Here is a 72,089-nt window from a genome sequence, read left to right as displayed (position 1 = left end):
AAACAAGAAAAATTTAGAGATCAAACAAAGAAATTCATCAAGAACAACTTGAAGATCATGAAGAACAAATGCAAGAGTTTTCTAAAATTTTAATGAAAAATTAAAAAGATGCAATAGACACCAAACTTAAAAATTGACACTAGACTCAAGCAAGAAACATCAAATTTTGGGAAAAGGTGTGTGTTGTATTTTTGTTGAAAATATTGAGAATTGGGTACATACTCGTGTGTTAATTAAATGTAAAACCATATGCATTGATACTTTTGTATATCCTTTATTGCAAAAAGAAAAAAATGAAATGAGAAAATAAAAAGAAAAAAATACATATCAAAAGAAAAAAAATAGAAAAAAGAAAGAAAAAGAAAAAGAAAAGAAATAAAAAGGGGACAAAATGCTCCAAAGTGAAGACCAATAATAATCAATGCATATGAGTTGTGATAAAAAGAGAATGCATGAGTATGTGAAAAAGTGAAGAATGGGTATTTAGGTTAGCTTTGAAATTGCATAGGTTGTCATAAGTTAGCTGGGAAGTATAAGTTAATCAAAGATTCGAATTTCAAGTCCACTTGACCATATACATCCTACCTTGATCCTAACCCCATTACAACCTTATGGAAAGACCTCATGATATTTGTATGCATGCATGAAATAATTGTTGATTGTTAGATGAAAAACAAATCTTACAAAGTATGATTAGAGGAGAATTGAGTAGATCGACCCTATACACTTGAGCGATTAAAGCGGATACACATCCGGTGAGGGTTCGATTGCTCAATTACATGTTTTCACCTATGATCATTGATGACTTGCATCATCTACTTTTTTTTCTTGTCTAAAAAGGACCACAGAAAAGCATAATCTCATTTAATCATTGCAATTTAGGAGTTAATTGATGAATATTATAGTACATTGCTTTGAAATGGGGTTGTGCTGAATTTCAGGTGAAAAAGATCAACAAAAAGGGAAGAAAAACAACAAAACAAGTTGGGCCTGTGAAACTGGCGTACCACTTGGAACAAACACTAAAAAATTGTATGGGCGTGGTGGTGCACGAAATCGTGATTGTTCATTCCCCATCAACGGCGCCAAAAACTTGGCACGCACGTTTGCAATCTTAAATTCTTTTTCACAATTTCGATACAACTAACCAGCAAGTGCACAGGGTCGTCCAAGTAATAAACCTTACGTGAGTAAGGGTCGATCCCACGGAGATTGTCGGCTTGAAGCAAGCTATGGTCACCTTGTAAATCTCAGTCAAGCGGATTCAAATGGTTATAGAGTTTTAATAATTAGAAAGATAAATAAACATAAAATAAAGATAGAGATACTTGTGTAATTCATTGGTGAGAATTTCAGATAAGCGTATGGAGATGCGTTGTTCATTCTGAATCTCTGCTTTCCTATTGCCTTCATCCAATCCTTCATACTCCTTTCCATGGCAAACTGTATGTTAGGCATCACCGTTGTCAATGGCTACTTCCCGTCCTCTCAGTGAAAATGGTCCAAATACGCTATCACTGCACGGCTAATCATTTGTCGGTTCTCGATCATGTTGAAATAGGATCCATTGATCTTTTTGCGTCTATCACTACGCCCAACACTTGCGAGTTTGAAGCTCGTCACATTCATCCCTTCCCAGATCCTACTCGAAATACCACAGACAAGGTTTAGACTTTCCGGATCTGAGGAATGGCCGCCAATAATTCTAGCCTATACCACGAAGGTTTTAATCTTAGATTAGAAGCCCAAGAGATACACATTCAAGCTTGTTTGCATGTAGAACGGAAGTGGTTGTCAGGCATGCGTTCATAAGTGAGAATGGTAATGAGCGTCTCATAATCAAGGTCTAGGCATGGCCGAATGGCCAGCCTCCCCAAATGGCATATGAATTCGAAAGATAGTGAAAAAGACCTAAATTGATCCAAAGATGTAAATACCATAGTAAAAAGTCCTATTTATACTAAACTAGTTACTAGGGTTTACAGAGATAAGTAAATGATGCAGAAATCCAGTTCCGGGCCCACTTGGTGTGTGCTTGGGCTGAGCATTGAAGCTTTCACGTGTACAGGTCTTCCGTGGAGTTAAATGCCAGTTTGTAACTTATTTCGGGCGTTTAACTCTGCTTTGCAACTTGTTTCTGGTGTTTAACGCCAGAATAGTGCAGAAAGCTGGCGTTAAACGCCAGTTTGCATCATCTAAACTCGGGCAAAGTATGGACTATTATATATTGTTGGAAAGCCCTGGATGATTACTTTCCAAAGCAATTGAGAGCGCCCCAATTGGGTTTTTGTAGCTCCAGAAAATCCACTTCGAGTGCAGGGAGGTCAGAATCCAACAGCATCTGTAGTCCTTCTTCAGCCTCTGAATCAGATTTTTGCTCAAGTCCCTCAATTTCAGCCAGAAATTACCTAAAATTACAGAAAAACATAGAAACTCATAGTAAAGTCCAGAAATGTGATTTTTATTTAAAAACTGATAAAAATATACTAAAAACTAACTAAATCATACTAAAAACTATGTAAAAATAATGCCAAAAAGCATATAAATTATCCGCTCATCACGTGGCTGATGAATCGAAATATTCGTATGCCAGTTAGAAATTAGCAATAAATCCAATCATGAGTATAGTCTAACCAACACGCAAATATCGCATCAAACAATTCTAAATTCCATGACCGAGAGTATTGATCCCGGGTCGTTCTCCCTAGGAATTGCCTTAGAATGCACATCATTGATTAGGAAGTCTTTTGTGGTTTTTGAGAGTTGGTGCAAGAATTCAAGCTAACAAAATTAAACAACAATTAATTGAGAGAAAAACCTTGGCTAAGGGTAATTATTGGAAGTTCCATCATTATAGTTTCCTTCAATTGTGGTAAGAGTTGATTATTGCTTCACTTAGTTAACCCCCCTAATAATGGAGGAAAGTCAAATTAGAGTAACTAACTTGAGTCACAAGTCCTAGTCTCACCCAAGAGAAGTCTAGCTTTAGTGCACTCCAAGTCAATTAGCAATTCTCCATTCCTAGTCAACAATTGATATTCACTACTCAAGTGTCTCCAATAACTCAACCCCTAAGCCAAGTGAGAGAAATCTACTCCATAGCTAGGGTTGTCATTATCACAAATAATTGGTAGGCAATCATAGAAGACATGATGTAATTGAGAGAGAGAAATTGAATTAAAGCTATCTAATCCAAACAATCATCAACAATCAAGCAAATGAATGAAATTCCTCAATTCATTAATCACAATTCAAGGTAGCAAAGTCACAAATCTATATCTAAGAGATTGAATCAAAAGAACATTGGTTGAGAGTAGAAGAAGAGTAGATCTACAACTTGTATCAAAGTAAAAGTGAATTAGAAATAAATCTCACCAAGAAATCAAAGGAGAATTGCAATGGAGAGAGTGAGATCCTAGAGAGAAGTTGGAGTTTCTCTCTCTAAAAACAAAATGTAACTAACTACCTAAAATTATCTAGAATTATGACTAATTGTCCTAACCCCCCTAATCCTTGGTCTTCTTAAGCTTTTCCCTCCAAAATTCTGCTCCAAAACTGGGCCTGGGACCCCCTGAAATCGCTGGTCACGTTTTTCTTTTAAAAAATCACGTGCGCACATCGGCGCGTATGCGTACAGTACGCATACGCGCACCTGGAGTTTTTCGCAACCTACGCACAGGCGTGCAGTGCACGCGCACGTCATATGGAATATAGCCCAGCCATATAAGCGCACCGGCTTCTCGTTCGGCTCACTGCGCCGGCTCTGGGGGTACGCATCCGCGCGTACGCGCAAGGTGCGTGTGCGCGCCCATATGTAAACTTCAAAACTCTAATTTATTCAATGCTCTTTCCACTCATGCATGCTTCCTTCACTCCTCTTAACAAACGGATCAAGACATCGAATGGTAGTAGAGTAGGATTACAATATATCAATTTTGATGCACAAGAAGCATGTTTTCATCTACGAAGCAAAGTTGGGAAAGGAACACAAAATCATGTAGTTTTATATGAATAAGTGTGGAAGATCTTTGATAAAACCCTTAAATTCTATACATGATAAACCCTATAAATGGGGTTTATCAACCTCCCCACACTTAAAGTATAGCATGTCCTCATGCTAAAAGGAAAGCAAAAGGCCAAAGACTCATGGGATGCAATCTACCTACATGAATGCAACTAGGGTGTAAGCTACTATCTACTTGGTCAAGAGCAATTCAATCTCCTAGAATACATACATACATATATATATATATATATATATATATATATATATATATATATATATATATATATATATATATATATATATATATGCACATAGGGCAAGATGATGGGCAATGTATGAACTCTACCAATTTTAGTCACCAAAGTGAAATATGCATAGCTTGCATGAAGAACGCTCGCGAGAGCCGGGAACAGGGAATTGAGCTTCGAACCCCTCACCGGAAGTATTTGCACTCTATTCGCTCGGTGTATCAGGTTGATCACTCAATCCTCTCCTACTTCATGCTCTTCCAAAATTTGTTCTTCCTCTAACAATCAACAATTGTTCTATGCATACATACATATATCATGAGGTTTTTCCTTAGGTTGTAATGGGGTTAGGGTTAAAGTAGGGTTATATATTTGGCTAAGTTGGCTAAAAATTGAATCCTTTGATTAACTTAAGCTCCCCACCCAACTTATATAACATCCTATACAATTATGTGCTAACCTAACTACCCACTCCTCACTCCTTCACATACTCATGCATTCACTTTTGATCATTCTCTCTCTTTTTTTTCTCTCTTTTTTTTCAAACTACATACAAGAATATCAATGCATAAGGTCTATATATTTAATCAATCACATGAGTATGTATCCGTTTCCCAATATTTTTAACAATAACATGCTTTTACCTCAACCAATGCTCCCCCCGTTATCCCACGCTTGAACGGCACACCCGCACTAGCCTAAGCTATTCAAAGATTCAAATAGGGACATTCATGGTTTTTCGCTTTTGGCTTGTGATGTGCTAAAATTAAGAATAAGTGGATCAAGCGTAGGATCAAAATTGGTTGCAAAGGTTGTTATAGGGGAAGGTCATTTGGGTAAGTGGCTAAGTGAATTCATGGCCTCAATCATGTACATGCATTCATACATATAACAATGGACATATAGAGTCCAAAAAATTAAGGATCACAATCATAGAGAGAGAACAATGTACACAATAAGGGAAGTAAGTGGCTAGAAGATGTAGCCACGCAATTAGGATCAAGACTCACTTGCTTGTGTTCTTGGCTCAAAATCCATCTTCTAAATTACATTCTTCAAACAAGCTTAGCATAAAAAATTTTCAAAAAAATTCAAAATTGGTTGGGTTGCCCTAAAGTTCTAGCTTCCTAAGACGGAAGTCATTACTCTAACCAAGTGGACTTATTAAAAGATAACTAGCATGCAAAGCATGTTAAAAATGAAGAAAACTAATATGCAATCTATCCTAATTAATAAAAGAGACTTAAGATTTATTCGGGTGTTACCTATGAAGACTGGTCGGCCGACCGACCTCCCCACACTTAGAAGTTGGCACGGTCTTCTGTGCCTTGAGTGAGACGCAGTGGTTGATCAGCTCCCGAGTGTCCATCATCTTCTCCATTATCGCTATCTTCATTGTCGGTGCCGGTGGATGTGGAGATTTCCGGTTCATCCATAGGTGGTGCTAAGCAACTTAGAAGCTTCTTGACAAAAGTGTATCGGCGTTGATTGCGCCGCTCATAACGATCAAGCTTCTTGTGGAGGTCTTCTATGCGTTGCATGAATGATTTTGGTGGTGCGGTGATGGGAATGCTCATGGGGATGGCTAAGTTCGGGTCCTCGGTGTCCGCCGGAGGGTAGAGATATCTCCCATTTGGAACAACATCACCGTCTATCGGGATCATGGCCCTCCGTTCCTTGGTCTCTCGGGGGACACCAGCTGCGGCAACTAAGTCGGTCACTAGAGCGGGAAAGGGTAGGTTCCCCTTAGCGTGGATGCGGCCCATAGCTTGGCAAATGAGACGGGAAATATGAACCGGTCTCTCTATAAGGACACACCAAACCAACAAGTCTAACTCAGCAGTGATAGATGAGCCATGGGTGCTAGGGAGAACATAATAGGCTAGAATTTGTGCCCATACCTGAGCCTCTCTGGTGAGAAAAGGTGCGTCAATACCCTTGAGCCTCGGCCTCGTCCTCCCTCGAATCCAGAATGATTCGGGTATAGCAATGACCTTGAGGATGACATCCCAATCAAACTCATATTCGCATCGTGCCGACAAAATCTCTTGATATGTATCAATCCCCTGCGCTAACGGTCCGGTCTTAAGCACACTTTGAATGGCTTCCTCTGTGATGGAAACTTGTCATCGACTCACAAATACCGATGCGAGGGATGAGGAGTGGTAATTCATGTAAAATTCTATCACCTAAGATAAGTTTTCTTCACGTGGCTTCCTCAATATGAACTCCCATTGCCACCGCTTGATGCGGGGCATGACAAGCAAAATGACATGAGCCAGAGGGGCTAGAAGAGGCTCTGCATGATAGTTCCTTACTTTGAACAAGGGGTAGGCAAGTTCACAATAACGGTTGGGGAACTTGTTTGGATCCCTAGCCGAATTGTCCTTTTCCAAAACATCAATGTTAGCAATGCGCCTTGTCTTATTGAGGAGGTGCTTGCCTCGAGGTGCTTGTTGTGATTTGCTAGTGGACCGAGGAGGTGCCTTCTTGGATGCCTTTCCTTTGTCTTTCTTGATAACCATCCTTTAAAAGAGGGAAAGGTGGCAAATTTGAGCTCAAAGAAGGACCAAGAAATAATAATCATGTAAGTGATAAAGCATAAAAGAAGACATGGCTTAGATACATGACAGCTGCAACATGTAGCTAAGGCAACAATGAAATCGTGGCTAATCACTAACATATGATGTATGAGTGGTATATGCATGCAACCAAGAAGCATGAGAAGCATGCACTCTTAACATCAATAACAATAGGTGAGTGTCATGGGATGAGCATGTACTAATGAAACAAGAAGTGAGCTCAATGCACATATGAATAAGCAAGTGAGTGAGAAAGAACACTTAAAAAAGAAGATACTAAGTCAAGGTAACTCCTAAAAATCATGTGGGTCTTCCATCAAACACTTGGTGTGCATCCCTTTTTATGACAAAAATGAGGGAAGGGTGACAATGTAACATCCCATAAAGCATCATCAATCACCATAGCATACCACACATTGCAAGAGAAAGCAAGTAAGACAATCCAACTCATCAATGCAAGAGTAATCCTCACTTTTAACACCCATAAGAAAATTAAAAAGGAAAACTAACAAACCATGTGAACATGAATGAAACCTAACTAAGAGGAAGAGTAAGGGAATATAGCAAATGAAAAGAAGAAGGAAGAGAAAGCTAAACAAGAAAAGAAATGAGAAATACCTTGAGAGGAAGAAGAGAAAAGGGGTATGTGAGTGAGAGAAAAGGTAGTGATGAGTATGAGAGGAGAGGAGAAAGAGAGGTGTCGGACCGCCGGAGGTGGTGGTTGCCGCCGGTAGTGGCGGGAGAGAGGTGGTGGAAATGAAGAAGGGGGTAGAAGTGAAGAAGAAGGGTGATGGTAAGAAGGTAAAAGGAGATGGAAAGAAAAGGGCGCACTCTAATGTAATTGGTTAGTAAAACCGGCGCGCGCGCATGGGCAAAAAATCAGCAGGTGCGCGGATGCGTACAGTGCGCGTACGTGTGAAGTAGTGAATGTGCAAATGAGCGCGCGAGAGCCAGGTGCACGTGCGTGTGTATCAAAGTTGTGCTCTCAGCACAAATTGGGCATAACTTTGGCTCGACTCTCGGGAAAAAGTACCAGAAGATGAATTTTTACAGTCGACGCAGACGCGCACGGTGCGCTGGTGCATCGATATGCATTTTGCTGAGGTGCGTGTGCGCGCCTGTTGTGCGTACGTGTGAGTCGAGTTAGGCCACTGGCATGATATTAGCCCAACTTGGGCGCAGCTCTCGGGAAAATGGCTCAGGATTGCATATGGCAACATCGGCGTGGACGCGACTAGTGCGCGTATACGCACTTTTGCGTAAATGAGCCATGGGCGCGTACGCGCCAGGTGCGTGCACGCGCGAGTATGGTTATGCCTGGGGCTCAGAATTGACCCAGAATTTGCACAACTATCTAGAAAATGACCCAGGAGCTGCGAATGTGTATGGTGCGTACGCGCATAGTGCGCGCATGCGCGTCCCCTCCCCCCCCCTTTTTTTGAGACATGAAGAATGCCTAATTGTCATGAATTTAGTCGTTAAACAAGCCAAAGGGGTCAAAAACACCCAAAACTCAATGTAAAACCCAAAGATGGGGTGTTCTTCTACCACACAATCGATTCATCCTTTGAAAAAGCAATGCAAAATCTTCATGAACAAGTTATCTAGGGTATTCATAATCAAATCTAGCCAAACAAAACTATAGCTAAGTAATCACAAAACAATGAAGAATTCAAGAATTATATACAAAAGGGGTAAAAAGGATAGATCTCACCATGGTGGGTGTCTCCCACCTAACACTTTTGTTTAATGTCCTTAAGTTGGACTTTCACTAGCTCATTGCTCCTTGCCAAGAGGTGCATCTTCCAAAAGGAATATCTCAATCTCCTTGTTGCTCTTCATTTGCTCACCATGATACAACTTGAGATGGTGCCCATTGACCTTGAAGATATCCGAGCTTGAGGGATGGCGTAAATGGTAAACCCCATAGGGTTCCGCCTTCTCTGCTTGATATGGGCCCTCCCATTTTGACCTTAGTTTTCCGGGCAACAATCTCAATCTAGAATTGTAAAGGAGGACTAGATCGCCGGCTCGAAATTCTTTACCTCTTATGTTCTTATAATGCACGACTTTCATCTTCTCCTTGTAAAGTCTAGAATTCTCATAAGCTTCAAGCCTCAAGCATTCCAACTCCGCTAATTGTAGCTTCCTCTCAACCCCGGCTCCACCCAAACTTGGATTGCACTCCTTGATGGCCCAATATGCCTTATGCTCTATCTCCATTGGTAAGTCGCAAGCTTTGCCATACACCAACCGAAAAGGGCTCATGCCAATTGGCGTTTTGTATACCGTTCGGTAGGCCCATAATGCATCGGTGAGCTTAGCACTCCAATCTTTCCTATTGGGCTTCACAATTCTTTCCAATATGTGTTTAATCTCCCGATTGGAAACCTCGGCTTGGCCATTTGTTTGTGGGTGGTAGGCCGTGGCTACTTTATTCATGATGCCATATTTTTTCATTAGCCCGTCCATTCTCTTATTGCAAAAATGTGATTTTTGGTCGCTCACGATTGCTCGTGGTGACCCAAATCTACAAATGATATTATTTCTCACAAAAGAAAGGACCACATTAGCATCATCCGTCCAGGTGGATATCGCTTCCACCCATTTGGACACATAATCAATGGAAAGTAGAATGTAGAGAAAACCATTAGAATTTGGGAATGGCCCCATGAAGTCGATTCCCCATACATCAAAAAATCTCACAAAATTGCATGGTTTGTTGGGGGATTTCATCCTTTTTGGAGATATTACCAAATCTAATGCATTGAGAACAAGATTTACAAAAATGAGAAGAGTCCTTGAAAAGAGTTGGTAAACCTGAAACCACTTAACAAACATATCAAGGCATCAAATGGAATTAAAGTGAGTTAAATTTAGCTATTTTAAGGCCTAAAAAGCATGTTTTCACACTTAAGTACAAATTTAGGGAGAATTACAAAATCATGCTATTTCATTGAATAAATGTAGGAAAAGGTGATAAAATTCCCCAAATTAAGCACAAGATAAACCACAAAATTGGGGTTTATCAGTTGGCCACCAAAATCCACAATCTAGGATTTTTCTTGCCGTTCTTTGGGGTCCAAAATGGCCTCCTCCTTCGGAGGAGTGGCAAGCTTCCAAGATTGAGTGGAATTCGGTTTGTGGAATGCACTTCCGAATTACTTGATCTGCCCCACATCTCCAAATGTATGGATCATCCCAAACATAGTATTTGGATTCGCTTTTTAGCTTATCCCTTTGATGTTTGGAGAGATTAGGAGGGAAGGAGTGAGATACCAAGTAATTGGCGATTGGCGCATACCAAAGAATGGTTTCTGAGATTTCATGCAAACCCTCAAAGGGAAAAGAATCATTAATAGAAGTGGTATCGCCTTTGGTGTGTTCAAGGCGACCTAAGTGATCTGCCACTAGGTTTTGCGTACCACTGCTATCCTTAATTTCCAAGTCAAACTCTTGCAACAACAAAACCCATCTAATCAATCTCGGTTTGGATTCCTTCTTAGACAACAAATACTTTAACGCTGCATGATCCGAGTACACTACCACCTTTGAACCAAGTAGATATGCTCGAAACTTGTCCAAGGCAAAAACTATGGCCAAAAGTTTTTTTCGGTGGTAGTGTAGTTGGATTGGGCTCCATCTAGTGTTTTTGATGCATAGGCTATGACATATGGAATCTTACCCTCGCGTTGTGCTAATGTGGCTCCCATGGCAAAATTTGAAGCATCGCCGACTCCAATCCGGCCCTCGCACGATGGGAGCTTGGGTCAATGCTACCTTGAGCTTATCAAAAGCCTCCATGCATTCCTTGCTTAGATCAAACTCAATATCCTTTTGCAACAACCTTGAGAGAGGCAATGCTACCTTACTAAAGTCCCTTATAAACCTTCGATAAAATCCTGCATGTCCAAGGAAAGAACGGACTTCCCTCTCGGAGGAGGAGTAAGCCAAGCTAGATATAACATTAATCTTTGCTGGATCAATGGAAATACCATCCTTAGGAATAATATGTCCCAAAACAATCCCTTGCCTAACCTTGAAATGGCACTTCTCAAAATTCAAGACAAGGTTAGTTTTAGTACATCTTTCTAAGACTTTTTCAAGGTTATCCAAGCAATGATCAAAAGAATCACCATATACCGTGAAGTCATCCATGAATACCTCCAAGCATTGCTCTAGAAAATCCACAAATATGCTCATCATGCACCTTTGAAAAGTTGTCGGCGCATTGCATAAGCCGAATAGCATACGCTTGTAGGCATAAGTTCCAAAAGGGCAAGTAAATGTTGTTTTTCCTTGGTCCTCTGGAGCAATGTGTATTTAGAGGTACCCCGAATAGCCATCTAGAAAGCAATAATGGGATTTACCGGATAATCGATCGAGCATTTGATCGATAAACGGAAGTGGAAAATGATCTTTTCTAGTGGCCGAGTTCAACCTTTGGTAGTCTATGCATACTCGCCAAGATTTTTGCACCCGTGTTGCAGTGAGCTCCCCGCTTTCATTCTTGATTGTGGTTACCCCGGACTTCTTTGGCACAACTTGAACGGGAATCAGCCATTCACTATCGAAAATGGGGTAGATGATGTCCGCCTCGAGTAACTGGGTTACCTTCTTCTTAACAACCTCCAAAATGGTAGGATTTATTTGTCTTTAAGGTTGTCTTACGAGCTTTTCTTCTTCTTCCAAAAAGATCCGGTGCTCACACACTTGGGGACTTATCCCCACTAGATCCGCTAAGCTCCACCCTATTGCCCTTTTGTTCTTCCTCAAAACACATAACAACTTCTCTTCTTGTTGAGGATTTAGTTCCCTTGCTATAATCACCGGAAACTTATGGGCTTCATCAAGGTATGAGTACTTTAGGTGGGGTGGTAATGGCTTCAATTCAAGCTTTTGCTCTTGGCTTGTCACTTGAACTTCTTCACTTGGGTCTTCACTATCTTCTTCAATCATATGTTTCTCATCTAGTTTTGCATAATGCACTTCGGCCACAATGTTGTAAATTAAGTCGCACTGGAATATGGAATGGTTCTCCGGTGGGTGCCTCATTGCTTCTTCTAGGCTAAAACTTACAAATCTCCCATCTATCTCAAATGATTTGGTTCCCGAATGGGCATCCAACTTGAATCTAGAGGTCCTCAAAAACGGCCTCCCAAGCAGGATATATGATGTCCTTTCGGATTCACTTGGTGGCATCTCAATGATATGGAAGTCAATTGGAAATATCAAACCCTTTATGTTGACCAACACATCTTCCGCAATACCTGTCACGGTTATTATGCTCTTGTCCGCCAAGACAAACCTAGCCGCCGACCGCTTCAACGGTGAGAGCTTCAATATATGATAAATGGAAAGAGGCATAATGCTAACACATGCACCAATGTCATACATACAATCAATGAATTGGATTCCATCAATGACACAAGAGACTAAACAAGGGCCCGTGTCACACTTTTTCGGAATGGCTCCCATCAAAGCCGAAATAGAACTCCCCAAGGGAATGGTCTCTAACTCATGGATTCTATCTTTGTTCACACACAAGTCCTTAAGAAATTTCGCATATTTGGGTACTTGATGTATAACATCAAAGAGAGGGATAGTTACCTCCACTTTCTTGAACATCTCTACCATTTTTGGGTCAAGCTCTATACGCTTCTTAGCCTTTCTTGCCATTGTAGGGAATGGAATTGGTTGAGCCACTTCCTCTAAGACTTGCTCCTTTCTACGGAATTCACTCTTTGGTTGAGGGTCTTCATCTTCAACTACCACTTGTGCTTCCTCCTCCTTTTCAATTTCTTCTATCTCAACTCTATTCTCCTCTTGAGTGACTATCATTGGACTAGGTGCCTTTGAGTCCCTTTCTTTCAATTGAGTTCCGAACCTCAAGGTTATGGAATTGATGCCACCCTTGGGGTTGGGTAGAAGTTGAGAAGGTATGGCACTAGGGGTTGAGGCTTGAGGAGTGGAAGTGGAGGGTGGTTTCATGCGAGCAATGAGAGCTTGGAGGGTGGAAGTAAGACCATTAAGAATTGAGTTGAGTGTATTTTGGAGTTCCTTTTGCCCTTGGAGTATGGATTGGAGTGTGTCATCTTGATTTGGAGAAGTGGAAGGATAGGTGATTTGTGCTGCTTGTGATTGATTGGGTGGAAGTGGTTGTCTATGAGGTGGTATGTAGGTTTGATAGTTCCTTCCTTGTTTTGGTTGTTGGTTTAGAGGGTTTTGTGAGTATCGAATTTGTGGAGTGTTGTTGTTCCATCTTTGGTTGCCTCCATTGTCCCTACCTCCTTGTTGATAATTGTCCCACCAACCTTGGTTGGAGCTATCCCTCCAATCTTGATTAGAGATGTTACTCCCTTGGTTATAATTGCCTCCTTGTTGGGGGTACCCTTGGTTATAATTACTCCCTTGTGAATGGTATCCTTGATTAGCACGTTCATAGTAGGAGCGATCATAAAAGTTGTGGGTAGCCGCTAGAGTGTTATCTTCTTAGAGACTTGGACACTCATCCGTGTAGCGGGAGTAGCATGAGCAAATGCCACATACTTTTTCGGGGACCAATTGTTGACATTGTTGGTTTTGAGGAGGTGGTGGTTGTTGTTGATTCACTTGGAGTTGCTTTAGAAGACTTGTCATCTCACACAAGGTCTTAGTAAGGGTGGCGGTCTCACCACTAGAAGAAACCTCATTCACGGCCTTTGGGCGGTTGACTCTCTGTCTAGCATGTTGAGTGGACTCGGCCAAGTCGGTAATGAGTTGCCATGCCTCCTCCGCCGTCTATACTTTGACAAAGAATCGTTGCTTGAAGCATCCAATAAATTCTTATCTTGCTCCCTCATGCCTTGGCACACATAGCTAAGTAATACTTGGGTGTCAATCATGTGGTTGGGACATGAGTCAAGAAGTTTACGGAACCGCTTCCAATATTCATATAGAGTTTCCATCTCACCTTGTATAATACAAGAGATTTCCTTCCTTAGCTGTCCGTCATTTCCATGGGCATGAATTTATCAAGGAATTCTCTCCTAAGCAAGTCCCAATTAGAGACAACATCACTAGGTAAGGTATAAAACCACTCCTTGGCACTTCCCTCAAGAGAGAAAGGGAAGGCAAACAACCATATGGCTACTTCATCGGATCCTTCCCGCCTAGTGGTTGAGCACACACCATGAAAGTTCTTGAGGTGCCTAATTAGATCTTGTGCGGGAAGTCCATGCAACGTTGGTAGAAGATTGATGAGGGCGGTCTTAAGTTCAAAGTTTGCATTCAAGTTGGGATGAAGTACATGGAGAGGTTGGAGAACAAAATCTGGTGCACCCGCTTCCTTGAGAATAACTCTCCTTGGAACGGCCATATCGTCAAAACCTACATCAAAAGAAGAACTATTAGTAGTATCAACGGAAGAGTAATTAGTGCATTCGTTGGATGACGGTGATATGGTTGGTGAATTGGTAAGACTCTTTTCACCTTCCTCAAAAGCTAACCGCCTCCGAGCTTGCCTAATATGAAGCAAAGTTCTTTCAGTTTCCGAACCAAATGGTGCTAAGCTCGGATTTGGTAGTGAACGCGTCATACAATGAAGGAGATAAGAAGCTCATGACATCAATTGGTATCTAAGCAAAGACTAATCCTAACTAACAATCAAATAAACAAACAATCAAGAGAGAAATGCAAGTATCCACATATTAACACATTCACACTAACCAATAGAAAGGCACACATAAGCAATTCCCCAGCAACGGCGCCATTTGATGAACCAAAATATTCGTATGCCGATTAGAAATTAGCAATAAATCCAATCGTGAGTATAGTCTAACCAACACGCAAATATTACATCAAATAAATCTAAAATCTATGACCGAGAGTATTGATCCCGAGTCGTTCTCCCTAGGAATTGCCTTAGAATGCACATCATTGATTAGGAAGTCTTTTGTGGTTTTTGAGAGTTGGTGCAGGAATTCAAACTAACAAAAGTAAACAACAATTAATTGAGATAAAAGCCTTGGCTAAGGGTAGTTATTGGAAGTTACATCATTATAGTTTTCTTCAATTGTGGTAAGAGTTGATTATTGCTTCACTTAGTTAACCCCCCTAATAATGGAGGAAAGTCAAGTGAGAGTAACTAACTTGAGTCACAAGTCCTAGTCTCACCCAAGGGAAGTCTAGCTTTAGTGCACTCCAAGTCAATTAGCAATTCTCAATTCCTAGTCAACAATTGATATTCACTACTCAAGTGTCTCCAATAACTCAACCCCTAAGCCAAGTGAGAGAAATCTACTCCATAGCTAGGGTTGTCATTATCACAAACAATTGGTAGGCAATCATAGAAGACATGATGTAATTGAGAGATGGAAATTAAATTAAAGCTATCTAATCCAAACAATCATCAACAATCAAGCAAATGAATGAAATTCCTCAATTCATTAATCACAATTCAAGGTAGCAAAGTCATAAATCTAGATCTAAGAGATTGAATCAAAAGAACATTAATTGAGAGTAGAGGAAGAGTAGATCTCACCAAGAAATCAAAGGAGAATTGCAATGGAGAGAGTGAGATCCTAGAGAGAAGTTGGAGTTTCTCTCTCTAAAAACAAAATGTAACTAACTACCCAAAATTATCTAGAATTATGACTAATTGTCCTAACCCCCCTAATCCTTGGTCTTCTTAAACTTTTTCCTCCAAAATTATGCTCCAAAACTGGGACTGGGACTCCCTGATATTGCTGGTCACGTTTTCCTTTTAAAAAATCACGTGCGCACATCGGCACATACGCGCACCTGGAGTTTTTCGCAACCTACGCGCAGGCGTGCAGTGCGCTCGCACGTCATAGGGAATATAGCCCAGCCATATAAGCACGCCGGCTTCTCGTTCGGCTCCACTGCGCCCATGTGTAAACTTCAAAACTCTAATTTATTCCATGCTTTTTCCACTCATGCATGCTTCCTTCACTCGTCTTAGCCATTTTTGCCCTATAACTTCTGAAACCACTTAACAAATGGATCAAGGCATCGAATGGTAATAGAGTAGGATTACAATATATCAATTTTGATGCACAATAAGCATGTTTTCATCTACGAAGCAAAGTTGGGAAAGGAAGACAAAATCATGCAGTTTTATATGAATAAGTGTGGAAGATCGTTGATAAAACTCTTAAATTCTATACAGGATAAACCCTAAAAATGGGGTTTATCAGTGGCACGCCAGGAGCTAGGCGTGGCACGCCAGTGTAGTTTTCTAGAGAGCAATAATGAGGCCACTAAAGGGGCATGGCACGCCAGGAGCTGGGCGTGGCACGCCTAACCCCTCACATACTATGGGCGTGCCACTTGAGCCATGGGCGTGGCATGCCAGTTCATCACTCCAGAAGGGATCATCACCAGGGCATGCCACTTGGTATCGAAGGCGTGGCACGCCAGCTTCAAAATTCACATGGGCGTGCCACTTGAAGAGCCAGGCGTGGCACGCCAAGCTTAAAAGAGCCACACTAAAGGGGCGTGCCACTTGAGCATCAAGGCGTGGCACGCTAGTACAAATTTCCAGAGACGAAGACAAAAGCCTAAGCACTGGGCGTGCTACTTGGTATCAAAGGCGTGGCACGCCAGCTCTCATCCTCACTTGAGCGTGGCACTTGAGCATCCAGGCGTGGCATGCCAACACTCAAGGAAGCAAAAGCAAAGTTGGGCGTGCCACATGGTATCGAAGGCGTAGCACACCAGTTCTAGAATTTCACTTGGGCGTGCCACTTGAAGGACCAGGTGTGGCATGCCAATTACTGGACCAAGGCAAAATGCTGGGCGTGGCACGCCAGAAGCTGGGCTTGGCATGCCAGTTATATTTTCCAGAGAGGGAAATAGGAGGCCAACTATATGGGCGTGCCACTTGGTATCTAAGGCGTGTCTCGCCAGCTCTAGAATTTCACTTGGGCGTGCCACTTGAGTCTCGGGTGTGGCACGCCAACATCACCAATCAACTAAGAGAAGACCTGGGTGTGCTACTTGAGTTTTGGGCGTGGCACGCCAACGAAGGAGCCAAGGACACAAATGGGCGTGGCACGCCAGACCCTGGGCATGCCACGCTACTTCAGTTTTCCAGAGAGAAAGACCAAGCACTCATAATGGGCGTGGCACGCCAGACCCTGGGCGTGGCACGCCAGACCCTGGGCGTACCACGCTAGTTCAACTTTCCAGAAACAAGAAGAAGAGGGAGAAAGCTTGGGCGTGCCACTTGAGTTCGAAGGCGTGGCACGCCAGGCTATCTGAGGTTTTAAAAAGGCCCGGGGGTGCCACTTGAGGTTGAAGGCGTGGCACGCCAGGCTACATAAGTGCTTAAAGGACCCTGGGCGTGCCACTTAGGCTCGAAGGCATGGCACGCCAGGGAGGCCAATGAAAGAGGGCGTGCCACTTGAAGAGTTCGGCGTGGCATGCCACTGAAGCGCCAGTCACACGCCAGCTGGGAGATCACGTTTATTGAGTTTCTTTTCCCTCCAAATTGTATTTTTCTTTTCACTTTTGTATTTTCTTTATTTTCTAGTGCTAGGAGTAGTATAAATAACCCCTGAAAGTACTGAGAAAGGGGGTTAAGTAGTTAGGAAGCTAAGTTGTGGAGTAGAGTTTTTAGTTTGATTTACTTTTTCACTCTATCATCTCTTTCACCTCTTGTACTCTTCTCTGAGCTATGAGTAGCTAAATTCCCTCTCATTGAGAGAGGGAGCTCTGTTGTACTTGATGGATTAATTATAGTGAATTTATTATTTTTTTCATCTTTTCTTTGATTTGCTAGAAGGAATTTCGTTTTAATGTTAGTGTTCAATCATCTTGGAAAAGGAAACATGAAACCAAGCTAGAAATCCCTTCTCACATTTGAGTAGGATCTGAGTTTTGGTGTTTGGATATGGTGACATATAATCCTCCCTCTACTTGGACCTATGATGATGTGTGGTATAATCAGGGACTAAGCATATCTTTCTTCATGAGCAATTAGACCAAGGAATTGGCTATTGATCAAGATCTGAGAGATTTATTCACCAAGGTATTGGAGCTCAATCAATCATGATTGCCAAAAGGTCAATGAGTTGTATGATTGAAGAGGATATGAGCTGGATTTAATCCAAAGAGACAACATCTCCTGATCTCAATGAATTCCCCTATTCTCATCTTCCACTTTCTTTATAGCTTTCTTTACATTCTGCAAATCCCCATTTCCATTTACAATTAAGTCATTTATGTTTCTATACTTTACATTATTGCAATTTCCTTTTCTGCACTTTATTGCTTTTATTTACCTTTGAGCCATTTATGTTTCTGCCCATTTAAAATTTTGTAATCACAATCTCTTCTGTTTAGCTTGACTAATTCACCAATTGATTAAAATTGCTCAAATCTACCAATCTCTGTGGATACGATCCTACTCCACTTGACGATAATTTTCGTGCACTTGCCAAAAGAACGGATTCATCAATTTTTGTATGGGGAGTGAATTCGACTCATTAAGTTTTATGGCGCCATTGCTGGGGATTGGTTTGAATTTGAATCATTGATTGGAGAGCTAGATTAAGCAATTTAATTACCTTGTTATTTTCTTTAATTTTTCTTTCCATTCTATTTTCTTTTTACTTTGATCATCTTAGTTATTCATTGTTCATATTTCTATTCTTCTAACTGTTTGATTAATTGCACCAACCAAGCCAACCACTAATCTTGATAAGAGTGATTCCTTCACTTTCCCTCTACTTGCTATTTGTTGAATGTATGATAGGTAGAAGGGGAGAACTTCATCCTCCTTCGATAGTGAACCTGACAGGACCTTCTTAGATTAAGGATGGAAGCAAGAGGCAAAGGCATAGTTGGAGAGGAAGTAGTAGAGGAAGATCTAGAAGCTACTATGGAGGAAGAAGTACATAACAATGTTGGAGAGGATGCTGGCAATCATGTTGGGCAATAGAGGACAGTCTTAGGCTCCTACATCAACCCAAATCCAGGAAACTGTGGCAGCAGCATTCTCAAACCAACAATCCATGCTAACAACTTTGAGTTGAAACCTCAACTCATCACACTTGTCCAGAATAAATATTCATATGGAAGAGGTACCCAAGAGGACCCAAACCAACATCTCACTACGTTCTTGAGGATTTATGATACTGTAAAGTCCAATGGTGTACACCCTAACACCTACAAGCTACTTTTGTTCCCTTTCTCACTCATAGATAAGGCAGCAAAGTGGTTGGAAGCATTTCCCAAGGAGAGCTTAACCACATGGGATGATGTTGTGAACATGTTCCTAGCAAGATTCTACCCTCTACAGAGAGTTAATAGACTAAGAGTTGAGGTGCAGACTTTCAGACAGCAAGAGGGTGAAACACTTTATGAAGCTTGGGAGAAGTTCAAAGATTTGAAAGGAAATGCCCACCAGATTTGTTCAATGAGTGGGTGCAACTGCACATCTTCTATGAAGGGCTATCCTATGAGTCAAAGTAAGCAGTAGATCATTCTTCAGGAGGCTCACTCAACAAGAAAAAAACCATTAAAGACGCCATAGATGTCATAGTGACTGTTGCTGAGAATGAGTATTTTTATGCTTCAGATAGAACTTAAAAGAGATGATTAATGGAACTCAATTCCATGGATGCCTTGTTGGCCTAAAACAAAGTGATCACTGCGCAACTAGTAGCCTTAACCAAGAAAATGGAGAAGAATCAAGTCTCAGCCATTCAAGCCCAAGCCCCTCAACAAGAAGGAGATGCACCAGAAGTTGAATCTGAATGGGAGCAAGCTAACTATGTGAACAATCCTTCTAGACCACCATATGATCCCAACTCCAAGACATATAACCCAGGATGGAGGAACCACCAAAAATTTGGGTGGGAGAACCAAAAAAGCCACAACCAAGATCACAACAAACCTTACCCATCTAACCAATACAATAATCACAACCCCAACCATCAATCAGGCAATAACAGACCCTACCATAATTCACAAAACACATCATACCACTCCACCCAACAAACACACAATAACCACCATCAAGACACATCAGCCCCAACCATGCAACCATGTGAAATCAAGAGCAATTTTGAGAAAGTGGAGGCTACAATAGCACAACTGTCATCACAGCTAACAGGAGCTATTTCCACTCTTTCGGAGAGACAAACATAGGCTGAAAGAAAGATAGATGCTAACCAAGAAGAATACAGATCAAATCTAAAGAATCAGGGCGCAGCAATCTCAAAATTGGAAGTGCAAGTAGGGATTTTCTTTAAGCAAATTCCAATGCCCACACATACATTTCCCAGTGATACCATGGCCAACCCAAGAGGGGAATGCAAAGCCATCACACTTAGAAGTGGAAAAATTATAGAGGAAACACCCCCAAGTCAGAGCAACCAAGAAAAAGAAGCTGCAGAGAAGCCTGAAGACAAGAAGGAAGAAGAGACCCTTGCACCATCTTCATCAAAGCCAGTTCTAAAACCATATGTGCTAAAGGCACCATATCCACAAAGGCTGAGGAAGGATAGGAAAGATAGCCAGTTCTCTAGGTTCTTAGAGATCTTCAAGAAGCTCCAAATCAACATACCATTTGCTGAGGCATTAGAGTAAATGCCACTCTATGCCAAATTCTTAAAAGAGCTCATGACAAGAAAGAGGAACTGAGGAGAAAAAGAGACCATAGTGTTAACTGAGGAGTGTTGTGCCATCATACAAAAGAAGCTTCCTCGGAAGATGAAAAACCCTGGGAGTTTCCAAATTTCCTGCATCATAGGGGATATCAACATTGAAAAAGCATTGTGTGACCTGGGAGGTAGCATCAATCTCATGTCCTTGACTATGATGAGAAGGATGAAAATTGAGGAAGCCAAACCAACAAGAATGACACTCCAATTGGCCGACAGAACATTCAAGTTTCCACATGGGGTGGTGGAAGATTTGTTAGTAAAGGTGGGAGAGTTCATTTTCCCAGCTGATTTTGTTGTGCTGGATATGGAAGAAGAAGCTAACACATTGGTGCACGAAATTGTGATCACACTTTTCACAACTCCACATAACTAACCAACAAGTGCACTGGGTCGTCCAAGTAATACCTTACGTGAGTAAGGGTCGATCCCACGGAGATTGTCGGCTTGAAGCAAGCTATGGTCATCTTGTAAATCTTAGTCAGGCGGATTCAAATGGTTAAGAGGTTTTGATAATTAAAAGATAAATAAAATAAAATAAAGATACTTATGTAATTCATTGGTGGAAATTTCAGATAAGCGTTTGGAGATGCTTTGTTGCTTCTGAACCTTTGCTTTCCTATTGTCTTCTTCCAATCATGCGTGCTCCCTTCCATGGCAAGCTGTATGAACCTCTCGGATGAAAAATACCAAGTACGGTTTCTGCACGGCTAATCAACTGTCGGATTTCTCGTCTCGGATGAAAAATACCAGGTACAGCTACCACACAGCTAATCATCTGTCGGTTCTCACTAGCATTGGAATAGGATCTCTCTATCCTTTTGCACACTGTTACTGCGCCCAACATTCGCAAGTTTGAAGCTCGTCACAGTCATCACTTCCCAGATCCTACTCGGAATACCACAAACAAGGTTTAGACTTTTTGGATCTCAGGAATGCTGCCAATTATTTCTAGCCTATACCACGAAGGTTCTAATCTCACAGATTCGGATGCTCTGTTGTCAGGAGAGGCGATGCAAATCGTGGATTAGAGACCCAAGAGGTTATACTCCAGCTGTCGTCCAATGACTACGTTATACATCATGTAGACCGCTTGTGGTTGTCAGGCACGCGGATCTTGGCTAAGCGAGTAATGAAGATAGTGGGTGATTGTCACAGGTCACCCCTTCATTCTGACTTAACTGAATTAAGTATGAGAGTATATCTTGGAGAAGAAGTAAGCGTGAAACAATAGTATTTGCATTAATTCATGAAGAACAACAGAGCTCTGATGCATTCACATATTCGCTATATTAGCTAGTCAGTTTAGTTAGTTTTAGCTTAGTTTCATTCATTATCTTGGAAATAAACAAGCATTCTTATGAGTTTCACTTCCATGCAATAAAATACTAAGGACTAGGTTAATTGTGGCCAATTTCATACAAATGAGTCAAGGAGTTAATAAACAAGCTTATGTGAATGATTTCCTTGAAATTTATTGCATAAGATGGCAAGACTTTGAGGAAGTATATTTGGTTTATGTTAGGTGATGAAGCAGGAAGGCACCGGAGCAAGAAATAGAGCAAGGAAGCTTGAAGATACACCAATGTTTGGCAAGAAAGCAGAGGAGTGCATGCTGCCAACGCTGGTTATTGCTAGCATGTTTGGCAACAACGCCTAGCAGCCTTGGGGAATGATCCTGGGAAGGAGTGGCACGTTGCCAACTTGGGTTACCACTGGAGTGTCTTGTGACAACGCCAAGAAGCCCTGGAGAGTGATCCTAGAGGGCTCGAGCACGTTGCCAACTCCATAATGCATGGACATGCTTGATGGGAATGCCAGCAACACAAACAATCCAAGGCAAGCAAGAGAAGAAGCTCATGCACGTTGCCAACGCCAGTTCCTATAGGCGTGTTTAGGGGCAACGCAGCAAGCAACTCTGGGGAGCAAGTCCAAAGCTCGAGCACGTTGCCAACGCTGAGTGTATGGGCGTTCTTCAAAGCAACGCGGCAAGAAAGCAAGGCCTTGGAGAGGAGCTAAGGAAGCTTGGGCACGCTACCAACGCCAGCTTTCATTGGCGTGTTTCAAAGCAACGCTAGGCACTCACTCAAGGCACTCCTGGCCTCCACTCTAGCACGTTGCCAATGCCACCAACAAGGGTGTGTTTGGTGACAACGCCAGCAGCAAGAAAGCTTGGTGCCATAAGGAAGGCTCGAGCACGTTGTTGGGCTGGGAGAGCATGGGCGTGTTCCAAGGCAACGCCAAGAAAGGAAGCAGCCCTGGAGAGGTCATCGAGCGCGTTGCTAACTTAAAGAAATGGTGCGTGTTCCTTGGCAACATAGGCAAGCAAGGATGCTGGGCCAGGAAAGAGCTCGAGGGCGTTGCCACCTTGAGGATGAACTGGCGTGTTCATCAACAACGCCAGCTCCATGTCTCAGCCCTGGAAGGGTTTTGGCACGTTGCCAACTCTAGGATACAATGGTGTGCCCAATGATAACGCCAGGCAACCATGGAGAGTAGTTCTAAGCACTCGAGCACGTTTCCAACGCCAAGTTCTATAGGCGTGTTCCAAGGCAACGTAGCATGCAAAGTTGAAGATTAGAAGGCAGCCCTGGAGGGAAGCATCGAGCACGTTGCCAACGTGCCAACAAGGGGCGTGTTCATCAACAATGCCAGCTCCATGTCTCAGCCCTGGGAGGTTTGGCACGTTGCCAACTTGGAGGAAAGGGTGTGTGTCCAGCAACAACTTCAACAAACTTGGCAGCCTGACCTTACCTTCTTTGAGGAAGCATAACTTGAGATAGGAAAATCCAATTTAGATGATTCCAAGTGCATTAGAAAGAAGACATTCTGAGCTTTCCAATGATGTATGATAGTTCATATTGAAGCAGAGGATTGAAACTCAAATTCTGGGCAATATTAGGCATGAAAAGTAGAGTCAAGAAGAAGAAAAGCTAAGATGTTAGCAACAACTTAGGCTAACAACGTCCAGCACAAAGCCCCAGCCCAGGAAACTCATGAGCACGTTGCCAACATGCCTTTACACTGGCGTGTTTGCCAGCAACGTCCCCATTGGGCCAGGAGCATTATGAATAAGCTCCTCCTTCCCTGTTTAGCAACACTTATTCCATTGAGCCAAGAATTCAACAAAGATAAAGCCCATAATGCTAGCCCAATTGAAGATCTCTGAAGAAGTTTTAGGAGTAATATAAATAGAGGAGAGTTTTGTATTAGTGGGGGGGTTTTTTACACACTTGGACTTTTGGACATTAAGTCAATTTTTCTATTACACTAGCACTTTTACTTTTTACCTTTTCTTACCGCTCTTCTGATTGGTTTTTCTGGGAACTTTGAATTTCAGTTTTAAGGATTTCTTCTTCATTTTTTTCTTGAATCTTCATCCTTCTCCACTCAATTTTAATGTCTATTTTTGCACTTGTTATGGAATTTAGAGCTATGATTCACTAAACCCCATTTTCATTAGAGGGAGGAGCTCTGTTTATTTGAATGGGTTGATAACTCTTCTTTTCCTTCTCAATTCAAGTGGTTCATCCAAGAGGAAACTCTTGTTCTTCAAAGATTCAATCACCATCGAGAGAGGGGTTGAATCTATATGAATTGTGTGGTGAACTTGAGAAAGGAGCCATATACTTCAGTTTAGAGTTCATCCTTTCATAATTTCCTTGATTAATACACTTTGGGTTGGTATGTGAGATGTAACCACCCTTGGTTGAGATCCTGGGAATTGTGTGGCTTGAAGGATTAGTTAATGAGCTTCATCTCTTCTCATGAACAATTAGATCATGAGAGTGGCAATTGGTTGTGTTGAGAGAAATTGAGTTACCAAGAGATTGGAACTCAATTACCTACAATCTGCCATGGATCTATACCCATGATTGAGAAGGAATTGATCAACATCAATTCATGAGAATTTGCATCTCTGATCCCTAATGATCTCTCCCATCATTAATTCTCATTCCTCTTGTTCTTTGGTTATCTTGAATACCCACTACCCAATTCCCTTCTACATTCTTGCAATTTAACATTCTTGCTATTTACATTATGCTCTAAATTTACCTGCAATTTAATGTCTGCATTTTATATCCATGCACTCTACTTTCTTGCAATTTACTGTTTATGTCATTTAAGTTTCTTGCAATCTAAGTTTCCGTTATTTACTTTCGGTCATTTTAATTGCTTTCCTTACTTTAGTTCTTAAATTTTCTTGTCATTTAATTATTTGCAATTTCTTTTAAGCATTCAAATCTCATGAAATCAAAACCATGTTTGCTCAACTAAACTACCAATTAACTAAAGTTGCTTAATCTACCAATCTCCGTGGGATCGACCTCACTCCGGTGAGTTTTACTACTTGATACGATCCGGTATACTTGCCGGTTCTATGTGAATTATTAATTTTCGCGTATTAAGCTCCGCACGTTAATCTATGAGGTGTAGAAACTCCACCGTAGAAAATACATAAAAGAAAGTAGTCTAGGCATGGCCGAATGGCCAGCCTCCAATGTCTAAGGACTAAACATCCAAAGATAGATAAAAGCTACAAATACAATAGCAAAAAGTGCTATTTATACTAAACTAGTTACTAGGGTTTATAGAAAATAACTAAGTGCAGATAGTGTAGAAAACTACTTCCGGGGCCCACTTGGTGTGTGCTTGGACTGAGCATTAAGCTTTACACATGGATAGGCCATTTCTAGAGTTAAACGCCAGCTTGGATGCTAGTTTGGGCGTTTAACTCCAGTTTTGGTGCCAGTTCTGGCGTTTTACGCCAGAAAAGGTTCTCTGGCTGGCGTTTTATGCCAGTTTGGGCCATCAAATCTCAGACAAAGTATGGACTATTATATATTGCTGGAAAGCCTAAGATGTATACTTTCCAACGCAATTGATAGCGTTCCAATTGAGCATCTGTAGCTCTAGAAATTCCACTTTGAGTGTAGGACGGTCAGAATCCAACAGCATCTGCAGTCCTTTCTCAACCTCTGAATCAGACTTTTGCTCAGGTCCCTCAATTTCAGCCAGAAAATACCTGAAATTATAGAAAAATACACAAACTCATAGTAAAGTCTAGAAATGTGATTTTTTCATAAAAAGTAACTAAAACATACTAAAAACTATGTAAAAACAATGCTAAAAAGGGTATAAATTATCCGCTCATCACAACACCAAACATAAATTGTTGCTTGTCCCCAAGCAACTAAAAACAAAATAGGATAAAAATAAGAGAAAGTACAATAAATTTCAAAAATATCAATAAAGATTAGTTTCAATTAAATGAGCGGGACTAGTAGCTTTTTGCTTCTGAATAGTTTTGGCATCTCACTTTATCCTTTGAAGTTCAGAATGATTGGCATCCATAGGAACTCAGAATTTAGATAGTGGTATTGATTCTCCTAGTTTAGTATGTTGATTCTTGAATACAGCTACTTTATGAGTCTTGGTCGTGACCCTAAATATTTTATTTTCCAGTATTACCACCAGATACATAAATGCCACAGACACATAACTGGGTGAACCTTTTCAGATTGTGACTCAGCTTTGCTAGAGTCCCCAGTTAGAGGTGTCCAGAGTTCTTAAGCACACTTTTTTTGCTTTGGACCATGACTTTAACCGCTCAGTCTCAAGCTTTTCACTTGACACCTTCACGCCATAAGCACATGGTTAGGGACAGCTTGATTTAGCAGCTTAGGCCAGGATTTTATTCCTTTGGGCCCTCCTATACATTAATGCTCAAAGTCTTGGATTCTTTTTACCCTTGCCTTTTAGGTTAAAGGGTTATTGGCTTTTTCTACTTGCTTTTTCTTTTTCCTTCTTTTTTTCTTTATTTTTTGCCATATTTTTTTCGCAAGCTTTGTGTTTTTCACTACTTTTTCTTGCTTCAAGAATCAATTTTATAATTTTTTAGATTATCAATAACAGTTCTCTTTTTTCATTATTCTTTCAAGAGCCAACAATTTTAACATTCATAAACTTCACTATAAAAAATATGCACTGTTCAAGCATTCATTCAGACAACAAAAAGTATTGCCACCACATCAAGATAATTAAACTAATTTCAAGATAGAATTCAAAGTACATGTACTTCTTTTTCTTTTTCAGAAAACATTTTTCATTTAAGAAAGGTGAAAGATTCATGGAATCATTCATAGCTTTAAGACATAGTCACTAAACACTAATGATCATGTAATAAAGACACAAACATAGACAAAACATAAAGCATAAAAACCGAAAAATAGAAAAATAAGAACAAGGAAATTAAAGAATGGGTCCACCTTAGTGACGGCGGCTAGTTCTTCCTCTTGAAGATCCTATGGAGTGCTTGAGCTCCTCTATGTCTCTTCCTTGCCTTTGTTGCTCCTCTCTCATGGCCTTTTGGTCTTCTCTGATTTTATGGAGGATGATGGAGTGCTTTTGGTGCTCCACTCTCAGTTGCTCCATGTTAGAACTCAAATCTCCTAAAGAGGTGTTGAGTGGCTCCCAATAGTTGTGTGGAGAAAAATGCATCCCTTGAGGCATCTCAGGGATTTCTTGGTGAGGAATTTCCTCATGCTCTTGTTGAGGTCCATGAGTGGGCTCTCTTGTTTGCTCCATCCTCTTCTTAGTGATGGGCTTGTCCCCTTCAATGAGGATGTCTTCCTCTATCACAACTCCTGCTGAATTACATAGGTGACAGATGAGATGAGGAAAGGCTAACCTTGCCAAAGTGAAAGACTTGTCCGCTACCTTGTAGAGTTCTAGGGATATGATCTCATGAACTTCTACTTTCTCTCTATTCATGATGCTATGGATCATGATAGCCCGGTCTATAGTAACTTCAGACCGGTTGCTAGTAGGAATTATAGAGCATTGGATGAACTCCAACCATCCCCTAGCCACGAGTTTAAGGTCAAGTCTTCTTAGTTGAACTGGCTTGCCTCTTGAATCTCTCTTCCATTGAGCGCCTTCCACACAAATGTCCCTAAAGACTTGGTCCAACCTTTGATCAAAGTTGATCCTTCTAGTGAAAGGGTGATGATCTCCTTGCATCATTGGCAAGTTGAATGCTAACCTCACATTTTCTGGACTAAAATCCAAGTATTTCCCTCGAACCATTGTGAGCCAATTCTTTGGGTTTGGGTTCACACTTTGATCATGGTTCTTAGTGATCCATGCATTGGCATAGAACTCTTGAACCATTAAGATTCTGACTTGTTGAATGGGGTTGGTTAGAATTTCCCAACCTTTTCTTCGAAATTCATGTCAGATCTCCGGATATTCACTCTTTTTGAGCTTGAACGGGACCTCAGGGATCACCTTTTTCTTGGCTACAACTTCATAGAAGTGGTCTTGATGTACTTTTGAGATGAATCTCTCCATCTCCCATGACTCGGAGGTGGAAGTAATTGCCTTTCCTTTCCTCTTTCTAGAGGTTTCTCTGGCCTTAGGTGTCATTGATGGTTATGGAAAAACAAAAAGCTTTAGCTTTTCCCACACCAAACTTAGATGATTTGCCCGTCCTCGAGCAAAAGAAGAAAGAAAGGGGTAGAAGAAGAAGTAATTGAGGAGATGGACTTGAGTAGAGGGTTCGGCCACGGGGGTAGTAGTGTGTATATTGTGTGAAAATGAAGGTGGTAAGGAGGGGTATTTATAGGGTAAGGGAGATAGGGTATTCGGCCATGTGTGGTGGGTTTGGGTGGAAAATGGTTTGAATTTTAATGGTGAGGTAGGTAGGGTTTAATGGTGGATGGATGTGAGTGGTGAAGAGGATATGGGGAAGAGGGTAGGATTTGATAGGTGAAGGGTATTTGGGGAATAGGTTTTGATGGGATTGGTCAATGGTAGTTGGGGAAGAGTGTTATGGAAAGGTGTGAAGAGGAGAGAAGAAGAGGTGGGGTAGGTGGGGATCCTGTGGGATCCACAGATCCTGAGGTGTCAAGGAATTTGAGTCCCTGCACCAATCTGGCGTTCGAACGCCCATTCTGTGCCAAATTTGGCATTTAACGCCAGCTCTGCTACCTTTCCTGGCGTTAAACGCTAGTCTGCTGCCCATTTCTGGCGTTAAACACCAGCCAGATGCCCATTTTTGGCATTTAACGCCAGCCAGATGCCAGACAGCCCTTTTTGGCGTTAAATGTCCAGAGTGCTGCCCATTCTGGCGTTAAAAGCCCAGAATGCTGCCAGGCTGGGCGTTAAACGCCCATTCTGCTATCCTTACTGGCGTTTAAACGCCAGTAAGCTTGTCCTCTAGGGTGTGCTATTTTTAATGCTATTTTTCATTCTATTTTTGATTTTTCAGTTATTTTTGTGACTTCACATGATCATCAACCTAAAGAATACATAAAATAACAATGGAAAATAAATAAATATAATTAAATAGCATTGGGTTGCCTCCAACAAGCGTTTCTTTAATGTCAATAGCTTGACAGTGAAGCTCTTAGAGAGCTTCAAAGAGACTCGGAGCTTAATGGTGGCCTCCCAACACCAAACTTAGAAGTTGAGTGTGGGGCCTCTGTTTGACTCTGTATTGAGAAAAGCTTTTCATGATTCCTCTCCATGGTTACAGAAGAAGATCCTTGAGCCTTAAACACAAGGTAGCCCTCATTCAATTGAAGGACTAACTCTCCTCTGTCCACATCAATCACAGCTCTTGCTGTGGCTAGGAAGGGTCTTCCAAGGATGATGGATTCATCTTCATCCTTCCCAGTGTCTAAGATTATGAAATCAGCAGGGATGTAAAAGGCTTCAACCTTCACTAAGACATCCTCTACAAGTCCATAAGCTTGTTTTCTTGAATTGTCTGCCATTTCTAGTGAGATTCTTGCAGCTTGTACCTCAAAGATCCCTAGTTTCTCCATTATAGAGAGGGGCATTAGGTTTATACTTGACCCAAGGTCACACAAAGCCTTTTCAAAGGTCATGGTGCCTATGGTACAAGGTATTAAGAAATTTCCAGGATCTTGTTTCTTTTGAGGTAATTTCAGTTGAACCAGATCATTCAGTTCATTGATGAGCAACGGAAGTTCATCCTCCCAAGTCTCATTACCAAATAGCCTGGCATTCAGCTTCATGATTGCTCCTAGATATTGAGCAACTTGCTATTCAATAATATCTTCATCCTCTTCAGAGGAAAAATACTCATCAGAGCTCATGAATGGCAATAGTAATTTCATTGGAATCTCTATGGTCTCTATATGAGCCTCAGATTCCTTTGGTTCCTCATTAGGGAACTCCTTGAAGGCCAGTGGATGTCCATTGAGGTGATCCTCACTGGAAATCACTACCTTTTGTTCCTCTCTAGGTTCAGCCATGTGGGTTATATTTATGGTCTTGCACTCTCTTTTTGTATTCTCTTCTGTATTGCTTGGGAGAGTACTTGGAGGGAGTTCAGTAACTTTCTTACTCAGCTGACACACTTGTGCCTCGATGTTTCTAATGGAGGACCTTTCTTAAGTCATGAAACTGAGAGTGGTCTTAGATAGATCAGAGACTACAGTATCTAAGTCAGAGTGGCTCTGCTTAGAATTCTCTGTCTGTTGCTGAGATGATGATGGGAAAGGTTTGTTATTGCCAAACCATGTTCTCCCACCATTATTATTATTGAAGCCTTGATTAGGAAAAGATATTTTTTGGATTTTTTAATTTTTAATGAGGAGAGAGAAAAACAACTATATGATGCAAAACATAAAAATTTAGGATTAAAACTAATAATGCATGCAAAAACACCTTGAATGTCAAGATGAACACCAAGAACACTTTGAAGATCATGATGAACATCAAGAACATATTTTTGAAAATTTTTAAGAAAAGAAAAACATGCAAGACACCAAACTTAAAAATTTTTAAACCTTAGACACTAATAATTCAAGAATGCATATGAAAAACAAGAAAAGAAACCAAACAAGAAAATTTAAAGATCAAATAAGAAAAATAATCAAGAACAACTTGAAGATCAATGAAGAGCATAAGCATAAATTTTCAAAATTTCAAAGAAAAAATAAAGTATGCAATTGACACCAAACTTAAAATTTGACACAAAACTCAAACAAGGAACACAAAATTCTTTTTGGTTTTATGAAAAATTTTTTGTAATTTTTGAAAATTATTTTGGAAAAAGAAAAATAAGAAATTCAAAATTTTTAATAAGAATTCCAGGAATCATGCAATGTTAGTCTAAAGCTTCGGTCCAAAAATTTAGACATGGCTTAATAGCCAGCCAAGCTTTATGTGAAATCTTTGGTCCAAAAATTTAGACATGGCCGATGGCCAGCCAAGCTTCAGCAGAAGATTACATACAACAGCTAAATTGATGAGAAAGACAAAGAAGCTCTTCTAAGGATAAGTGAAACATCGGTCCAAAAGATTAGACATGGCTTAACAGCCAGCCAGGATTCACCATATCTCATGAAACTCTAGAATTCATTCTTAAAAATTCTGAAGAACGAAAAAAAAATTTTCTTTTTTGAAATATTATTTCTTTGGATTATTTTTCGAAAATAAAAATAAAAAAAGTAAAAAGCTTAAAAATAAAATAAAATTACCTAATCTGAGCAACAAGATGAACCGTTAGTTATCCAAACTCGAACAATCCCCGGCAACGGTGCCAGAAACTTGGTGCACAAAATTGTGATCTCTACAACGGTGCCAAACACTTGGTACACACGAATGTAATCTCAACTCTTTTTCACAACTCCGCACGACTAACCAGCAAGTGCACTGGGTCGTCCAAGTAATACCTTACATGAGTAAGGGTCGATCCCACGGAGATTGTCGGCTTGAAGGAAGCTATGGTCACCTGTAAATCTCAATCAGGCAGATTCAAATATTTATAAGGTTTTGATAATTAAAATATAAATAAAATAGAAAATAAAATAGAGATACTTATATAATTCATTGGTGGGAATTTCAGATAAGCGTCTAGAGATGCTTTGTTGCTTCTGAACTTCTGCTTTCCTACTACCTTCTTCCAACCATGTGTTACCTCCTTCCATGGCAAGCTGTATGATCCTCTTGGATGAAAACAAATCCATATACGCTGTCACCGCACGGCTAATCATCTGTCGGTTCCCGCTAGTGTCGGAATCGGACCATTGTCCTTTTGCACACTGTCACTTGTGCCCCACATTCGCAGGTTTGAAGCTCTTCATAGCCACCCCTTCCCAGATCCTACTCGGAATACCACAGACAAGGTATAGACTTTCCGGATCCTGAATCCTACTCGGAATACCACAGACAAGGTTTAGAATTTTCGGATCCCAGGAATGGGTGCCAATAATTCTAGTCTATACCATGAAGGTTTTAATCTTAGATTAGAAACCCAATAGAATATACTCTAGCTGTCGTCCAATGACTAAGTTGAACATCTTGTAGATCGCTTTGTGGTTCTCAGGCACGCGACCTTGGCTAAGCGAGTAACGAAGATTAGGTGATTGTCACAGGTCACCCCTTCATTCTGACTTAACTGAATTAAGTACGAGAGTATATCTTGGAGAAGAAGTAGGCGTGAATTGAATAGAAAAACAGTAGTAATTGCATTGATTCGTGAAGAACAGCAGAGCTCCACACCTTAATCTATGGGGTGTAGAAACTCCACTGTAGAAGATACATAAGTGAAAAAGGTCTAGACATGGCCGTGAGGCCAGCCTCCAAACGTGTACAATGATCAAAACAAGAACATAAGATGGTCAAAAGACGTAAAATAAATCTCTAAAAGTAGTTTTTATACTAAACTAGTAACCTAGGGTTATAGAAAATGAGTAACTAAGTGCAGATAGTGCAAAAATCCACTTCCGGGGCTCACTTGGTGTGTGCTTGGGCTGAGCATTAAAGCTTTTTCGTGCATAGGCTGTTTCTGGAGTTAAACGCCAGCTTTGGTGCCAGTTTGCGCGTTTAACTCCAATTCTGGTGCCAGTTTGGGCGTTTTACGCCAAGATGTTTTACGTTGGCTTTGGACGCCAATTTGGGCCATCAAATCTTGAGAAAAGTATGGACTATTATATATTGCTAGAAAGCCCAGGATGTATACTTTCCAACACAATTGAGAGCGCGCCAATTGGGCTTCTGTAGCTCCTGAAAATCCATTTCGAATGTAGCAGGGTCAGAATCTAACAGCATATGCAGTCCTTTTTCAGCCTCTAAATCAAATTTTTGCTCAGGTCTCTCAATTTCAGCCAGAAAATTTCTGAAATCACAAAAAACACACAAACTCATAGTAAAGTCCAGAAATGTAATTTTTGAATAAAAACTAATAAAAATATAATAAAAAGTAATTAAAACATACTAAAAACTATGTAAAAACAATGCCAAAAAGGGTATAAATTATCCGCTCATCATGCATGCACAAGATCCTACTCGAAGAAGGTGCTAAGCCCTCAAGACAACAACAAAGAAGGCTGAACCCAACAATGAATGAAGTAGTCCTAAAAGAGGTGTTGAAGTTTTGGCAAGCAGGGGTGATTTACGCCATCTCAGACAGCCCTTGGGTAGTCCCTGTGCAAGTAGTTTCTAAGAAAGGAGGGGTCACTTTGTGCCAAATGAGAAGAATGAGCTGATACCAACAAGAACAGTGACTGGATGGTGCATGTGCATTGACTATAGGAAGCTTAATGAAGCTATCAGGAAGGATCACTTTCCCTTACCTTTCATGGATCAGATGCTTGAAAGATTGGCCGGACATGAATATTATTGCTTTTTGGACGGTTATTCTGGTTATAACCAAATTGTTGTAGACCCCAAGGACCATGAGAAAACCTCATTTACTTGTCCATATTGTGTCTTCACTTATAGGAGAATGCCCTTTGGATTGTGCAATGCACCTGTAACATTCCAAAGGTGCATGCTCTCTATATTTTCAGACATGATTGAAAGATTCACTGAGGTGTTTATAGATGACTTATCTGTATTTGGTGATTTGTATTCTAAATGCTTGCATCACTTGGCCTTGGTGCTAAAGAGATTCCAAGAAACTAACCTTGTTTTGATTTCGGAGAAATGCCATTTTATGGTTACAAAGGGGGTGGTTCTTGGTCATAAGATCTCAAAAAGAGGCATAGAGGTGGACAAGGCTAAGGTGGAGGTGATTGAAAAGCTACCCTCACCTTGCAATATCAAAGCAATTAGAAGTTTTTTAGGACATGCTGGCTTTTATAGAAGTTTCATTAGAGATTTTTCAAAAATTGCCAAACCTTTGAGTAACTTACTTGTCTCTAATGTACCTTTTATCTTTGATAAAGAATGCATGCTAGCCTTTGAGGAGCTCAAAAACAGACCTTCCTCTGCATTTATTATAGCACCACCATGCTGGGATTTACCTTTTGAGTTGATGTGTGATGCATCAGATTTTGCTGTGGGTGCTGTTTTAGGACAGAGGAAAGACAAATTGGTGCATGTTATTTACTATGGTAGGAAAGTCCTTAATGAGAATCAAATGAACTATACCACTATGGAGAAGGAATTACTTGCCATTGTCTTTGCTTTTGACAAATTTAGATCATATCTTATTGGCTCTAAAGTAATTGTATTCACTGACCATGCAACACTCAAATACTTGATTACCAAACAAGAATCCAAGCCCAGACTAATAAGGTGGATCCTGCTACTCCAAGAGTTTGACATCGAAATTAAAGATAGGAGTGAAGCAGAGAACAAAGTGGCTGACCACCTATCAAAGATCCCACAAGAAGAAGATGAGGCACACCAATTTGCAGTGAATGAAAGCTTCCCTGATGAGTAGTTGATGATGATCCAAGATGCCCCTTGGTTTGCAGACATAGCCAATTTCAAGGCTATTGGGGAACTACCAACTAACATCAACAAACACATGAGGAGAAAGGTAATCAAGGATGCTAAACACTACATCTGGGATGAGACTTATTTGTTCAAAAAATGCGCTGATGGGATCTTGAGAAGGTGTATTTCCCATGGGGAAGGACAAGAAGTGCTTTGGCAATGTCGTGGATCTGCATATAGAGGCCATTTTAGTAGGGAAAGAACTGCAGCCAAGGTGCTACAATGTGGGTTCTATTGGCCAACCATGTTCAAGGATGCAAAGGAATTGGTGTCAAGCTGCGATGAATGCCAAAGGGCTGGAAATCTACCCAAGAAAAATGAGATGCCATAGAGGTTTATAATGGAATTAGAATTATTTGATGTGTGAGGAATTGATTTTATGGGACCTTTCCCATCCTCCTACTCAAATAATTATATATTGGTGGCTCTAGATTATGTGTCAAAGTGGGTAGAAGCCATAGCCACAGCAACAAATTACAACAAGGTTGTGGTAAGCTTCTTGAGAAGGAACATTTTCAGCAGAATTGGAGTTCCTAGAGCCCTTATTAGTGATGGAGGGACACACTTCTGCAACAAGCAACTTGAGACACTCCTTCTCAGATATGGAGTCAAACACAAAGTGGCAACTCCATACCATCCACAGACCAACAGACAAGCTGAGATTTTAAACAGGGAGCTCAAAAGAATTCTGGAAAAAACTGTTGGAAGCTCAAGAAAGAGTTGGTCTAAGAAGCTGAATGATGCATTATGGGCCTACAAGACAGCCTTTAAAACACCTATTGGGATGTCTCCATACCAATTGGTGTTTGGCAAGGCTTGTCACCTACCAGTTGAGCTTGAACATAGAGCATTCTGAGCTCTAAAAATGTTTAACTTTGATGATCAAGCTGTTGGAGAAAGGAAGCTAATGCAGCTCAATGAGCTGGAGGAATTTAGGAATCAAGCATATGAGAATGCAAAGATCTACAAGGAGAACACAAAAAGGTGGCATGATCAAAAGATAGCAAGAAGGGAGTTCACTGTAGGACAGAAAGTGCTTCTGTACAATTCAGGACTCAAGTTCTTCCCAGGGAAGCACAAGACTAGATGGTCTGGGCCCTTCACTATCCTCAAGGTGTCTCCCTATGCTCATGTAGAGCTTATAGAGGACAAAACACAAAGAACATTCACTGTGAATGGCCATAGACTCAAGCATTACCTAGGAGACTCACTGGATGAAAAGAGAGTGAGCTACAACCTCAGCTAAGAATGGAAGAACGTTAAGCTAGTGACGATAAAGAAGTTCTAGTTGGGAGACACCCAACACTTATATCCTTTTGATTTACTGCTTTCGTAGAAGTAGTTAAAATTTGCCAATTTAGGTAGTTTAAATTTCAGTTTAATATTTGTGTTTCATTGCCTTCTAGAGGTAGATTGTAGGTGGTAGATTAGGAAGTTTTAATATCAGTTTTTGGTAGTTAAGTAATCCTTACATTCTATTTTCTTTTATTCTGGAAATGCAATTTGATGAATATATGTACTAATGATGAGTAATTGGGCTAGGAACTAGCTAAAAAGCTAAGTTTGGTGTGGCCACTTACCCACTTAATCTAGGCTTACAATCATTTGAATGAATTAATTTTGAGGAGTAAGCCCAGAGATTAAGTTTGTTGTGACCACCACCATACGAAGATCATCTAGTAAGCCCAATACCATTCAAGTTTGAAAGCAATTAATAAATTGGTGAACACATGAAAGTTGGTTTTAAATGTGTTCTGAAGGGGTTAGAGGTGAAAGAATGCGAAAGGATGAAAATTAATTTACCCTCATGAACACATTAAAACCCAATGATGAACCAATTTATTAAGATGCAATGGATTTAAGTTTGGTGTCCCAAGGGACACTCATCAGTTGCAATCTCATTAGTTCACACTATGAGGAATGTAAAGGGTTCTTTTGTCATTACTGATGGGGTTTTCAGTTTTATTTTCAGGAAAGAGAATGGGGCCCACATGATTGATATCTCACAAAGGAAGAAGTCAAAGTGTACTTGCACTTTGGAACTCAACACTTGCAGGAAGCCAAAAGGGATAAGAGTAGGCGCCTCTTCCCACACTAGGCGCCACTTCCCAAGTGGAAAAATATTGAAGTGCTTTCACTTCCTACCATCCAGAGCAGACTTCACACCCCTATAAAAAAAGCCCCTCACTTTCCCACCTCCCCTCACACTTTGAACCCCAACCCCGTACACGAAAGCACCCCCACACTCTCCTCCTCTCTTTCGCTTACCTTTCTTTTTCCTTTTTTTTTTTCATTTTCTTGATTGGGACAATCATGTCCTAAGTTTGGTATTGGAGCAAAACTGTGTTTTGCTTATTCTCTTGCAATATTTTTCAACCTTCTTTAAACCTTCAAGCACCCTTTTCTCATCCCAATGGCACCACCAAGAGCTTCGTCATCAAAGAAAAGAAAGACCAAGGAACCAATTTCTGGATCCTCAAGTTCAAGCTTAAATGAGTACAAGTTCCTCTCATCATTCAACCAAAACCAATTTTATGGTTGGGTGAGTGAGAGGCAAATCATCTCAGTGGTTGGTTTCCAACTGGGAAGGAACGAGCACCCTGAAATCAACAAGGAGAGAAATAATAGAGGCTGGGCACTCTTGTGCAACCCACCAAGGAAGGTGGTGGAAAGCTTGGTGAGAGAATTATATGCCAATGCTGTATGATAAACTCCAATTTTGTGGTTTATCTTGTGCTTAATTTGGGGGATTTTATCACTTTTTCCCACATTTATTCAATGAAATAGCATGGTTTTGCAATTCTCCCTTGATTTGTGCTTAAATATGAAAACATATTTTTTAGGCCTTAAAATAGCTAAATTCAATTCACTTTAATTCCATTCGATACCTTGATATGTTTATTGAGTGATTTTAGGTTCATAAGGCAAGTATTGGATGGAAGAAGTGAGGAGAAAAGCATGCAAAGTGGGAGAACTCATGAAGAAATAAAGGAACCACAAGCTGTCAAGCCTAACATCTGGGGCTTCAAATTGATATAAAATTTACCATAGTTGTTAGGCATCTAGGGATGCGCATGCGCACTGTACGCGTGCGCGCTGATGGAGCAGCGTGGGTCCACTTTAAGAAACTCATTGGGGGTGATTTCTAGCTCATTTTGGGCCTAATCCAACTCATTTCTGATGCTATTTCATGCAAAATTTAAGCTTGGGCATGGGGGGAGCAATTGTTTGTAGCGTAGCATCATGTAGGTTAGTTTCTAGAGAGAGAAGCTCCCTCTTCTCTCTAGAATTAGGCTAGGTTAGGTTAATCTCTTCTAGATCTAGGTTCAATCTCATGTTTTCATCTTATTTCCTTTATGAATTCTTGCTTGTACTCTTTTATTCTCATGGTTTGTAGTGTTAATTTCCCTTTTTGCTCTCTTTTGTGATGATAAACTCATGTTGAATTTGGATTTTCTTTTAATGAGATTTGATAGTTGATGTTTCTTTATTGATGATTTGAGTTGTTGATTTACTTTTCTTGCCATTGGTAGTTGGTAGATTTATAATTTATGCACTTTTACTATGCTTTCCTTATACACCCACCAAGTGTTTGACAAAATGCTTGGTTGGGCTTTAGAGTAGATTTTGAGCATTCTTAGCTTGGAAAGAGTAATTGGGCAATCTTGAGTCATTAATACCCAATTTAGATTGGTGATCTAGAGTTGTTAGTTAATATCATTTTCAATGACTCTAATCTCTTGCTAATTCAATTAGTGAATTGATTAGGATTTTTTATTTGAGATTAACTAGTCTTGTTTGACTTTCTCTAATGGAAGATAACTTACACTTTCTTCCAACATTGGGGATGAAAAAATAAGATAAATTCTTGTTAAGTATTGTTATGATTAATGACTAGGATAGAAAGCCTATGATCTCAAACCTTGCCATGAATGTCTCTCTTTATTAATTGCTTTCTTTAATTGCTCTCTTTACTTTTCTTGTCATTTATTTTATTGCCCCTTCTATCAACCAAACCCCCCTAGTTCTTCATAGCCAATAATTGACCACTTCATTGTAATTCCTTGTAAGACGATCCGGAGTCTAAATACTTCGGTTAATTCTTATTTGGGGTTTGTTCTTTGTGACAACCAAAATTTTTTATGCGAGAATTGTTTGTTGGTTTGGAGCTATGCTTACAACGAAGTAATTCTTTTCTAGAAAAAGAAAATCTAGACCATACGGCAAATTCAAAGCATCAAAAATGGCGTCGTTGCCGGGGAATTTCAATGGTGTTATGTTATTGGCTATTGTATACATGTTAATATGCTTCTTTGCCAGTTTTTGCCTGCTTTTGGAGTTAGTTTTTATTAGTTCTTACTAGTTTTGTTTTTATTTTCTCTTGCTATTATGAATTCTCACCACTTTAGCTATGAGTTTGGTTCAAATTATGTTGTAGGAAATGGGAGCTACAATGAGGATGTGCATCAAGGATGGAACAATCAAAGATGGGAGGAGCCTCAAAAGAATGATCACCCTTCTTGGCAACAACCTCTTCCGGTCTCTTATAGGTATAATTCCAATCCTAATGCATATCAATCTAATGAATGTGGTGACCCTTATTGTGATTGTCAACAACCACCACCATATGCCTATGAACCACCCCCTCAACATTACTTTGAATTACCTTACCCATAAGCCCCCTACCATCAAACACCTCATTATGACCCTAATCCTTATCCACCATACCAACCACCTTATGAACCATATGAACCACACATGGAACCACCACTATTCCAACACAATTACGCTCAAGAACCACCTCAATATACACCACCTCCGTGCCCTTACTAAGATAAACCAACTTCCAATTATGAAACTTTCCTCCCAAACAATGAACCTTCTTTTTCCAGACCACCTCCAATGGATGATTCTCTCTAAGAATGTGTTAGTTCTTATATTCAAAGGCAAGAAGAGAACCAAAAGGAGTTCAAGGAGTTAGAAGCCAAGATAGCTACCATAGCGGAAGCCGTTTGCAATATGGTTGATGAGCGGATAATTTATACGCTTTTTGGCATTGTTTTTAGTATGCTTTTAGTATATTTTAGTTAGTTTTTATTATATTTTTATTAGTTTTTAACTAAAAATCAAATTTCTGCACTTTACTATGAGTTTGTGTGTTTTTCTATGATTTCAGGTATTTTCTGGCTGAAATTGAGGGACCAGAGCAAAAATCTAATTCAGAGGCTGAAAAAGGATTGCACATACTGTTGGATTCTAACCTCTCTGCACTCGAAGTGGATTTTCTCGAGCTACAGAAGCCCAATTGGCACGCTCTTAATTTCGGTAGAAAGTAGACATCCTGGGCTTTCCAGCAATATATAATAGTCCATACTTTTCCCGAGATTTGATGGCCCAAACCGGCGTTCCAAGTCAGCATAAAATTTCTGGTGTCAAAACGTTAGAACTGGCATAAAAGTTGGAGTTAAACGTCCAAACCGGCACAAAAGCTGGCGTTTAACTCCAAGAAAAGTCTCTACATGTGAAGGCTTCAATGGTCAGCCCAAGCACACACCAAGTAGGCCCGGAAGAAGGTTTTTGCTTTAATTACTTATTTCTGCATTCAAACTCTAAGTTTGGTGTAGGGAAGCCATCATCATGCTCTGAGTATCTGTGAGGCTCCATGAGAGCCCACTGTCAAGCTATTGACATTAAAGAAGCGCTTGTTGGGAGGCAACCCAATTTTATTTAATCATATCTATTTATTTTTTATTATTATTTTATGTTTTCTGTAGGTTGATGATCACGTGAAGTTACAAAAACAACTGAAAAATCAAAAAATAGAATGAAAAATAGTATTAAAAATAGCACACCCTGGAGGAGAAGCTTACTGGCGTTTAAACGCCAGTAAGGATAGCAGAATGGGCGTTAAACGCCCAGTCTGGCCCCAATTCTGGGCGTTTAACGCCAGAAACGGGCACAGAACTGGCGTTAAACGCCAGAAATGGGCAGCAACCTGGCGTTTAATGCCAGAATTGGCAATCAAGGGGGCGTTTACACGCCAACATGGTACAGGGATGAGAAATCCTTGACACCTCAGGATCTATGGACCCCACAGGATCCCCACCTACCTCATCTCTCTCTCTCTTCTTCACACCTTCCCATCACACCTTCCCATAATACCCTTCACCAATCACCTCAATACCTCTTTCCCAAAAACCCCTCACCTATCAAATCCTACCCTCTTCTCCATAATCTCTTCACCAATCCACATCCATCCATCATAAAACCCCACCTACCTTACCATTCAAATTCAAACTACTTTCCCTCCCAAACCCACCCATACATGGCCGAACCCTACCCCTCTCTCCACTCCTATATAAACACATCTTCACTCTTTCATTTTCACACAACATAAAAACTTCTTCTCCCCCTTGGCCGAACCACTAAACCTCCCTCCATCTCCTCTATTTCTTCTTCTTCTACTCTTTTCTTTCTTCTTTTGCTCGAGGACGAGCAAACCTTCTAAATTTGGTGTGGTAAAAGCGTTGCTTTTTATTTTTCTATAACCATTTATGGCACCAAAGGCCGGAGAAACCTCTAGAAAGAGGAAAAGGAAGGCAAAAGCTTCCACCTCCGAGTCATGGGAGATAGAGAGATTCATCAAAAGGGTGCATCAAGACCACTTCTATGATGTTGTGACCAAGAAGAAGGTGATCCCGAGGTCAATTTCAAGCTTAAAAAGGGTGAATATCCGAAGATCCGACATGAGATTCGAAGAAGAGGTTGGGAAATTCTCACCAACCCCATTCAACAAGTCGGGATTTTAATGGTTCAAGAGTTCTATTCCAATGCATGGATCACCAAGAACCATGATCAAAGTGTAAACCTGGACCCAAAGAATTGGCTTACAATGGTCCGGGGGAAATGCTTAGATTTCAGTCTGGAAAATATAAGGTTGGCATTCAACTTGCCCATGATACAAGGAGATGCACGCCCCTACACTAGAAGGGTCAACTTTGATCAAAGGTTGGACCAAGTCCTCATAGACATTTGTGAACAGGGCGGTGAGTGGAAGAGAGATTCAAGAGGGAAGCCGGTTCAACTAAGAAGGCATGACCTCAAGCCCGTGGCTAGGGAGTGGTTGGAGTTCATCCAACGCTCAATCATTCCCACTAGCAACCAGTCTGAAGTTACTATAGACCGGGCTATCATGATCCATAGCATCATGATGGGAGAGGAAGTAGAAGTTCATGAGGTTATATCCTAAGAACTCTACAAGGTGGCGGAAAAGTCCTCTACTTTGGCAAGGTTAGCCTTCCCTCATCTCATTTGTCACCTCTGCAATTCAGCTGGGAATTGACTTAGAGAAAGACATCCTCATTGATGAGGACAAGCTCATCACTAAGAAAAGGATGGAGCAAACAGGAGATCCCACTCATGGACAAGAGCATGAGGAAATTCCTCATCATGAAATCCCTGAGATGCCTCAAGGGATGCATTTTCCTCCACAAAACTATTGGGAGTAAATCAACACCTCCCTGGGAGAATTAAGTTCCAATATGGGACAACTAAGGGTGGAGCACCAAGAGCATTCCATCCTCCTTCATGAAATTAGAAAAGACCAAAGAGTCATGAGGGAGGAGCAACAAAGGCAAGGAAGAGACATTGAGGAGCTCAAGCACTCCATAAGATCTTCAAAGAGGAAGAATAAGCCGCCATCACTAAGGTGGACCCGTTCTTTAATTTTCTTGTCCTTATTTTTCTGTTTTTCGAAAATTATGTTTTATGTTTATTTAAGTTTGTGTCTTATTACATGATCGTTAGTGTCTTAGTGTCTATGCCTTAAAGGTATGAATGTCCTATGAATCTATCACCTTTCCTAAATGAAAAATATTTTTAATTGCAAAATAAAAAGAAGTACATGAATTTTAAATTTTAATAGTTTAATTATTTTGATGTGGTGGCAAAACTTTTTGTTTTCTGAATGAATGATTGAACAGTGCATATTTTTGAATTTGTTGTTCATGAATGTTAAAATTGTTGGCTCTTGAAAGAATGATGAAAAAGGAGAAATGTTATTTGATAATCTGAAAAAATCATAAAATTGATTCTTGAGGCAAGAAAAAACAGTGACAAGCTTGCGGAAAAAAAATATGGCGAAAAAAAAAAGAAAAAGAAAAAGAAAGCAGAAAAAGCCAATAGCCCTTTAAACCAAAAGGCAAGGGTAAAATAAAAAGGATCCAAGGCTTTGAGCATCAGTGGATAGGAGGGCCCACAGGAATAAAATTCTGGCCAAAGTGGCTAAACCAAGCTGTCCCTAACCATGTGCTTGTGGCGTGAAGGTGTCAAGTGAAAGGCTTGAGACTGAGCCGTTAAAGTCATGGTCCAAAGCAAAAAGAGTGTGCTTAAGAGCTCTGGACACCTCTAATTGGGGACTCTAGCAAAGCTGAGTCACAATCTAAAAAGGTTCACCCAGTTATATGTCTGTGTCATTTATGTATCCAGTGGTAATACTGGAAAACAAAATGGTTAGGGTCACGGCCAAGACTCATAAAGTAACTGTGTTTAAGAATCAACATACTGAACTAGGAGAATCAATAACACTATCTGAATTCTGAGTTCCTATAGATGCCAATCATTCTGAACTTCAAAGGATAAAGTGAGATGCCAAAACTGTTCAGAAGCAAAAAGCTAATAGCCCCGCTCATCTAATTAAGACTGATCTTCATACATGTTTTTGAAATTCAATGTATATTCTCTTTTTTTTATCCTACTTTGTTTTTAGTTGATTGGGGATAAGAAAAAATTTAAGTTTGGTGTTGTGATGAGCGGATAATTTATACGCTTTTTGGCATTGTTTTTAGTATGTTTTTAGTATATTTTAGTTAGTTTTTATTATATTTTTATTAGTTTTTAAATAAAAATCACATTTATGGACTTTACTATGAGTTTGTGTATTTTTCTGTGATTTCAGGTATTTTCTGGTTGAAATTAAGGGACCTGAGAAAAAATCTGATTCAGAGGCTGAAAAAGGACTGCAGATGGTGTTGGATTTTGACCTCCCTACACTCGAAGTGGATTTTCTGGAGCTACAGAAGCCCAATTGGCGCGCTCTCAATTGCGTTGGAAAGTAGACATCCTGGGCTTTCCAGCAATATTTAATAGTCCATATTTTGCCCTGGATTTGATGGCCCAAACCGGCGTTCCAAGTCAGCATAAAATTTCTGGCTTCAAAACGCCAGAACTGGCATAAAAGCTGGAGTTAAACATCCAAACTGGCACAAAAGCTGGTGTTTAACTCCAAGAAAAGTCTCTACATGTGAAAGCTTCAATGCTCAGCCCAAGCACACACCAAGTAGGCCCAGAAGAAGGTTTCTGCATTAATTACTTATTTCTGTAACCCTATGCTACTAGTTTTGATGATTGAACCCTCTTTGGGAGGCTGGCCATTCGGCCATGCCTAGACCTTTTGTTCTTATGTATTTTCAACGGTGGAGTTTCTACACCCCATAGATTAAGGTGTGGAGCTCTGCTGTTCTTCATGAATTAATGCAATTACTATTGTTTTTCTCTTCAATTCACGCCTACTTCTTCTCTAAGATATCCATTCGCACTTCAACATGATGAATGTGATGAACTAGTGACACTCATCACCATTCTCACCTATGAACGCGTGCCTGACAACCACCTCCGTTCTACATGCAACAAGCTTGAATGTGTATCTCTTGGGTTTCTAATATCAGATTAGAACCTTCGTGGTATAGGCTATAACTATTGGCGGCCATTCTTGAGATCCGGAAAGTCTAAATCTTGTTTGTGGTATTCCGAGTAGGATCTGGGAAGGGATGACTATGACGAGCTTCAAACTCGCGAGTGTTGGGCGTAGTGACAAATGCAAAAGGATCAATGGATCCTATTCCAACATGATCGAGAACCGACAAATGAATAGCCATGCGGTGACAGTGCATTTGGACCATTTTCACTGAGAGAATGGGAGGTAGCCATTGACAACGGTGAAACCCAACATAAAGCTTGGCATGGAAAGGAGTATGAATGATTGGATGAAGACAATAGGAAAGCAGAAGTTCAGGAGGAACAAAGCATCTTCATACGCTTATATGAAATTCTCACCAATGAATTACATAAGTATCTCTATCTTATTTTATATTTTATTCATATTTTAATTATCAATTCTTCATAACGATTTGAATCCGCCTAACTGAGACTTACAAGATAACCATAGCTTGCTTCAAGCTGACAATCTCCGTGGGATCGACCCTTACTCACATAAGGTTTATTGCTTGGACGACCCAGTGCACTTGCTGATTAGTTGTGTGGAGTTGTGACAAAGAGTTGAGATTACAATTGTGCGTACCAAGTTGTTGGCGCCATTGATGATCACAATTTCGTGCACCAAGTTTATGATGCCGTTGCTGGGGATTGTTCGAGTTTGGACAACTGACGGTTTATCTTGTTGCTCGGGTTAGGTAATTTTATTTTATGTTTAAGCTTTTTGCTTCTTATTTTCGAAAAAAAAAATCTCAAAAGAAAAAATATATTTATTCTATGTTCTTCAGAATTTTTAAGAATGAATTCTAGAGTTTCATGATGATATGTTGAAGTCTGGCTGGCTGTGAAGCCAAGTCTAATCTTTTGAACCGAGGTTTCAACCTATCACCACAAGAGCTTGTTGATTTCTATCAATCTTGCTGTTGAATGATGATCTGCTAAAGCTTGGCTAGCCATTGGCCATGTCTAGTGTTTTGGACCGAAGCTTTCACTGAAAGCTTGGCTGGCTAGTAAGCCATGTCTAATTCATGGACCGGAGTTTTAGACTAACATTGCATGATTCCTGAAATTCTCATTAAAAATTTTGAATACCTTATTTTCTCTTTTTCCATTTAATTTTCGAAAAATTACAAAAAAAAATTTTAAAATCACAAAAACCAAAAATAATTTGTGTTTCTTGTTTGAGTCTAGTGTCAATTTTTAAGTTTGGTGTCAATTCCATGTCTTTATTCTTCTTGCATTTTTCGAATATATGAGTTTTGTTCTTCATTAATCTTCAAGTTGTTCTTGATGATTTCCTTGCTCTGATCTTTAAATTCTCTTGTTTTGTTTGTTTTGTTGTTTTTTATATGCATTCTCAATTTGTTGTTGTCCCTAGTATACAAACTTATAAGTTTGGTGCCTTGGATGCATTATTTGTTTTGATCTTGATTTTCCATGATTAGTTTCATTTTGTTGTTTCTCATCATTAAAAAAAATTCAAAAAATTTTCAAAATTATGTCTATTCAAGTCAATAATACAGAGAATTCAAGATTCAGAACATGCAGCAGAGGAATTACACAGAAAAAGCTGGGTGTTCAAAACGCCCAGTGAGGAAGGAAAACTGGTGTTTAAATGCCAGCCAGGGTACCTGGCTAGGCGTTAAACGCCCAAAACGGTAGAGTTTTGGGAGTTAAACGCCGGAATGGATACCATTCTGGGCGTTTAATGCCAGGATGGCACTAGAGGGAAGATTTTGTTTTTAATTCAAATCTTTTTTAAATTTTCATAATTTTTCAAAATCGAATCTTTTTCAAATCATATCTTTTCAATCATATCTTTTCAAAATCAATTTCTTTCCATTTTTTATTTTTTTACTATTTTTGAAAATCCTTGCTAACAATTAGTGATTTGATTCAAAAATTTCTTCTTTGTTAAGAAAGGTTCAATAATTGAATTTTAGAATCATATCTTTTAAATTTCTTAGCCTAGTCATTAATTTTAAAAATCAAATTTTTTTAATTATTAATCATATCTTTTTAAAACCATATTTTCTCAATCATATCTTCTCAATCACATCTTTTTCAAAATTGATTTTCAATCATATCTTTTTTATTTCTAATTTCAAAATCTTTTTCAAAATCACATAACTACATTCTCAATTTTAATTTTCGAAAATCATCAACCAATTTTTCAAAATTTTTTTTAATTATTTCAAAATCTTTTGAAATTTAATTTCGAAAATTCTTCCCCTCTTCTCACATCCTTCTATTTAAGGACTAACACTCCTCCACTATCAGCAATTCAGACTCTCTCTCTCTAAGTTCGAATTCTCTCTTCTCTACCTCCTCCTTCCATTCTTCTCTTCCTCTGACACCTCAAGGAATCTCTATACTGTGACATAGAGGATTCCATACTTTCTTGTTATCTTCTCTTTCATATGAGCAAGAGCAAGGACAAAGGCATTCTTATTGAAGCTGATCCTGAACCTGAAAGGACCTTGAAGAGAAAGCTAAGAGAAGCTAAAGCACAACTCTCTGGAGAGGACCTAACAGAAATTTTTAAACAAGAAGAAGCCATGGTAGCCGAAAATAACAACAATCCCAACAATGCAAGGAAGGTGCTTGGTGACTTTATTGCACCTACTCCCGACTTCTATGGGAGAAGCATCTCTATCCCTGCCATTGGAGCAAACAACTTTGAGCTTAAGCCTCAATTAGTTTCTCTGATGTAACAGAATTGCAAGTTTCATGGGCTTCCATTGGAAGACCCTCATCAGTTCTTGGCTGAATTCTTGCAAATCTGTGACATTGTCAAGACCAATGGGGTTGATCCTGAGGTCTACAGACTTATGCTTTTTCCCTTTGCTGTAAGAGACAGAGCTAGGACATGGTTGGATTCACAACCTAAAGAAAACCTGAACTCTTTGGAAAAGCTGGTCAATGCCTTCTTGGCAAAGTTCTTTCCACATCAAAAGTTGAGCAAGCTTAGAGTGGAAGTCCAAACCTTCAGACAGAAGGAAGGTGAATCCCTCTATGAAGCTTGGGAAAGATACAAGCAATTGATCAGAAGGTGTCATTCTGACATGCTTTCAGAATGGAGCATCATAGGTATCTTCTATGATGGTCTGTTTGAACTGTTAAAGATGTCATTGGACAGCTCTGCTGGAGGATCTCTTCATCCAAAGAAGACGCCTACAGAAGCTCAGGAACTCATTGAAATGGTTGCAAATAACCAATTCATGTAGACTTCTGAAAGGAATCCAGTGAATAATGGGACAAATCAGAAGAAAAGAGTTCTTGAGATTGATACTATGAATGCCATATTGGCTCAGAACAAAATATTGACTCAGCAAGTCAATATGATCTCTCAGAGTCTGTCTGACATGCGAGCAGCAATAGGCAGTACCAAAGAAGCTTCATCTGAAGAAGAAGCTTATGATCCTGAGAACCCTGCAATGGAAAAGGTGAATTACATGGGAGAACCTTATGAAAACACCTATAATCCTTCATGGAGAAATCATCCAAATCTCTCATGGAAGGACCAACAGAGGCCTCAAGAAGGCTTCAACAACAGTAATGGTGGAAGAAATAGGTTTAGCAATAGCAAGCCTTTTCCATCATCTTCTCAGCAACAGACAGAGAATTCTAAGCAAAGCCAATCTGACTTAGCAACCATAATCTCTGATCTAACTAAAACTACTCAAAGTTTCATGACTGAAACAAGGTCCTCCATTAGAAATTTAGAGGCACAAGTGGGTCAGCTGAGTAAGAGGATTACTGAACTCCCTCTTAGTACTCTCCCAAACAATACCAAAGAGAACCCAAAGAGAGAATGCAAGGCCATAAACACGTCCCACATGGCCGAATGCATAGAGGAGGGAAAGGCAGTGGTTTCCACTGAGGAAGACCTCAATGGACGTCCACTGGCCTCCAAGGAGTTCCCTAATGAGGAACCATGGGAATCTGAGGCTCACACTGAGACCATAGAGATTCCATTGAATTTAATTTTGCCATTTATGAGCTCTGATGAGTATTCTTTCTCTGAAGAGGATGAAGCTGTTTCTGAAGAGTAAGTTGCTAAGTACCTTGGAGCAATCATGAAGCTAAATGCCAAGTTATTTGGTAAAGAGACTTTGGAGGATGAACCCCCCTTGCTCACCAAAGAACTGGATGACTTGACTAGGCAGAGATTACCTCAGAAGAGACAGGATCCTGGAAAGTTCTCAAAACCTTGTACCATAGGCACCATGACCTTTGAGAAGGCTCTGTGTGACCTAGGGTCGAGTATAAATCTCATGCCACTCTCTGTAATGGAGAAGCAAGGGATCCTTGAGGTACAAGCTGCAAGAATTTCACTAGAGATGGAAGACAATTCAAGGAAACAGGCTTATGAACTTATAGAGGATGACTTGGTAAAGGTTGAATGCCACTTCATCCCTGCTGATTTCATAATCCTAGACACTGGGAAGTGTATGGATGAATCCAACATCCTTGGTAGACCCTTCCTAGCCACAGCAAAAGCTGTGATTGATGTTGACAGAGGAGAATTGGTCCTTCAAGTGAATGAGGACTCCCTTGTGTTTAAAGCTAAAGGATCTCCCCCTGTAACCATGGAGAGGAAGCATGAAAAGCTTCTCTCAATGCAGAGTCAAATAGAGTCCCCACATTCAAACTCTAAGTTTAGTGTAGGGAGGCCATCATCATGCTCTGAGTATCTGTGAGGCTCCATGAGAGCCCACTGTCAAGCTATTGACATTAAAGAAGCACTTGTTGGGAGGCAACCCAATTTTATTTAATCATATCTATTTATTTTCTATTATTATTTTATGTTTTCTGTAGGTTGATGATCATGTAAAGTCACAAAAACAACTGAAAAAACAAAAACAGAATGAAAAATAGTATTAAAAACAGCACACCTTGGAGGAGAAGCTTACTGGCGGGGGCACAGAACTGGCGTTAAACACCAGAAATGGGCAACAACCTGGCATTTAACGCCAGGATTGGCAATCAAGGGGGCGTTTACACGCCAACATGGTGCAGGAATGAGAAATTCTTGACACCTCAGGATCTGTGGACCCCATAGGATCCCCACCTACCTAATCTCTCTCTCTGTTCTTCACACCTTCCCATCACACCTTCCCATAATACCCTTCACCAATCACCTCAATACCTTTTCCCCAAAAACCCCTCACCTATCAAATCCTACCCTCTTCTCCATAATCTCTTCACCGATCCACATCCATCCATTATAAAACGTCACCTACCTCACCATTCAAATTCAAACCACTTTCCCTTCCAAACCCACCTATACATGGCCAAACCCTACCCCTCTCTCCACTCCTATATAAACCTATCTTCACTCTTTCATTTTCACACAACATAAAAACTCCTTCTCCCCCTTGGCCGAACCACTAAACCCCCTCCATCTCCTCCATTTCTTTTTCTTCTACTCTTTTCTTTCTTCTTTTGCTCGAGGACGAGCAAACCTTCTAAGTTTGGTTTGGTAAAAGTATTGCTTTTTGTTTTTCCATAACCATTTATGGCACCAAAGGCCGGAAAAATCTCTAGAAAGAGGAAAGGGAAGGCAAAAGCTTCCACCTGTGAGTCATGGAAGATGGAGAGATTCATCTCAACGGTGCATCAAGACCACTTCTATGAAGTTGTGGCCAAGAAGAAGGTGATCCCAAGGTCCCTTTCAAGCTCAAAAAGGGTGAATATCCGGAGATCTGACATGAGATTCGAAGAAGAGGTTAGGAAATTCTCACCAACCCCATTCAACAAGTCAGAATCTTAATGGTTCAAGAGTTCTATGCCAATGCATGGATCACCAAGAACCATGATCAAAGCGTAAACCTGGACCCAAAGAATTGGCTTACAATGGTTTGGGAGAAATGCTTAGATTTCAGTCCGAAAAATGTAAGGTTGGCATTCAAGTTGCCCATGATGCAAGGAGATGCACGCCCCTACACTAGAAGGGTCAACATTGATCAAAGGTTGGACCAAGTCCTCATAAACATTTGTGAAGAGGGCGCTCAATGGAAGAGAGATTCAAGAGGGAAGCCGGTTCAACTAAGAAGGCATGACCTCAAGCCCGTGGCTAGGGGGTGGTTGGAGTTCATCCAACGCTCAATCATTCCCACTAGCAACCGGTCTGAAGTTACTATAGACCGGGCTATCATGATCCATAGCATCATGATGGGAGAGGAAGTAGAAGTTCATGAGGTTATATCCCAAGAACTCTATAAGGTGGCGGAAAAGTCCTCTACTTTCGCAAGGTTAGCCTTCCCTCATCTCATTTGTCACCTCTGCAATTCAGCTTGGAATTGACATAGAGGAAGACATCCTCATTGATGAGGACAAGCCCATCACTAAGAAAATGATGGAGCAAACAAGAGATCCCACTTATGGACAAGAGCATGAGGAAATTGCTCATCATGAAATCTCTGAGATGCCTCAAGGGATGCATTTTGCTCCACAAAACTATTTGGAGCAAATCGACACCTCCCTATGAGAATTAAGTTCCAATATAGGACAATTAAGGGTGGAGCACCAAGAGCATTCCATCATCCTTCATGAAATTAGAAAAGAACAAAGAGTCATGAGGGAAGAGCAACAAAGGCAAGGGATAAACATTGAGGAGCTCAAGCACTCCATAAGATCTTCAAAGAGGAAGAACAAGCCGCTATCACTAAGGTGGACCCTTCTTTAATTTCCTTGTCCTTATTTTTTTATTTTTCGAAAATTATGCTTTATGTTTTTTTAAATTTGTGTCTTATTACATGATCATTAGTGTCTTAGTGTCTATGCCTTAAAGTTATGAATATCCTGTGAATCCATCACCTTTCTTAAATGAAAAATGTTTTTAATTGCAAAAGAAAAGGAAGTACATGAATTTCAAATTTTAATAGTTTAATTATTTTGATGTGGTGGCAATACTTTTTGTTTTCTGAATGAATGATTGAACAGTGCATATTTTTAAATTTGTTGTTCATGAATGTTAAAATTGTTGGCTCTTGAAAGAATGATGAAAAAGGAAAAATATTATTTGATAATCTGAAAAATCATTAAATTGATTCTTGAAGCAAGAAAAAGCAGTGACAAGCTTGTGGAAAAAAGAAATACGGAGAAAAAAAAAAGAAAAAGAAAAAGCAAGCAGAAAAAGCCAATAGCCCTTTAAACCAAAAGGCAAAGGTAAAATAAAAAGGATCCAAGGCTTTGAGCATCAGTGGATAGGAGCGCCCACAGGAATAAAATCCTGGCCTAAGTGGCTAAACCAAGCTGTCCCTAACCATGTGCTTGTGGCGTGAAGGTGTCAAGTAAAAGGCTTGAGACTGAGCAGTTAAATTCGTGGTCCAAAGAAAAAAGAGTGTGCTAAAGAGCTCTAGACACCTCTAATTGGGGACTCTAGCAAAGCTGAGTCACAATCTGAAAAGGTTCACCCAGTTATGTGTCTGTGGCATTTATGTATCCGGTGGTAATACTGGAAAACAAAATGCTTAGGGTCACGGCCAAAACTCATAAAGTAACTGTGTTCAAGAATCAACATACTAAACTAGGAGAATCAATAACACTATCTGAATTCTGAGTTCCTATAGATGCCAATCATTCTGAACTTCAAAGGATAAAGTGAGATGCCAAAACTGTTCAGAAGCAAAAAGCTAATAGCCCCGCTCATCTAATTAAGACTGATCTTCATACATGTTTTTGGAATTCATTGTATATTCTCTTCTTTTTATCCAAATTTTTTTTAGTTGATTGGGGACAAGCAAAAATTTAGGTTTGGTGTTGTGATGAGCGGATAATTTATACGCTTTTTGGCATTGTTTTTAGTATGTTTTTAGTATATTTTAGTTAGTTTCTATTATATTTTTATTAGTTTTTAAATAAAAATCACATTTCTAGAATTTACTATGAGTTTGTGTATTTTTCTGTGATTTCAGGTATTTTCTTGCTTTAATTGAGGGACCTGAGCAAAAATCTTATTCAGAGGCTGAAAAAAGACTGTAGATGGTGTTGGATTCTGACCTCCCTACACTAGAAGTAGATTTTCTGGAGCTACAGAAGCCCAATTGGCGCGCTCTCAATTGCGTTGGAAAGTAGACATACTGGGCTTTATATAATAGTCCATACTTTGCCCGAGATTAAGGTGGAGTTTCTACACCCCATAGATTAAGGTGTGGAGCTCTGCTGTTCTTCATGAATTAATGCAATTACTATTGTTTTTCTATTCAATTCACGCCTACTTCTTCTCTAAGATATCCATTCGCACTTCAACATGATGAATGTGATGAACTAGTGACACTCATAACCATTCTCACCTATGAATGCGTGCCTGAGAACCACCTATATTCCGAGTAGGATCTGGGAAGGGATGACTGTGACGAGCTTCAAACTCGCGAGTGTTGGGCGTAGTGACAGACGCAAAAGGAACAATGGATCCTATTCCAACATGATCGAGAACCGACAGATGATTAGCCGTGCGGTGACTGCGCATTTGGACCATTTTCACTGAGAGGATAGGAGGTAGCCATTGACAACGGTGAAACCCAACATATAGCTTGCCATGGAAAGGAGTATGAATGATTGGATGAAGACAATAGGAAAGTAGAAGTTCAGGAGCAACAAAGCATCTTCATATGCTTATCTGAAATTCTCACCAATGAATTACATAAGTATCTCTATCTTATTTTATATTTTATTCATATTTTAATTATCAATTCTCCATAACCATTTGAATCCGCATGACCGAGACTTACAAGATAACCATAGCTTGCTTTAAGCCGACAATCTTTGTGGAATCGACCCTTACTCACGTAAGGTTTATTACTTGGATGACCCAGTGCACTTGCTGGTTAGTTGTGCGGAGTTGTGACAAAGAGTTGAGATTACAATTGTGCGTACCAAGTTGTTGGCGCCATTGATGATCACAATTTCGTGCACCAATGGTCTCCTCCCGCCTAAGCCTATGCGATCAAGGAACTCCCATTGTTAAATGTGGAGACGCAATCAAGGAGCATAGTGAGGGAGTGAGTTTGTAGCTTCAAGGTGAAGAAGAGGAGTTGAAGCAAGAATTGTCACAAGGGGAGGAAGTTAAGATAATTTAGCCGGAAGGAGTGGTTGAAGACCTAGGAGATGTTGGAAGTCCATGGGAATGTAGAATTAGAGAGCCCTCTTCCAAGATGCTTGATGCTGATGTTGAGGAGGGTGTACAACCTCCAAAGCATATTATGATTGAAAACTTTGAAGAGGTTGATCAAGAGATGGATTCAATCATTGAGGAGTTCCTATCTACAATTGAATCCCTCCCATTGGGCTTGAAATTGAGGTCAAAGAACAAGATGCACAACCTCTCATGCCCTTAGTGAGCAATGAAGAAGAGATTAAATTGGAAGAGAGCCACCAAGAGGAAGAAGTTGAAGTTGAGGAAAGTTGTAGAGAGGTAGAGGTAGTCAAGAAGGAGCACAAGGGCGTAGACCTCGCATTGGCTAAGTGTGGGGAGGTCCCTCTTCCTAAGTCACCATCATCCAACATAATATTCATGTGGATAAAATTTCTATCCCTAAGCTTCACTTTCTCACTTGAATATGGTTTGATTGAAAATGATGGTCAACTTAGAGCCCTTTGTGGAGTTAAGAGTAGGAGAGGGTTGTGTAGTGGCTGGAAACATCACTCTAAGCTCATAATGGTTGCATGCTCGAAGTTGAATAGCAATGGTTGGTGTAGAACCAAATTGCATGGGTTTAGGAGAATGTTTGGATGCTTAATTGAGAATTCTAAGGTCATGCCACCCAATTGGAATCATGATGATCAATTTTAAGAAGGGTGTCAAAACAAAGTGTGGGATCCCAGATCGCACAAGGAGAATCAAATTTGGGAGCCCATGGCTTGTGTGGAACTCCATCAAGGCTTGGAGTTATCATCTTTGAAGACTAAAGCTTATTGGAGATTCAAGCATTGGTGGATGTTCAAGGATAGCTTCAAGCACAAGCCACCTTAAGAGGAGCTCCCCATAAGTCCAACTTAAGAACAATAAACAAAAGTGCTAGGTGGGAGATACCCCACCATGGTAAACTCTTTTCATTTTTCTCTCTTTTGTACATATTAATAGAATTAGTTTAATTCCATGTTTTATTTTGTTTGTTGAGTTTAGTTGGTAGTATAATATGTTAAATAAGGTTTTAGGGTGTTTCGGTAGCTGTTTGGAGGTTTGGAATGCTTGGTTTGATGCAAGAACTTGGAAAAATTTTGAAAAATAGAGCACTAACCCGCGCGTGCGCGCACTTAGCACGTACGTGCAACCCAGCGTTTTCGACCATCCACGCGCACGCACACTGTACGCGTACCTGTGGATGCAAAAATTCCACCTCCAGCCAAAAACCCGAGAGTTAGGCCTGCACTGTGCAAACATTGGGCCTAAGGCACAAACCAACCCGCGCGTACACGCACCTGGTGCGTACGCGTCCATCATGCTAATTGCGCAATGCGCGCGTACGCACGCTGTACGCGTGTGCGTCGATAGCGCCACCTGCCTTCCTGGTACATGTTCTAGAGAGTTGGACCGACCTTGAGCTGACACTGTGCCTTGCGCCCAACCTCACCCACGCGTGCACGCACCTGGTGCGTCCGCGCCCTTCTGCCAAACTGTACATCGGCGCGTAAGCGTGCATGACGCGTCCGCGCCGATTAAAACAAAAATAAAGAGTTTTTTTTTCTCATCTTCCATTTTCTTTTGTCCATTGCATTTGCATACTTTTATTCTTCGCATTTTCATTTTTTTTATAGCCTGTTTTTACTTTATTTTTTTTCGAGTTTCTTATTTTAATAATGGTGTTGAATGCTCTTACTCAATTGTTGAGAATTTTTTGGTTAATCTTGGTGCTTCTAGACTTGTTTGATATTGATGGGTAATGAAATTTCTAATTCAATGCTTAACCTTTGATGATCCTTGTACCCTTTGTGCATTGATATGAGCTTACATGTCTTTCATGACCCACTCTTTCTTGTTTGAACTTGATGCTCGACATGCTCTTCATGTTATTCACTTATGCTTTGACTTTCCTCTTGCATCAAGTATTAGTTGATATGCCCTTTGCCTATATTGCTCTCTTACTTACATGCGTAGCTAACATGTAGTGAGAACCATGCTCTTATTTGGCATTAGTCCTCGCCTATGTTCTACTTGCTTTGATATCTTTGTTGTAGGCTTAATTTTCTTTCTTTTTCTTTCCTTTTAGGATTGGCCACCAAATAAAGGAAAGGAAAAGTTTTTAAATAGGGCAACAAACAAGTTCACCCGCACAACCCTTTGAAGAAACTCATCAATTGTAGCAACCCGTCCACTTTACTCTTCTTTGCATGCACCGAGGACGGTGCAAATTTTTAAGTGTGGGGAGGTCGTTCGACCGATATCCATGGGTAACAATTTCCTTTTCCAACACCAATTTTTAAGTTTCTTTGTTAGCTAGTTGTTGCATTGCATGATAGATTGCATGTTAGTTAGAATTTGTACATATTTTTACCACTTTCTTTTTATGTTAGGACTACTTGGTTAGGGTGATGATTTCTTTTCCAAGAAAAATTGTTCTAGGGCACCCTACCAATTTGAAAAAAAAAATTCTTTGCAATAAACTTGCTTCGAGAATGAATTTTGGAACATAGTGATTGAGCTAAGAACACAAGCATGTGAGTTTTGAGCCTAATTGTGTGGTTACATCATATAACCACTTATTTTCCATTCTTGTGTGCATTATTTTTTTTCTATGATTGTAATCTTTGATTTGTTTGATTCTATATATCCATTATTGCATGTATACATGCATTTATATGATTGAGGCCATCATATCGTTTAGCTCACTTACCCAAATAGCCTACCTTTCATCAACCATTGTTAGCCAATTTTGAGCCTATTTAATCCCTTTTGTTCTTAATGTTAGCACATTACTACCCCTAAGTGAAAAACAATAAATGTCCTTGATTTGGATCTTTGATTAGCTTAGGCTAGTGAGGGTGTGTATCATTTGGGTATGGGAAACTTGGGACATTGGTTGAGGTAAAAGTGTAATTTTTATTTTTGTTAAAAATATTGGGAATTGGGTACATATTCATGCACTATATATAAAACCATATGCATTGATATGTTTGTATATACTTTAGAAAAAAATGATAAAGAAAAAGAAAAAGAACATATATATATATATATATAAAAGAAAAAAAAAGAGATATAAAAAAAAGAGAAAAAGAAATAAAAAAGGGACAAAAATGCCCCAAGGTAAAGTTTAATAAAAATCAATGCATATGGAATGTGAATTAAAAAGAATGCATGAGTATGTGAAAAAGTGGGAATCATGGGTAGCTAGGCATTGTCTTAAAATTGTATAGGTTGTTATATGTGTTTGGTGAGAGCTTAGGTTAATCAAAAATTTAAATTTCAAGCTCACTTGACCATATACATTCCTACCTTTACCCTAACCCCATTACAACCTATGAATAAGTCCTCATGATAAATGTATGCATGCATTGAATAATTGTTGATTGTTAGATGAAAAACAAATCATGGAAAGCATTATTAGAAGAGAATAGAGTGATCGACCCTATACACTTGAGCGACTAGAGCGGATACACTTTCGCTGAGGGTTCGATGCTCAATTCCTTGTTCCTGGATTTCATGAGCGTTCTTCTTGCAAGTCTATTTGAACTTCATTTTGATATTTGAATTGGTAGGATTCATGAGTCATCATACTACTTAGCCCTACATATGCATATGTGTTCTTGGAGATTGATTTTCTTTTGACCAAGTAGGTAGAATCATTTTGCATTTAGTTGCATTCATAGATATAGGTACATATAGTTTATTTGCATTGAATAAATGTTCATACCCCTTTTCTTGTCCTTCTTTATTCTTAGCATGAGGACATTCTTGGTTTAAGTGTGGGGAGATTTGATAAACTCCGATTTTGTGGTTTATCTTGTGCTTAATTTGGGGGATTTTATCACCTTTTCCCACATTTATTCAATGAAATAGCATGGTTTTACAATTCTCCCTTGATTTGAGCGTAAATGTGAAAACATGCTTTTTAGGCCTTAAAATAGCTAAATTCAATTCACTTTAATTCCATTCAATGCCTTGATATGTTTGTTGAGTGATTTCAGGTTTATAAGGCAAGTATTGGATGGAAGAAGTGAGGAGAAAAGCATGCAAAGTGGGAGAACTCATGAAGAAATGAAGGAACTGCAAGCAGTCAAGCCTGACCTCTTCGCACTCAATCGACCATAACTTGAGCTACAGAGGTCCAAATGAGGCATTGGAAAGCTAACATCCGGGGCTTCAAAATGATATAAAATTTACCATATTTGCTAGACGTCTAGGGACGCGCACAGACACTGTACGCGTGTGCGCCGATGGGGCAGCGTGGGTCCACTTTAAGCAACTCGTTGGGGGCGATTGCTAGCTCATTTTGGGCCCAATCCAACTCATTTCTAATGCTATTTCATGTAAAATTCAAGCTTGGGCAAGGGGGAGCAATTGTTTGTAGTGTAGCATCATGTAGGTTAGTTTCTAGAGAGAGAAGCTCCCTCTTCTCTCTAGAATTAGGCTAGGTTAGGTTAATCTCTTCTAGATATAGGTTCAATCTCATGTTTTCATCTTATTTCCTTTATGAATTATTGCTTGTACTCTTTTATTCTCATGGTTTGTAGTGTTAATTTCCCTTTTTGCTCTCTTTTATGATGATGAACTCATGTTGGATTTGGATTTTCTTTTAATGAGATTTGATAGTTGACGTTTCTTTATTGATGATTTGAGTTGTTGATTTACTTTTCTTGCCATTAGTATTTTGTAGATTTATAATTCTTGCACTTTTAGTATGCTTTCCTTATACACCAACCAAGTGTTTGACAAAATGCTTGGTTGGGTTTTAGAGTAGATTTTGAGCTTTCTTGGCTTGGGAAGAGTAATTGGGCAATCTTGAGTCATTAATACCCAATTTAGATTGGTGATCTAGAGTTGTTAGTTAATATCATTTTCAATGACTCTAATCTCTTGCTAATTCAATTAGTGAATTGATTAGGATTTTTGATTTGAGATTAACTAATCTTGTTTGACTTTCTCTAATGGAAGATAACTTACACCTTCTTCCAACATTGGGGATGACGAAATAAGATAAATTCTTGTTAAGTATTGTTATGATTAATGAGTAGGATAGAAAGCCTATGATCTCAAACCTTTCCATGAATGTCTCTCTTTATTAATTGCTCTCTTTAATTTTCTTGTTGGTGGACGAAATTGTGATCACATTAATGTAGTACTCTTTGTTATTGTATGGAATCATTATTATGGCTCTTTACTACGTGTGGACACAACTCCGTTCAACTAACCAGCAAGTGTATTGGGTCGTCCAAGTAATAAACCTTACGTGAGTAAGGGTCGATCCCACAGAGATTGTTGGCTTGAAGCAAGCTATGGTCACCTTGTAAATCTCAGTCAGGCGGATTTAAACATGATATTTTATTAGATTCAAATAAACAATAAAAGGGATAGAGATACTTATGTAGATTCATTGGCAGGGATTTCAGATAAGCGAATGGAGGTGCTTTTCGTTCCTCTGAACCTCTGCTTTCCTGCTGTCTTCATCCAATCAGTCTTACTCCTTTCCATGGCTGGCTGTATGCAAGGGCATCACCATTGTCAGTGGCTACATCCCCTCCTCTCAGTGAATCATATGCTCACGCACCCTGTCACGGCACGGCTATTCATCTGTCGGTTCTCGATCATGCTGGAATAGGATTCACCTTCCTTTTGCGTCTGTCACTAACGCCCAACAATCGCGAGTTTGAAGCTCGTCACAGTCATTCAATCATTGAATCCTACTCAGAATACCACAGATAAGGTTTAGACCTTCCGGATTCTCTTGAATGCCGCCATCATTCTAGCGTACGCCACAAAGATTCTGGTTAGGAGATCTAAGAGATATTCATTCTAGCTTAATTCATGTAGAACAAAAGTGTTTGTCTGGCACGCGTTCATAAGGGAGAAGAATGATGAGCGTCACACATAATCATCACCTTCATCACGTTCTTGGGTGCGAATGGATATCTTAGAAGCGAAATAAGATGAATTGAATAGAAAACAAAAGTACTTTGCATTAATCTTTGATGAACAGCAGAGCTCCACACCTTAATCTATGGAGTGTAGAAACTCTACCGTATGAAAATACATAAGTGAAGGTCCAGGCATGGCCGAGAGGCCAGCCCCTCTGATCTAAGAACCAGGCGTCCAAAGATGATCAAAAAGACTAGTAAAAGGTCCTATTTATAATAAACTAGCTACTAGGGTTTACATGAGTAAGTAATTGATGCATAAATCCACTTCCGGGGCCCACTTGGTGTGTGCTTGGACTTGGGCTTGAGTGTTACACGTGCAGAGGCCATTTGTGGAGTTGAACGCCAGTTTCTGTGCCAGTTTGGGCGTTCAACTCTGGTTTTGGATCCTTTTCTGGCGCTGGACGCCAGATTTGGGTAGAAAGCTGGCGTTGAACGCCAGTTTATGTCGTCAATTCTTGGCCAAAGTATGGACTATTATATATTGCTGGAAAGCCCTGGATGTCTACTTTCCAACGCAATTGGAAGCGCGCCATTTCGAGTTCTGTAGCTCCAGAAAATCCACTTTGAGTGCAGGGAGGTCAGAATCCAACAGCATCAGCAGTCCTTTTTCAACCTCTGAATCTGATTTCTGCTAAAGTCCCTCAATTTCAGCCAGAAAATACCTGAAATTACAGAAAAACACACAAACTCATAGTAAAGTCCAGAAATGTGAATTTAACATAAAATCTATTAAAAACATCCCTAAAAGTAACTAGATCCTACTAAAAACATACTAAAAACAATGTCAAAAAGCGTATAAATTATCCGCTCATCACAACACCAAACTTAAATTGTTGCTTGTCCCCAAGTAACTGAAAATCAAAATAGGATAAAAAGAATAGAATATACTATAAATTCCAAACTATCAATGAAACAGAGCTTCAATCATATGAGCGGGACTTATAGCTTTTTGCCTCTTGAATAGTTTTGGCATCTCACTTTATCCATTGAGGTTCAGAATGATTGGCATCTATAGGAGCTTCAGATTTCGAATAGTGTTATTGACTCTCCTAGTTCAGTATGATGATTCTTGAACACAGCTTCTTTATGAGTCTTGGCCGTGGCCCTAAGCACTTTGTTTTCCAGTATTACCACCGGATACATAAATGCCACAGACACATAATTGGGTGAACCTTTTCAGATTGTGACTCAGCTTTGCTAAAGTCCCCAATTAGAGGTGTCCAGGGTTCTTAAGCACACTCTTTTTTTGCTTTGGACCTTGACTTTAACCGCTCAGTCTCAAGTTTTCACTTGATACCTACACGCCACAAGCACATGGTTAGGGACAGCTTGGTTTAGCCGCTTAGACCAGGATTTTATTCCTTTAGGCCCTCCTATCCACTGATGCTCAAAGCCTTGGGATCCTTTTTATTTGCCCTTGCCTTTTGGTTTTAAGGGTTATTGGCTTTTTCTGCTTGCTTTTTCTTTTTCTTTCTATTTTTTTTTGCCTATTTTTTTTTTGTTTGCAAGCTTTGTTCTTTGCTACTTTTTCTTGCTTCAAGAATCATTTTTATGATTTTTCAGATTATCAAATAACATGTCTCCTAGTCATCATTCTTTCAAGAGCCAACATATTTAACATTCTTAAACAACAACTTCAAAAGACATATGCACTGTTCAAGCATACATTCAGAAAACAAGAAGCATTGTCACCACATCAATATAATTAAACTAAGTTCAAGGATAAATTCGAAACTCATGTACTTCTTGTTCTTTTGAATTAAAACATTTTTCATTTAAGAGAGGTGATGGATTCATAGGGCATTTATAACTTTAAGACAAAGTTACTACTACTAATGATCATGTAATGGAGACACAAACATAGATAAGCACATAACATAAAAAACGAAAAACAGAGAAAGTAAGAACAAGGAATGAATCCACCTTAGTGATGTCCTTGAGCTCTTCTATGTCTCTTCCTTGTCTTTGCTGCTCCTCCTTCAAAGCATCACTGTACCTCAACCTGGGCAAGCCTATGGCTACCTCAGCTATGTGAGGGGGAATGCCATTGATTATAGCCCCTCCAACATAGAGAGGATGCTGATGGTGAAGCAAACAAACTCCATGATGCCAGGGCATTTTGGCCAGTTTCACTGACCTTTTTCTTTACTCCTTTAGGATAATTTCATGCATTTTCTTAGTAAATAAGCAAGTTTTGGGTAAATATACACTTACATCTTGACTCAAGCAGACATTGTGAACTTTACATGATTTCATGAGAATTATGCATGAATTGAATGATAATAAGGATGATGCATGATCTCATGACTTGAAACAAAGCTTTGATGCACCTTGTTTGTTTGATTTCAGGACAAAGGAAGCAAAGAAGAGCCACGTTACTCTCACTAACGTGACCACTAACGTGGAAAGGGAGCAAGCTTGCAACGTTAGTGGAAAAAGTTACCACCAATAACGCCCTCGAATGCTATCAAAGCCCATGTTAGTTGCCACGTTAATTATGAAAGCATGATTATGAATGGATGCATTTCGCCACTTTATAGCCTCTAATCTGTGTGTTATGGGCTAAAAACTGGGTCAAAAACAGCCCAGAAATCATGCCCAACGGTTTCTGTTACGTTCAGGTCGCGGGAAAGTGTTGCGGAGGCGTAGTCCACGCGTTCGTGTCGCCTATCGTCGGAGCAGCTATAGCAAATTATATATCAAATCGAAGCCCCAGACGTTAGCTTTCCAACGCAACTGGAACCGCATCATTTGAACCTCTGTAGCTCAAGTTATGACAGTTTGAGTGCAGAGAGGTCAGACTGGACAGCTTTAGCAGTTCCTTCAGTTTCTTGAATTCCTTCCACTTTTGCATGCTTCCTTTCCATCCTCTAAGCCATTCCTGCCCTGTAATCTCTGAAAATACTTAACACACATATCAAGGCATCTAATGGTGATAAGAGAGGATTAATATTAGCAATATAAAGGCCAAAGAAGCATGTTTTCAATCATAGCACAAAATCAGGAAGGAAAACATAAAGCATGCGATTAGTATGAATAAATGGGTAAAGAGTTGATAAAAACCACTCAATTAAGCATAAGATAAACCATAAAATAGTGGTTTATCACCCTCCCCGCATTTAAACATTAGCATGTCCTCATGCTAAGCTCAAGAGAAGCTATAAAAGAAGTGAAGAGGAATGGTAGAATGTATGAAATGCAACCTATCTTATATGAATACAACTACATGCAAAATATTTCTACCTACTTGGTTAAAAGTAAATAAATCTTCCAAGAGTAAATATGAATTGGATTTCACTAATTCAAGTCATGAAAATGAAGTACAAATAGACTTGCAAGAAGAAAATAGCTCATGAAAGCAGGGAACAAGGGACTCAGCATCGAACCCTCACTGGTAGTGTATACACTCTAATCACTCAAGTGTTTAAGGTTCGATTCTCTCAATTCTCTACTAACCTTGCTTTCTAAGGCTTGCTCTTCATCTAAAAATCAACATAAATTTAATGCACAGATACACATATCAAGAGGTCTTTTAAGAGTTGTAATGGGGTTAGGGTCAAGGTAGGATTGTATTTGGCCAAGTGGACTAAAATCTGAATCCTTAATTAACTTAAACTTTCCACCTAACTTAGACAATCCATGTAATCATAATACACCATCTAACTATCCATTAACCATGTTTTCCACATATTCATGCATTCTAATTTCAAGTACAGTTCATATGCATTGCTTTCACTACTTACTTTGGGGCATTTTGTCCCCTTTTTGCTTAATTGCTCTTTATTTTTCTTTTTCTCACTTCTTTATATATATATATATATATATATATTGGATTCACTGGAAGATGCAGTACAAGAGACTTTTGAAGAAGAAGAACAAGAACTTGAGGGGTTAACAGAAGAAGAGGAATCAGCATCAAGCGAAGAGGCTGCAACAGCTGAAGTTCATGTTCAGGGCACACTAGAGGAGGAGAATGAAAGAAAAGAAGCACCCAAACTTGAAGTAAAGGCACTACCACCCACTCTCAAATATGCATATTTAGGAGAGAATGAAAGTTACCTAGTGATCATAAACTTAGCCCTCAACCAAGAACAAGAGGAGGAACTACTCCAAGTATTACAAAAGCATAAGGATGCCATTGGATGGACCCTCGCTGACCTGAAGGGAATTAGTTTGGCCATATGCATGCATAAGATACTGTTGGAAGATGATGCCAAACCCTCCATCCAACCCCAAAGGTGGCTGAATCCAGTCATGAAAGAAGTGGTACAGAAGGAAGTCATGAAGCTGTGGTAGGGAGGGGTAATCTACCCAATTTTGGATAGCCCATGGGTCAGCCCCGTCCAAGTGGTCCACAAGAAAGGAGGAATCACTGTAGTACCCAATGAAAGGAACGAACTCATCCCTACAAGAATGGTCACAGGATGGAGGATGTGCATTGACTATAGAAAACTCAATGAAGCTACAAGAAAAGATCACTTCCCACTCCCCTTCATGGATCAGATGCTGGAAAGACATGCAGGACACGCATATTACTATTTTCTAGATGGTTACTCAGGATATAATCAAATAGTGGTTGATCAGAGAGACTAGGAGAAAACGTCATTTACTTGCCCATATGGAGTGTTTGCATACAGGCGCATGCCATTTGGGCTATATAATGCTCCTGCAACGTTTCAACGCTGCATGTTCTCTATCTTCTCAGATATGATAGAGAAATTCATTGAAGTTTTTATGGATGACTTTTTAGTATTCGAGGATTCCTTTCCTAATTGCCTAAATCACCTTGCCTTGGTACTAAAAAGATGTCAAGAGACCAATCTGGTCTTGAATTGGGAAAAATGCCACTTTAGGGTGACAGAAGGAATAGTCCTTGGCCATAAAGTTTCTAACCAAGGTATTGAGGTAGATAGAGCTAAGGTGGAACTCAATGAAAAATTACCCCCACAAAGTGATGTCAAGGCAATTAGGAGCTTTTTAGGGCATGCTGGCTTTTACAGAAGATTTATTAAAGATTTTTCAAAGATAGCCAAGCCCTTAAGAAATCTCCTTGTATCTGATACACCATTTATCTTTGATGAGAAGTGCATGCTAGCATTTGAAAACTTGAAAAAGAGGCTGTCCTCAGCCCCTATCATTACCCCACCTGATTGGAACTTACCATTCGAACTGACGTGTGATGCATCTGATTTCGCAGTTGGGGCAGTGTTGGGACAGAGGAAAGATAATTTGGTTCATGTCATATACTATGCCAGCAAGGTCCTCAATGACACTCAAAGAAATTATACCACTACTGAAAAGGAACTGCTAGCAATAGTTTTTACATTTGACAAGTTTAGATCATACCTCATTGGTTCCAAAGTGATTATTTTCACAGATCACACAGCACTTAAATATTTGTTTGCCAAGTAAGAATAAAAACCAAGACTGATAAGATTGATCTTTTTGTTGCAGGAATTCAATATTGAGATTAGAGACAAGAAGGGAGTGGAGAACAAGGTAGCAGATCACCTATCCAAAATCCCTCATGATAAAGGTGGAACACATAATGCAAGTGTAAATGAGTTCTTCCCAGATGAGCAGTTAATGATGGTTCACAAAGTACCTTGGTTTGCAGACATTGCCAATTTCAAGGCAACTGGGGCTTTGCCTCCAGAGATCAACAAACATCAAAAAAAGAAAACTCATTAATGATGCTAAATATTTCATCTGGAATGAGCCATATCTCTTCAAGAAGTTTTCAGATGGAATCCTTAGAAGATGTGTTTCAGAAGAAGAGGGACGAGAGGTCCTATGGAACTACCATGGCTCATGCTATAGAGGCCACTTTGGAGGGGAAAGAACTGCAGCCAAGGTGCTACAAAGTGGATTCTTTTGGCCCACCCTTTTTAAGGATGCCAAAGAACTAGTAAAGAACTGCAATGAATGCCAAAGAGCTGGAAACTTACCCAAAAGAAATGAGATGCCACAGAATTTCATCTTAGAGCTAGAATTGTTTGATGTGTGGGGAATCGATTTCATGGGTCCATTCTTAACCTCATATTCAAACAAGTATATCTTGGTAGCAATGGACTACGTGTCCAAGTGGGTAGAGGCTATTGCAACCCCAACAAATGATAACAAGGTGGTCATGAACTTCCTCAGAAAGAATATCTTTAGCCGGTTCGGAGTCCCACGAGCGCTCATCAGTGATGGAGGGAGCCATTTTTATAACAGAACACTAGAAGCTCTTCTCCTACGATACGGGGTAAAACACAAGGTTGCCACGCCTTACCACCCCCAAACAAGTGGACAAACCGAAATATCTAACAGAGAGCTAAAAAGGATTCTGGAAAAGACTGTAGGAGCATCAAGAAAGGACAGGTCAAAGAAGTTAGATGATGCTCTTTGGGCATATAGAACGGCATTCAAAATACCAATAGGGATGTCTCCGTATCAACTGGTGTATGGAAAGGCATGTCATTTACCATTGGAGCTGGAACACAAAGCCCTCTGGGCTCTCAAGCTACTAAATTTTGATAACATTGCTGCTGGTGAAAAAAGTGTCTTGCAGCTGCAAGAAAAGGAGGAGTTTAGATCTCAAGCCTATGAAAATGCCAAGATCTATAAGGAAAACGCGAAGAGAAGGCACGACCTCAATCTGACACCCAGGAGCTTCGAAAAAGGATAGCAAGTACTCCTCTACAAATTCAAATTGAGACTTTTCCCTGGAAAACTCAAATCAAGGTGGTCAGGACCCTTTCTTGTCACAAAGGTCTCATCTTATGGACACATAGAAATAATGGAGGAAAGCTCAAAGAGGACTTTCACTGTGAACAGACAAAGGCTCAAAAATGAAGTATCATCTCAACTAATGGAGAAATCGTCGAGCTAGTGACGCTAAAAGAGCGCTTCGTTGGGAGGCAACCCAACCTAAGGTAGTTTCCTTTTCATGATTATTTCAATAAAGGTTACAAGTAGTTTTCCCTGTATTGTGAGGAGCTAAGTTTGGTGTTGCACACCAAAACAATCCAAGGGTGAATGTGTAATTGTAAGTTTGGTGTTCCACCAAAGATTCCAGTTAGAATCACACTACACCTCTTCAATGACAAGTTGCTAGCCCCAACCAACCAAGGAAACTACTTAACAATAGTTTAGTTTCTGGGTCATAGTCGTTTTCTTAATAAAAGCACATGAGGTTCTCTGCATGTATTCGATGTGTTGCATTAGGCAATGAACTAAGTTTGGTGTTCACACACCAAATTAAGTTTAGAAATTCACAAGCATACATGCATGCTAACTATTTTTCAAGTGCTTTGGGAACAAGCAACTTCCAATAACTCTGCAGGAATTCAATCAATCTTCTGGAAAAATGGTGCACCATCATCTAAGGAGACGAAGAAGGATGCAAAAGCTAGGATGATGACAACAAAGGGAGAGCTAGAAGTCACCACCAAAAGGTTATGTTGTTACTTGATTCCATCTGCTTTGGAATGTTCAAATTGGAAGTCTGAATGTGCCCCTGTCAATAGTTATTCTTTAGTTTAAGTCACTAGAATTTAGTGTTTATTTTCTTTGCTTAAGTCCATGTGTTCTAGTCTAAGTTTTCTGTTTTCATTTTCATCCTGCTTAATTGTATGCTTGTCCTTTAAGCTAAATAAAAGAAAATGTTATGAAAAAAACCAGAGTGGGGGTTCATCTTGTGGATTAAGTTCTTAATGTTTGTGGTGTAGGAATTGGTTAGCTATGTTGGTTCACCAACAAGGTACACAGGCAACTAGATGTTCTGAATCCTATGCTTGAAGCACATTCTATGAGACTATTTAAACAACAAGGTCTTAATAAGAAAAGGAAAAAGAACAGTGAGAGTTGGAAAAAGAAAGAAAAAGAATAAGAAACAAGGGTAGGCACCAAGGGTTTAATTCTTGAGGGATGTGTCTGTGGTGTTCCTGTGCAAAGGATCTGCTTGGATGAATAAGTTCTTAGGAGTGCTTCATCACTTGGTAAATTGGGTTAACTAACCCGGGATTATCAACTGAAAATCCACTATTAAGAGCAACCTTGCTACAGAACACTTAGTAACCCAAAGAGGTGTTGGACACCAAGGCCTCAAGGAAAGAAAGTAACAAACCATATGCCTATGGTGTGCATGTATGGGGGGAGAGAGACTTGAGGGAGTAAGTCCTTAGGAGTGTTTCAACACCTAGCACCTTGAACCAACTGGTTCAGGAGTGTTGGCTGAAAGCTTATTTTAAAAAGTCGCCCCCTCACAGAGCACTTAGCCTAAGAAATGCAATAAACCATGAAAAGAAAGGGAAGATCAAGGAATAAGGATCTCATAGGATGCAATCAAGCAAGTATTCAAGAGCATGATAGGGAGCTGAAAACCAGTAAAGGAATGAACCTAAATTGCTATGCATGAAACCCCATGAACCAAAGAACTTTACTTCTGTAATAAGAACTTGTTGCTCTTGTTCTTTCATTCATCATTCTTATGTTTCAGTACTTGGTTAGGGACAAGCAAGCTTTAAGTTTGGTGTTGTGATTCCAGGGCATTTTGGCTAGTTTCACTGACCTTTTTCTTTACTCCTTTAGGATAGTTTCATGCATTTTCTTAGTAAATAAGCATGTTTTGGGTAAATATACACTTACATCTTGACTCAAGCAAACATTGTGAACTTTACATGATTTCATGAGAATTATGCATGAAATGAATGATAATAAGGATGATGCATGATCTCATGACTTGAAACAAAGCTTTGATGCACCTTGTTTGTTTGATTTTAGGACAAAGGAAGCAAAGAAGAGCCACATTAGGAGCCCCGGTCTCACTAACGTGGAAAGAGAGCAAGCTTGCAACGTTAGTGGAAAAAGTTACCACCAATAACACCCTCAAATTCCATCATAGCCCACGTTAGTTGCCACGTTAGTTACACTAACGTGGGAACTAACGCAGAAGAAAGGGGTAGCTCCAACGTTAGTGGTGAAAGTGAACACCACTAACGCCACACTAAGCCACGTTAAGAGCCACGTTAATCCAATTAACGTGGACTCTAACATAAGGTAAAGAAGAGGTCACAAGCGTTAGTGACACTCACCTTTGTCACTTAGTCTAGGCCAAGCTTGTATTGCCTACGTTAGTGGTCACATTAAGACCACTAACGTGAAGGGTAACGTGGAGCAATAAATTATAGGCCAATGTTAGTGACACTCACCTTTGTCACTAACTTTGGAGATGGCTAGCATACTCACGTTAATGGCCACGTTAGTTACACTAACGTGGAGAACTAACGTAGGAAAGAGGGGCACTTTGAAACCTTAGTGACAAAGATGAGTGTCACTAACGCTCTTGAAGCTTGGGCATGCCCACGTTAAGGGCCACGTTAGTTACACTAACGTGGACCATTAACGTGGAAGAAAGGGATAAGAAGCAACGTTGTTGGCAAAAGTATGTGCCAATAGCGTTTGCGAAGGGCTAAGAGGCAACATTAGTGGTCACGTTAGTACCACTAACATTGAAGTTAACGTAGATCACTTAGTTTGGAACGTTAGTGACAAAGTTATCGTCACTAACGCTCTCGAACCAAAATTTACACTTAACGTTAACGCCACTAACGTCCTAACTAACTGCCCATCATGCCTAACTCACACTTTCTTTGCAAGCAAAGCTGAGCCCACTAGAGACTGTAACTGCTTCAACTGAAGATAAAGGGCCGATATCCAAGACTTGAAGAGCTAACTAGAAGATCTGAAGAGTAGTATATATAGAGAGAGTTTTGAGTTGAAAACGGATCTGGAACATGAGAACTATACTCTGTATATTGTACTTTCTCTACAACTTCTAGTTTATTTTCAGAATGTACTTTTCATTTTTGCTTTCCATTTCCAAAGCTATGAATAACTAAATCCCTTTTCATTGGGTTAGGGAGCTCTGTTGTAATTTGATTTATCAATAATAGTTTTCATTATTCTTCTTCTTTCTTTTCTCTTGATTTTACTAGAAAGCTTTCGTTCTTCCTCCAATTGGTTAGCTATCTTGGAAGAGAAGCTTTCCATAATTGGAGCTCCTCGGAACCATAGAAGAGGAATGAGGAGATCATGCTAGAAATGCTTTCTCATGCTCGACCAAATTGGGGTTTGGATGGATATAGTGACATATAATCTTACCAACACTTTGTTTTGGGAATGCATGTGGTATAATCAGTGACCAAACTTCATCTATTCCCATGAGCAATTAAATCAAGGAATTGGACAATTGTTCAAGCTTAGAGAGATTGGGTTGCCAAGGAATTGGAATCCAATCACTTAAGATTGTTAAGGAGATCAATGAATGCATTGATTGAGGAAGAGATGAAAATGAACTTGATCAGGAGAATGCAACATCTCCTAAGCCCAATGAACCCCCCATTTCTGATCTTACCCATTCTCTTTATTTTCTGCCATTTACTTTTATTCTCATCTTCCTAAATCCCCATTTAAGATTCTGCAATTTACTTTCCGCTATTTACATTTTGCCTTTTATTTCCAGCATTTACATTTTCTGTTATTTACTTTTCCGCCATTTAATTTCCTGTAATTCCTCAACTCAATTTTTGCTTAGCTCAACTAGAACATTCCTCTAATTAAAGTTGCTTGCCCAATCAATCCCTGTCAGATTCGACCTCACTCTATTGTGAGTTTTTACTTGACGACAATTCGGTATACTTGCCGAGAGAAATTTGTTGAGAGACAAGTTTCCGTGCATCACTCCACCCGGAGCTATGAGGAAAGAATGAACCAACAAGACCTAGGATTTGATGAAATCCTCAATGAGATCTGTGTGCTGAATGTGCAATGGATAAATGACAAGGATGGGAGGCTCAACCAGCTGAGAAGAAGGGATTTGAGCCCCTGAGCTAGAGGGTGGCGGGATTTTGTGAGAAGGTCTCTAATTCCCACATCCAACACTTCAGAGATAACTAAAGAGAGAGCTGTGCTCATATACAGCATAATGAAGGGAGAAAATGTCAATGTTGGGGAGTTGATTGCCAACAACATCAACAAAGTGCTAAAAAGCACCAAAGATAGCTCAAGGTTAGCATTTCCTAGCATCATCCAAAGGCTGTGTGATGAAGCAGGGGTGGAGAAAATTATTGATGAAGTATTAGTGGAATAAGAAAAGCCTATAACTGCCAAGAAGATGGCAAAAGTGGTGGCTGTCAACCCACTTGAGACGAGAAGGGAGCACAGAGCTCATGCTCATATGCCACAAGGGCAACCACAACATGAAGAAGGGGTTGAGTAGCAACCATACCACCTAGCACTTCAACTACCACCATACCAACAATACCAACAATTTCCTGAAGGATTCAACTAGGAACAACTGCAAGGAGACGTACACCAAATTAAAGGAGACCTACATCATCTGATAGAGGATGTCAACCAACTCAAGGATAATCAACAAAAGCAATGGGACCAAGTGAATGAGAACATACAACACCTCCAGGGGAGCTTGGAACAATTGAAGGAGCAATAAGATCAAATCAATTGGGGACAATGCAAGGCATCTTAGGAATAATTTTGAAGCAACAATAACGCCAAATGGAGAACCTTGTTGAGTTTAGGCATCTTTATGAAGCCAAAACCGTAGCAAGAGGGGAATATAATTGCTATGGACAAACAAAATTGAGCTACTTGTGCAATGCAGTGGCCGACATGAGTCCCAATTATCCTACCTATATGCAGAAGATGGAGGAGCTCACTGTAAGGCAGGAAGAAATCGCATACCAGCACAAAGAAAATGTGAAATCCTAGATGAGAAGGTTGGGATTTTGGAAGCCCAAGGACAAAAAGGCACAAGAAGGATCCTCCAAGAAAGATGACTCTTTCCCCTCCAAAAAGAAAGAAAAAAGGGAAAGGGCCAATGAACTGAAGGTGCTCAAGGTTGTTGACTCCCATGGTTGACACTCTCTAAATTCTGAATTTCGTTTAAGTTTTTCCTTATGTTTTAATTTCTGTTTAAGAATAAGACTAGGATAGTTTATGTTTAATGCTTAGTTTTTTTTATGCCCTGAAGTCTTTTGTGAGTCCTTTGAATTACAAGAAAGAAAATGCAATGCTATTCTAAGTCTTTTTAACATCAATAAAAGAATAGTTTGTGTCCATAAGAGTTGTTGTGAGTTGTGCAAGAACAAGAGTAAAAGAGACTAAGAGCAAGAGAGGCCATTCAAAAACTAAGAGACAAGGAAGTAAGTGTAGAACTTGAATGAACTGAAAAGAAAATAAGTCATGAAAGGCAACTAGTCTTAGAAGGCATGACAAGTAATGGCTAAGGGGTGTCCCTTGAATATCTATAGAACCAAGAAGAAGTAAGCAACAAAGACCCAAGGCTCTGAACATCAACTACTAGGATGGAAAGAAACATTAAATAGCTTAACAGAGTGGAAGCCCTAGTAGATGCTTGTGGTGAAGATTTGTCAAGAAAAGAGACCTGGGCAAGTAAATTCTTAGGGGTGTTTAAATACCTAGTACCCTAAAGCCAACTGGTTTGGAAGTGGTAATTGAAAGCCTAACTAAAGGGTTGTCTTAAGACAAAACACTTATACTTGAAAGAAAAAAAAATTAACAAGGAAAGAACAACCAGAAGAGAATGAAATAACTCTTACCACTTCAAGGTAATAATCAATAAAAAGGGCCCCTGGAGCTTATACTTGAAAGAACCCTCAAGGATCTAGGAGTTCTTTGTGGCATTGAAGCAAAAATATGCATACATGTGTTAAACACTTAGTCCTATCCTTAGTCATGTTTGCATCCATTCAAGGTCAAGTCTCAATTCATATAAGCAAAGCTTAAGTTTGGTGTTGTGATGACTTACATCATCTACTTTTTTTTCTTGTCCAAAAAGAACCACAAAAGAGCATAATCTAATTTAATCATTGCAATTTAGGAGTTAATTGATGAATATTATAGTACATTCCTTTGAAATGGGGCTATGCTAAATTTCAGGTGAAAA

The 72,089-nt window shown here is 39.8% G+C and overlaps 1 protein-coding gene and 2 pseudogenes across 1 annotated transcript; 1 reads left to right on the top strand and 2 right to left on the bottom strand.

The window, feature by feature from the left end:
* Window positions 1-11,492: 11,492 nt before the first annotated feature.
* On the bottom strand, window positions 11,493-12,515 carry LOC148580253 (uncharacterized). The gene has a single exon (XM_088491840.1). The coding sequence runs from the start codon at window positions 12,513-12,515 to the stop codon at window positions 11,493-11,495; it is 1,023 nt and encodes a 340-aa protein (XP_088347966.1).
* Window positions 12,516-13,815: 1,300 nt separating this feature from the next.
* LOC148580252 (uncharacterized) lies at window positions 13,816-29,937 on the bottom strand (annotated as a pseudogene).
* A 17,166-nt stretch (window positions 29,938-47,103) lies between these two features.
* On the top strand, window positions 47,104-48,741 carry LOC148580251 (uncharacterized; annotated as a pseudogene).
* Window positions 48,742-72,089: the final 23,348 nt, after the last annotated feature.

The sequence above is a fragment of the Arachis ipaensis genome, chromosome B10, assembly GCF_059453495.1.
Source record: "Arachis ipaensis isolate K30076 ecotype BB chromosome B10, ASM5945349v1, whole genome shotgun sequence".
Classification (NCBI taxonomy): Eukaryota; Viridiplantae; Streptophyta; class Magnoliopsida; order Fabales; family Fabaceae; genus Arachis; species Arachis ipaensis.
This window is presented reverse-complemented; position numbering and strand designations above follow the sequence as displayed.

What these genes read in the sequence shown, in the direction of transcription:
- LOC148580253 (XM_088491840.1), bottom strand. Translation starts at nt 12,515, where the DNA reads ATGGCAAGAAAGGCTAAGAAGCGTATAGAGCTTGACCCAAAAATGGTA.